The sequence below is a fragment of the Vigna umbellata genome, chromosome 1 (assembly GCF_029865625.1).
Source record: "Vigna umbellata cultivar VRB3 chromosome 1, Vumbellata_1.0, whole genome shotgun sequence".
Classification (NCBI taxonomy): Eukaryota; Viridiplantae; Streptophyta; class Magnoliopsida; order Fabales; family Fabaceae; genus Vigna; species Vigna umbellata.
Window position 1 is genome coordinate 78341828 of NC_142165.1, and position 72089 is coordinate 78413916.

The window sequence follows — 72089 nt, forward strand, 5'->3', positions numbered from 1 at the left end:
CCATTTATTGTGCATTCTTCCATTATTCATTTTTCTTTTAAATCAATTGCCATCCCATATTTTGTGCAATCCTTTTCAAAATATGGCAATTCAAACCTTGAGTTAATGTTACCTTTGCGAAAACAAGTAACTCAAGATAAAAATCCAATAACTTGGGACCATGGAATTTTCCATTTTTCCAAGCCTAAATTTCTGAAAATCTTTTTCAAAAATACAAGACTTTTCTTTTGTCTTCTTATCTTTGTTTACATCTTCTTCATCATACTCATTTTTGCAATCTTTTGTAGATATATTTTTGATCCTGGAGGAACATAAAAACCAAAGTTGTGCTTCTTTCTTTCTTCCCGATTTGAGGACAAATCGTTTTTAAAGAGGGAGGGAATGATGGCAACCCCTTTAGGGACTTCCCATCCAAAGAAGTATCAACTTTACTCTAAGACCAAGAAAGGGAAGTTGAATAAAGGACTTAATCTTTTCTTTTTAAGTCTTAGAATGTTATCTTTAACTACATACATTTACCTTGTTTTGTAGGTCACTAATAAGAGTGGAAAACCATAGCCAATCAACCAAAGAAGCTTGGTGAGCTAAGGGAAGCAAAGGAGGTAAAGAAAGGAAGAAAGGAAGAAAGGAAGTGCTTTTTGGATTGGAAAAGCAAAGCTAATATACAACATACGGCCAACCAAGCAAACCAGCGTTTCCACTTTCTTTTAAAGCATGTTTTCAATGTTTACCGTATGGAACATGTGGCCAGCTGTATAGCTTCTCCTGCACACTTCTATAAAAGAGAAGCCAAATCACTTGTAAAAGTAAACTTGAATTGTATAAAGAAATGCTGCTGAATTGTCCAGCCAGTTCTCACTTTCAAGTTCACTGACTTGTGCCTTCTTAGCACACTTATCCTCTAGCTTCCTTCCCCCTTGGAAGGCCGTCTAAGCTAGAACCTCTACCTACACACTCCAAAACCGCACCAGACAATTCATCAAACACCTTCCGTGCGCCTCCAATTGCATCTTCGTTTTCCAATTCCGCTGCCACCTCTAGTCCGTGAAGCTGCTCATTCTTGAAGAGTGAAGTTGCTTCCATCATAAAGTGTTTTAGTTCTCTTCAAAATTTACAATCAAAGGATTAGTTACAAGTCCTTAGATGATAACTCTCACAAAAAGGATTTGCGTTCAATACAATTCAATCTAATAGACTCATTGAATATTTTTCTATCTTCTCTCTTCTTACAAAACTAAGCTTATATGACAATGAAGCTTGAGTGTTTTTCTTTTCCTGAGCTTTTCAATCTCAGGTATTCTCGTGTGCTTTTGAGCTTTCTCTCTACGTTGTTTGCTTGAGCCTTTTCTTTCTATATGTTATTCCTTTTGATTCTCTTTTTTAATGAGCATCTATTTAAAAGCTTCTCAAAAAGATATTTGTTAGATAAAGCTTCGCTTTGATCTTTAAGTCTTCCTAGTCTTGTTGTACGTACCTGTCACTGGTTAAAGTCAACTTGTTAGAGCAGACTTTCTTTTTCAATAAAAGTAGGCAGTACAATTCTGATGAAGAGAACATTCCATAAATGTCTTCTTTGTTCCTAACGTCCACTTTTGATTTTTATAGGATGGAGTAGGTGGATGCAGTAATAGGCAATCTGCATAAAGTAGAGTAGATATAAATTCGATAGATATGTCTTTTCTCTTATCACTTTTGTTTTTTTTTAAACGTTGAGCATTTAATAATATTTAATGTATGTTCAAAACAACAAAGTGCTTTTTACATTTTCTACTGTTCAGGTAAGATTTGATCATTTAAGCTTTTCATTAAGATATCAATCAGTTAATGAAAACATCATCGTTGGATGAAGTAGATCATTTGGCACATGGAATCTTCTATGTAAAAGCTTTGGGTTTTTCTCTATTTTATTCAATATATGTCTATAGCAAGGTGTTTTTAACATAAGGTTTTGGAATATCATTTGAGACTTTTCAGCGTAATTTTGCAAAAACATTGTTTAACACTTTTATCTATCAAGACATATTGAGAACTTGTTTGATTATTTCTTAGCGATGTATAACATTTGCATTCAACAAGCCTCTCATTTATGCATTAATTAGGGAAACCGTTTAGAGGTGGACATGTTCATACTTAGATGTTTTACTAGGATTTTTCCTTAGGTATTTGGGTTTCTTAGAGTATTTTCACATATTACTTGTATTTTACCTGTGTTGTTATTCTAATGATAACATTGTCATATGCTCATTTTTTTTAATATTGTTTGTTAAACTTCAAAACACATGAGAGCATTCAGATAGTTCAGTCTTATACATGATCTTGTCTTAACAAAAATAATTGTGTGCTTATTACTTCATCCATGCAAAACATTTTACTCATAAACTTTGTAGGTTCTTATTAACGTAATCTTTATAAAAGCTCTTGTTACTAAACGTTCTTTTTCTAAAGTTCTATTTTTCTTAAAACACTGCAGCAACTTTGCTAAAAATGCTTGAAAAGTATTGTATCCCTGAAAGTGAGGTTTAAATAGTGCTTTACAAATCAAGTGTCTGATAACTTGGATAGACCGTTTAATCCTTAACAAAGTTGTTAAACGACATCTAGGCAAAAAAAATTTCAAAACACTATTCAACCCCCCCTCCTCCTTCTAGTGTTTTCCAGTTATTTCATAAGTTACTTACGGGCCATGTTCACTATCTGACGACCAAGAATGACAACCCGACTTTGGAACTCTAGAAGTCCCTCAAACAATACTTCAGAGTCGGACTCATCAACCACCTTCAGCTCATGCTCGCCAAGATAAATGGAAACACCTTTGAACATACGAATTAAGGGGCCTTCCAACTTTCCTATGTCAAAGGAAATTTCTCTACAGTTGGTTGAGGTTCACACACCGGCTTCTTGACCCTCAACCAAAGGCTTCACTCTTAGTCTTCACTAGTCTCTTATTGACACCCGGTAGATGGATGTCGGCCTTGGGCTCCTACAGATTAGGGACGTTCCTTCCCACCTTCTGCACCTGTCCTTCGATTTGATTCCTGATCTTGATCAATAGATCTTCATCTCCCCGAACCTTGTCAACATGATGGGTCATGAAACCTATAAACACAGCAAAATGCTCATATAATTTAAAAGGTCTTCAGAGTTAGACATTAATAAATTCTAATGAGGTGTTAGGTCGGCATCCTCTCAGGCAGCTTCTCCAAGAGCCCTACGATTCTTCGATCCTCTACTGACAAGGTATCTCGAGGCCAGTCTTAATTAATACTATACAGTTATCGGTCTAGTAAAAAGGAAATTTTTTGTTCCCATTAGTGTCATAAAAGTGGGACTGACCAATCTATTTAATCACCACTCAGAAAAATCTCTTTTTAAAATTATTAAATGAGTCCGAATATAGAACAAACAATGGAGCCCTCAGTTTCTTTATTAGCAAAACCCACGACATTGATTCCCTAGGACGTATGTAGTAAATGAAAACGTAGCTAAACAGTAGCTAAATTTTTTCGTAAATAGTGTTTAATATTAATTTGCAGGGGTTATAAGGTCTACAACAATATCTAAGCACTTAGATTTAAAGAAAATGTTGAATGGAAAACTTATTTAAACACAAAGTTATAAGAAACACACTTAGATTTTATATTAGTTCATTCAAACTGAGTTACGTCCAATTCTCCCTTAAAAACCTTTTATAAGGTTCGACTAAAAACTAGTTTTACCTCTTCTGGTTTACAAACTAACCAAATTGGCTAGATGAGTTTCACCATTCCTAGTATCAACACTAGACCAAATGTCTAGAACCTTTAACTCCACTGAGTTAAACTTTACAAGTGTTTAAATTCACTTCTAAATTTAACACAACAAAGGTGTTTCTGAAATCTTATAAGACAAAAGATAACTCTTATAGAGAGGATAAAAGATATTACAAAGAACTTCTTAAAAATTGTAAAAAGATCTTTTCAAGAAAAGTATTAAGAGCTTAGAAAGATAGCAAAGAGCGTATGAATACTCTTGATAGCAAAAGTTCTTCTCTTCTCTTCATGCAAATTCCTTTATATAGACTTCTTCGAAAAATATCCGTAGAGTTTTTGACTTTCTTCTACGAATGTAGTCTTTAAGGTAGGATCAGAAGCTATATTACGTCTTGATAGAACAATTATGTTGAGTGTACAAAAAGACCAGGCATAAAGCATGTAAGAAACATTCCTTGAAAATCCTCCTATCTAATAACGTTATTATGATTCTAAGCAAGCTCTTTGATAAAATTGATAATCTACATAGGAAAAAAAAGCACAACCCAATAGAAAAAAGAGTACTTGAACATATATGCATTAAAGTGTTGGATGACCTAAGTGTTTAAGCATGCAATAGTACTAGCTTTTAGCTCTTATCTATTTTGAGTAACTTTCAAAACGTTTAGGATATAGTGTTTAATGAGATTGTATCCTAGACAATCAAACTTTCTTTTATCAACGCTTTCGCAATTAGACATTATATTATCAACTCTATATCGTTTAGCGCATATTAGGCAAATGTTAGTCGCTCTTAGCTATTCGATGCTCTAGATCATTTAGGCATATTAAATAGTAGTGTTTAACGCTTCTAACATATTATCCTAGACGATTAAGCATTATTTCATTTTAGACGTTATGTTAAGCTTCAAAAGAAGATTTTCTTAGACAATCCTATCTTAATAGTAAAAATATAAAAAACATTCGGGAGGAGAGTCAAGTACAAGGATTTACAAAGTAACTTGAAAGCTTGGATGCACCCTCATCTATTGGGTGAAATTATGTTAGAGTCACGTTTAAAAGACGAAGAACACCCATTGTGAGCTTATCAAACAACAATTGAACATGAAGTTGGGTGAAGAGATTCATGTACACATAGAAGAAATCGTCATCATAGCTCTCTTTTCCATGACAATCATAGTCGATGGCATTTACCCTCTTCAAAGAAACAATATCTTATGACACTCCATGATGGAATATGTAAATCCTTTCCAACCACAACTTCAATAACCAGACCAACCTATAGTTTGAGAACTATGTTTACAATGTCCACCTAGTCATACTCATCCTTAAGTTTCCACTCGATCTTGACACGCTCCTCTAAAGGGTCAAATCTATTTTCTCTGTTATCCCTATGTCTTCTCCCAAAACTTAGGAGGATGTGGCATCTGACGACACTAACACCTAACTATCGACATTATTACCACTATCAGATTTTGACACACCTTATGTGATAAGATAACTAGTATACACTTCAACAACAACACTCCTCTCATATAATCGTGACCAACAACAACCAGTTCAAGTGACTTAGTGTTGAACAATGGCCAACCCCACTCTTATTTATAACAGTGGTGATGGTTCGCCTTCTGACCTAATGGGCCAAACCCTTCACAAATACGCCTATAAAACATTTTGTTGAAGACAACCCTCCGGATTCAGTAATGTTTTTTCCCTTCTAAGGTAACAATTACTTCTTGAACATTCACAACTCTTGCCAAGTCATTACTTTGATTTTTGTGCCACACTTATTACCATCAAGTACATCTCCCCAGATTTGACAACTCATCATTCAAACATTTTCACTGTTACATTCCATGAGGTTGGGGCCTACAATACACGTAAGGTTATGGTTAAAGATAATAAATTTGTTTTGCAAAATCAGACGTTCTGACTATCGAACCTCGACACCTTACTTCAACTTCAAACTAGACATTGACACTCTTTTTATGCCTTCAAGACATGAAAAGACTAGGGAGTTGATGTACTGTATGTAGACCCATTGATATTGCTAACTGCATCCTTCTAGTTACTTAAGACAATGACATGATACCATTTACTGTGTATCTAGTGTCAAGTAGAATGTAGCCAATAAGACAACTATTGGATGCTCTATGAATGGATCGCTTAACCGAACACCAAATAATAGATAAAAGGTATCGAGTACTATGTTTCCTACACCAAAGACTACATCTACTTTGATAATAACGTCATTCATTAAATTAAGATATCACTTATTCGTACCTCCTTATACCTACTGAAAACACCGTCTCACAGAGTAACTTAGCCAAAAATCATTTCAGTTTCTCATAGACAAGTTGGTCATTGGACTTCTAAGCCAATATATCTAAATTATAACTCATTTAAAATGGTCAACAAAATACATCTATAAATAATATTTTAATCGTAATTTAACTTTTTTTTCACATTTAATTCAAATTTAACCAAAATCTATGGTCAAATATTAACTTTAGTGTCAGAACAATTTTTACAAAAATTACACTGGTATTAGAAACTTGGAGGATAAATACCGATAATAATGGAATGTTTGTGAAAATAAAAAACGACTTTGATAATACATTCGGTTCCATAAAAACATCAACAAATTTGATTTTTCAAAAGATAAATATTAATTACATAAATAAAAAATAAAAACTTCCATTTTTTTTAAACCTAGAAAATTAAAAAAAATCACTTTTTAAAATTTATATTTTAGTGCAAATTTCATCTTAATTTATTTTCAAAATTATCAAATTTAATTACATTAATATTTTAATTGTAATAAATAATATTTTCTTAAACTTATATTTTAAAGATCTATTTCACATAAATATTATTTAATATATATATATATATATATATATATATATATATATATAGTTATTTTAAATCAACACAATGTTCTTATTAGTCCTATTAAAAGACCTCTTAATATAATTTTTATTCAAGTTTTCATATTTGACTTACATTAAAAGGATTTTAATCTATATTTCAATTATATTGAATTTTGGAATCATCTTTCTTTTTATGAAATTTGTGTCATTAACCTAATTTTATAATAAAATAAAAAATATCAATTACATAATTCCAAAATAAATTTTAATCACCAAGTTTATAACATACTATCATTTTAAGAAAAACCTTGACTTTGATAATAGTAAATAAAGAAAAAAGTAATTGAAAGAAAAACTCACTGAATGAAGTGAGTCACAAAAAGCAAATATTGGAGCAACATCAGACCACAACCATATCATTATATGAAAAGGTAGAACTTCGGTAACACTTAACTGCACATCTAAACTTCTACAAGTACCATGACCATGGGCCTAGCATTCTTTTTATAACAAAATCTTGTAATTCAATAGAGCAGATCATTCTCAAGAAACAGGAACTAAGAATCTGAATCTCTGTTTGACGCTCAACGGTAGCTACCTAAAGGGTCAGCTGTTTTCCCAGATCTAGCATCAGTCCATGCTTTTGCAATTGTTTTCTTCATCTCATCGTCCCCTTCGTCATACATATTCTGCAATATTACATGTATATCAAAAGTCAAATTGAATGTTCCCAATGGTAAATGCATATAAGCATTAAGTTCAAACAAAGTAGCTAAAGCCAACTAAAGATGAAACAGAATCTGACCTTCATCATGTCCATGATTCCTGCCATTGGGTCTTTCTCTTTATCCAAATTTGGCTTTAGCTGTAACATCACCACGAAAGTTACAACTTTATCACGTTGATTAACAGGGAAAAGTCATTTTAATCTTATCTTACTACCTTGTCCTCTTTGAAGTGCAAATCTAGCCAGTTTCCTTTGGAAGCCTTCACTAATGTGATGATTGCCCTTTTGGGCTTGACCAGAACCTTACATTTCTCCGGTACTATCTCCTTATGCAGTTTCGATATTGCACAACGGTAATTCTTCCCTTGAACATCATGGAACTTAACATCAAATGAAATTGACTTAAACTCAGATTCAATCTTATTCTCATCAATTCCCTCCATTGATACATATATCTGTCAAACAACAAATAAAACAAGTATAGCCATTAGCAGAAATTTGATACTTTTCATAAAAAATATAACTGTTAACTTACGGCCTGTGCTTTGCTGTAGGCTATTGATGTGTGAAATTGCAGCAGTTTTAGAGAAAGACACGGAAGCAGTGGTTTCTTGCTTCTATGTTACACATGTACAAGGGGGAGGAAACGTGCTTTAAGACATACTATTAAGCTTAGAACAAAATGGAACTTGATAACTATTTATATCGAACTTTGTTTGACACCTCTAATTTTCAGAAATACTAAATAAAATCAACTTCAAATCAATGCTGCTAAATGGTAGCAGCGTTATATGCCACAATATGGCGGAATCTTAGCCTTCTAGCATTGTGAGATACATGCAATGCGGAATGACAGCTTTGCTTATATCCTATTCACTTCCAAAAAATAAAGATTAAATTCTACTAGTCCTTTCATCTTATATTTTATGTTTAATTTGGTATTTTATCTTTCAAAAATTTCAATTTAACATTTTATTATTTCATGGTCAATTTGATCCTTTCTTATTCCGTCGTTACTATTAACATTACAAAACTTGCAAGTTCCACTTTTATGGTTTAAAATCGCCAGTAATTATTTTATCTTTTAACGAGTATAAACAATTTTTTCTGTGGTTTTATACTACCTGAAATCACTAAAAACACATTACCAATAACCCTTTACAACTTTCCTTCTTCTCTGTCTCATTTCTGCATTCTTTCTGACACCAATAAACGCAGAAAAGATGACCCCCGTTGCTGCTCCTCAACGATCCCTCCTCTTCGTCAACCAAACATTTCTTTCGGCCTTTCAAACGCCCATCTTCTGCCTTCCCTCACCAATGCTAAAATAAACCACATGTACCCTTTGCTACTTCAAACATAAGAAAAGCCTGAAGTTATTTTATCCTGATTAACGTGAATAAACTATTTTTTTAAGGTTATAAACAGCCTGCGATTGCTAGAAACACATCACAAATAGCCCTTTTAAACTTTCTCTTTTATCTTTTCATTGTCTTCATTCTTTCTCGGACACCAACAAAGATAAACAAGATGGCCTCTATATCTGCTCAAACAAGATCACTCCTTTTCTTCTCCCTACCCTCTCCAATGTTTCAAAATACGACATGCATACTCCAACAACCTTGCCTCAACCTCATTAAAATTCGCAAAGGGTAAAGTCTCTTCACCTTGGCAACCTTCATGACCTCATTGTGTTCCCGTGATTCTACCACTGCACCACCATCTCGTTGAACGACAGCACCACCATGTGTGTCGGTCTAAGAAATTCTTTAAAAAACATGCCTAACAGTCCCGGGAGAAGAACACAGGTCATCTCCAATACCATCAAACAAATTTTCTCACACTCAAAATCCAAACTTTGTGATTTAGCGTGTGGCTATCTAAAGTAAATTAACAAGAAACTCAGGCCAAAGGAAAATGCGCCCTATTCATAACTAATTAGATAATTTCAGACCACCAAGGGTCCTAGTGCGGCCAATTACGTAACACACTGGAGATTCGACCAATCTCAATGTAACATGTATTCCAGACTTTCACCTTACGAGAAAGAACTATTACAACTCAACTACGAGTCCAGTGAGATTAAATGAGACCACGGTAGTTAATATCATGTAATAATTTCTCATTAAGCACAACACACAATACAAGATGGAGAGGAATGACTGAAACAACCAAAAGATGAACAGGGGTAGAAAACACCGTTTCAATCAATGACATTCAGATACATACTTTAAAACCATGATAGCCAATATCTCCACAAATAGAATTATACGACTCCTTACCTTTACTTTGTCAACATCCTGATCCCAGCTGAACGATGCTAGCGTGGAATAGTTCAGTGCAGGTGAAGGCGACACCTTAGCTCCGGTTGAAATAGGAGTAGGAATCTGAGGAGCACGAGCAGCATTTGCATCTGATGATATCTGCAAAATCACCTCATAAATTTTCACAGGGAATGCGAAACAACGAACAAGAAGTGCTAAATCAGGGAAATTTGCAATGTGTGTATAAACTGACAACCTTCTCGAGGTTGCGAATCTCAGAGGAGAGTAAAGAGAGGGTTCGAGATCTTTTGGCGATGCTGTGGAGGTGACGAAGCTCCTCCAAATCCAATGTCAAGTCTTGAGCCATTGTTTCACTGAATCGGAATTGATGTAGCAAATTCAGACAACTACTCTGCGGACTTTGTTTTCTTTTATATTGGGGTTTGGAAAATGCTAGAACAAGCAATTGATATGTCGTTGTATCTATTATTCATTAGGGTTTTTTTACCACTCCCCTTATCACGGAAGATTCTAGAGATAACAGGATCCTGCGAATGGGACCTGCGACCTAGTTTTAGTTTCTCAAACAGGGGCTTTCTTTATGTAACTCCTAAGTTTTCTTCCTGCACTCTTAAATTTTTTTAAAATATTTCAACTGACCTTTTAATTGGGGTAAAAAAAAAAATCGTCTCTTCATATATTAATTTCACCTATGCATTTTTTTTCTCAATGACACTGGTTTTAGACCTAGTGTCAAAGAAATGGCTCTTCCTCTCCCTCACCTCCTAAACCTAGACACTCACATCCATTTTTTAATTATTATTTTAATTTTTTTAAATTTAGTTATAATTATTTTTTAATGGTTTATGATTTTGTTATTTCTTTTTAATTTTATTGATGTTGTATGTTCTTGGTTCGAATTTATCGTTTAGGATGTAAGGTTTAGTTTCTTGTTATGATTTAGGAATTATATGTTGTTGTTTTATTTATTTATTCTCTTCAATTTGTTTTGCACAAGTTGAAGCTAGAAGGAGATCTAGGACATCTCCTCATAGAAAGGGTCTTCATGGTGAACACTAGAGAAGTTGCACATTTGTTGATCCTAATGTTTAAGAGGATGTTATTGAGCAGCATGAGGATGTTATTGAGCAGCAAGAAGAGGTTAATTATTAAGCAGCACGATGATGTTGCTCATGGAGAAGATGAAGTGGATGGATATCTTGAAGGTCTACAAAACACTTATTTGGTGACGAATTATGTTGATCATGTTACATATGCTTTGTGAGAAGGTCGAGTTAATAATGGTCTTTTTTCACGATGGATACTTATTTAAATTTTATATGAAATTATTATGCGTAGCATCAAATGAAGATAAATTTGGTAGTCTCCCATGAAAAAAAAAATTAAGGCATGTCATTTTGCTAAACAGAATTATGTGTTGAACTCTAGTTTAATGTCTCTCTACGATATTTCATATGATTACATTGATAAAGGGTTGATATTGGCATTTGTTGAAAGATTGCATAAAGAAACAAACACTTTCCATGTTCATGTTGATGAGATGATTGTCACACTAGATGACGTGTTTATGTTGTTATATATGCCTATAGTGAGACAATTATATCTAAAAGAACCCCTAAAATTTGAAGTTGTTATGGAAACTCTCTTAGACCTATTGCGCATGGACCACGCAAGGACTATATATGAGCTCAGGCAATGTCGTGGTCCCCATGTAAGACTAAGTTAATTGATAGATTTATATAACGATTGTTGTGAAAACCAATGATAGAAGTATGTTGCATAGGCCTACTTGTTGCATCTAATTAGATGTTGATGAGTGCATATTTATGTCCACATTTATGCTTTAAAATTCAAATTTTTTATGGGATAATTGTGCTTAAATGGTTGATTTTAAGTGAATTTGTGATGATTGGAATTGTTGGGTTTGGGAAATAAAGACACGTAAAAAGTGAGTTTTAGTGCATAAATTATTCTTGGATGTTGTAATGTTTATTTGTGCAGCTGAGAATATAAGTTTTATTGGTCCAAATGGCAATTCAAGGCCCAAAATCAGATTTTATTTGAAAAATTCAGAACGGGCTAAAGTGCAGATAGAAGAAATTTCAGGGCATTTGTGCAATTTTGGAAAGTCAGAAAATCTAAAAGATAAAATTCAGTTGTTGAATTTAATTTGGGAATATCAACAGAAAATATCTTCCAAATAATTTTATCATTATCTAAATGTTTTAGTTATTTGGAAGATATAGGATATAAGATAATTGAGTTAATATCTATCAAATATTTTTTTAAACTGATTTAATCTAATGAATATTTGAAAGATATAATATATCAACAGAAAATATCTTATCAACAAACTATTCAGAGTCCAAGCCCAATCAAGCCTATATAAAGAGACCCAAGGGAGGCAGAAAAAGGGGACTTCACTTAATTCATTCATTCTCTCATACTCCTCTCACTTTTCTTTCATCTTGTATTCAACTCCATTCATGGAGAGCTAAGCATCTAGGGCTATTCTGCTGTAATTCCATGACGGATTCTGAGGTTACGTTCAGTTAATGCAATTGTTTACTTTGATTATTGATTTAAGTTGTTCTCTCTATGTCTTTCATCTCTCTATCTTGTTAAAAGTAAAGATTTTTGCATCATAATGTGTTTGAATCTACATGCATATTGATTATATGAGTTCTAGGGTTTCTAGGTTTAATTGAGAATTTACTTTGATTTAATTTAGGAACTTTCATATGATTAAATGGTTTTTACTATCAATTGAGAATGTACTTTGGTTGATTAGTAATAATTTCAACTATAATCAATTGAGAATTTACTTTGATTGATTAGCTTTTAATTTGGTTAGGAGATTTAAGAATAGACATGATTAAACACAATAAAATTTGATTGAGAATGTACTTTGGTTGAATTTATTGTGAATAATCTAGAAAGGTTTTGCATTTGATTGAGAATTTACTTTGGTTAAATGCATGATCGCCCTCAAATTAATTAAGAATGTACTTTAATTAATTTGAAACTTAAACAATAATCAATTGAACAATTATCCGTGAATAACCGATGATGAATCTATCTTGGAAAAGTAGTGGAATTAGCCTATTTAATCATAATTGTTTTTAAGTTTCTTATTTATTCTTTAAACACTCTTCAACCATTACTTTTATTCATAAGCATTGCATAACATTCATAAGAGCCAGATATTCGAAAGCAATTCCGTGTTCGTAGGGAAACGACTCAGGGTTACTTTAGCCCTATCTACTTTCTTGGATACTACTTGGCAAATACTGAAGTTGTCTTGAAAAGTAGTATTAATTTGATAGCTTCAACGACAGCGTATCAAATTTGGCGCCGTTGGTGGGGAATACGGTTAGTATTTTAAATATTTTGATTCTTATTTTGATTTTTATTTTTATTTTTTATTTTTTATTTTTTTATTTATTTATTTTTATCTTTATTTTTATTTTTTATTTAACGCACATACATTTAATTTAATTTGAGTTATTTTGTAGCCTTCTTGTTTTAGCAAAAATCTTTTTTCTTGTTTTTATTAAGAATTTCTCTTGAGAAATACTTGAGGCTAGTTTGAATACACTCTGGCTAGGAAAGACTTGGTACTTAAGTTGTCTGTTGTGACGCACCTCTCTTTCCTAGGAGTGGACCCAACAAGTCTCTCTTATCTCTTATTTGAAATCTTTATCTAAAGCAAGAACAAAAGAAAAAAAAAGAAGTAATAGAGAAACAACTTCAAGCAGATTGCGTAGTGCATGACCAAAGCTAACCCGAGAGAATTTTATCAAATTAACCCGGAAGTTGAAAGGAATTTGCGTAAGTTGCGGAGAAGATTGAAATTTGGGTGTTCTACTGAGGGAACACTTCCTACATCTGAAGCCATACCACTTTCATTATCTCCAATCACAAACATATCATCCAATCCTTTACCTGATCCTAACCCAAACAATATGGCACAAAGAACCATCAGACAATTAGCCACCTCCCACAATACAACTATCCGAAGTAACATTGAATATCCTAATGAGGAGTGGGAGCTAAGACCTGACCTGTTAAATGCCTTACCAAAGTTCAATGGGTTATCAAGGGAGAATCCACACAAGCACTTGAGACAATTTCACATGTTGTGTGAAAACTTTAGATCTCCCAGGATCACAATAGAGAGCCTTAAAATGAGAGCTTTTCCTTTTACTCTTCAAGGCGCAACTCAAGATTGGTGGTATTATCTCTCTGCACGAATTACAAATTGGGAAACTATTGAAAGACTCTTTCTTGAGAAGTATTTTCCTGCATCCAGATTATCAGCTATCCGTAGAGAAATTCAAGATATAAGACAGAGAGATAGAGAGAATCTTAGTGAATATTGGGAAAGATTCAAGAAACTATGTTCTTCATGCCCTCAACTCCAAATGGAAGATTTTATTCTAAGCTTTTATGAAGGCTTAAGTCCTACTGATAGGTCATGGGCAGATGCTGCAAGCGGAGGATCTTTCTTAGACAGGTCACCAAAAGATGGTATAGATCTAATAGAAAGGAAGGCAGTAGACAATCAATAGTATGACACAAGAGAAAATTCAGTGACTTTGTTGAAGGGAGTGCATGAAATTGAAAATGGTGCAGTTGATGGAAAGATGATAGATGAAAGATTGAATAAGCTAGAAAGCAAACTCGACGAGATTGTAAGTTTGTTTAAAACCTCAACTCCACAAATTGCTAAGAAGTGTGAAATTTGTATTTCAACTAACCATTATACTGATGAATGTCCTAGCTTGGTGGAAACCATTGTCGAAAACCCATCTCAAGCTTTTGTTGCAAACATGATTGGAGGAAATAGACCATACCAGAATTATCATGATTCGTCCTCCAATAGATATCAGCAAAACAGGCAACCTCATGTTCCACCTCAATAAAGGCAACAATCTCAGCCTGAAATGTCAATGCAAGATTTCATGAAAACAATACTTGAGCGAAATTCAGAAATCAAGAAATCAATTGCAGAGTTGACTCAGAGGGTGGAAAAATTAGAGGCTAAGGAGTCAAATAAACTACCTGCACAAACAGTGATCAACCCGCAAAATGTAAGTGCTATTACTTTGAGAACGGATAAGAAAGTAGAAGGCCCTGAAGGAGCCCAAGAGGATGAAGATAAGGAGAAAGAAGGAGCGTAAATTGATGACAATGGAGGATCAAGTGAACCATCACCTAAGACTACCACTGATAAATCCAGGTTAGTATCCTCTAACTCTTCTTCTAAAACTTCTTCTTCTTCTTATTCTCCACCTCCTCCATATCCAAATCGGTTGAAGCCGAGAAACAAAAAAATGGAGGAATTAGACCAAGAGATTTTAAATATTTTCAAGAAGGTGGAGATTAATATTCCTTTGTTAGATGCTGTTAAGCAAATTCCTAAATACGCCAAGTTTTTGAAAGAAATTTGCACAAATAGAAGGCGTTTTAGGGATAATGAGGTTGTGAATTTGGGAAGAAATGTGTCAAGCTTGATTCAGAAACATATTGAAATACCGCAAAAATGCAAGGATCCAGGTATGTTTTCTGTTTCTTGTGTTATTGGAAATTCAAAGTTTGACAATGCCATGCTAGATTTAGGGGCTTCCATAAATATAATGCCTTTATCAGTGTTTACTTCTCTATCTTTGGGACCTCTTAAGACTACTGGTGTGGTCATTCAACTGGCCAACTGTAGCACAATTAACCCTGCAGGTGTGCTTGAGGACGTCCTTGTCCGAGTAGACAAGTTAATTTTTCCTGCAGATTTCTATATCTTGGACATGAAGGATGATGAAGGAATCAGTCCAACAACTATTATCTTGGGAAGACCTTTCATGATGACAGCACGAACCAAGATAGATGTGCATGCAGGATCATTGACAATGGAGATAGGAGACGAGAAGGTGCGGTTCAACGTGTTGGAAGCTAGGAAGCACCAGATTAAAGATCATTATTTGTTTTGTATTGATTTATCAAGTGATGTTGTAAACAATTTTTCTTTTTCAAATATATCGTGCCTAATTTTGGACGAAAAAGGAAACTGTAAAGCAGGTAATATTGAGGACGCGGTATTAATAGATGATACCTCTGTGGCGTCTGAGTGTGATGTTGAGGTGGCTAAGATTACCTTAGGCAGTAAAAGTTTGCCATCTGTGGTGCAGCCACCCATTTTGGAGTTGAAACCTTTACCGTCCCATTTGAAATATGCTTATCTTGAGAGGGATGGGAAACTCCCTGTTATTATATCTGCATTGCTTACTGATGAGCAGGAAAAACAACTATTACAGGTTATCAGAGACCACAAGAGAGCAATAGGGTGGACTTTAGCAGATATTCCTGGTATTAGCCCTTCTTTTTGCATGCATAGAATACTTTTGGAGGATGCTAAACCAGTGAGACAACCTCAAGGAAGACTGAATCCTCAACTGATGGGGGTTGTAAAGAAAAAGGACACCAAGTTGCTACAAACAGGTCTTATATATTCAAATTCTGACAGCACTTGGGTAGGCCCTATACATGTGGTTCCCGAGAAATATGGAATCGCAATGGTCAAGAACGAGAAGGACAAGTTGACTCCTATTCAAGACAGAAGTAGGTCACATAATGTAGTAGTTGACCATCTTAGTAGGATTGAAAAGGGAAAAGATAACATTCCTATCCAGGATGACTTTCCAATGAAGTCCTACTAGCATTCCTTCCACCATGAAGGAGGTAAGTTCCCTCATACTTTTTCTTTGCATTTTATATATAAGGCATACATTGAGGACAATGCATAGTTTAAGTGTGGGGGTGTGGGGAAACAATTAATTTTGTTCCCTATTTTGTTTGTCTATTTGTTTGTTTTTAATAAATATTTGCATTGGATTTGAGAGTTTGAAACTGAATGATCATGAATTCAAGAAGAAGAAAAAAATGAGTCATGTTGATATGAGTGGATTGCTTTTATGATTTGCTGATTGAGTTGACTTGAGAATTTCCTGATTAAATCTTTTGTGAAAGAAATTTGAAACCATGTGAGTTTTGGGCTTAATGTTAAGGATGGACCACCATGTGCCATACCTATTTTTTTTGTGTGATTTGCCCATGTTTTGTTGATACTCTAATAGTTAGCTTGATTCTGTGTTGTGCAACTAAGGAGAATATGCATGATTTGATATGATTGAGGCATTTCTTTTTAGCTACTTGGCCAAATAAACTTGTCCTAACATTAATCCATTGGAACCCCCTTTGAGCCTTAAGCCTATTTTTCTTGTTTCCAGTCATTGTCAAATGAGAAAAGAAGAATCATATGTTCCTTACCTTAGGAAAGAAGAAGGAGTAATGGATTCTGTTAGAAGTAAAGTGATGAATAAGTGTGTGGGTGAGTACCTCACCCACAAAACAATAAAAAGGGTAAAAAGGAAGATGAAAAGTTGAAGTTTTAAAACAAAAGAGAAAAAAAAAAAGAAAAAAAATCTTCCTTAAAAGAGCAAGAATAGAGTTGTTTTTGAAATCAAGTGTCATTACTCTTTCTATATAAATTTCAAAAGCTCAGAAATTCCAAGAAAATTTCCTACCTTTGCCTTGGCCTCAATACAACCTTTAAAAAGCCTCATGATCAATAATTGCATGTTTTCTGAAGTATGTGAATGATAGTGTCTTGTTAATATCAAGGGTGTCTACTTACATGGGTATTTTGAGTGTAAACACAAGCCAAAAACACTTGAGAGAGTTGGAGAGGAATAGATACATATTGACTTGAGTGTTATCTTTCATATTTTATTTTCTTGGGAATTCAAAAAGGTCCACTTATGTGTGAAGAATAGAGTGATTTCATTTGCATGTCCATGACAAAGTAATGTCTAGATGATTGATCTATGTCTAGTGCTACTCATTCTTTTGATCAAATGCAAATATGGAATAAAATGACTTAGAACAAAGTCTTGGAATTAATCAATTTTGCCCAGGAGTGCAAAAGGATAAGTGTGGGGGTGTGATGAGTGCATATTTATGCCCACATTTATGCTTTAAAATTCAAATTTTTGATGGGATAATTGTGCTTAAATGGTTGATTTTAAGTGAATTTGTGATGATTGGAATTGTTGGGTTTGGGAAATAAGAGACGTAAAAAGTGAGTTTTAGCGCATAAATTATTCTTGGATGTTCTAATGTTTATTTGTGCAGCTGAGAATATAAGTTTTATTGGTCCAAATGGCAATTCAAGGCCCAAAATCAGATTTTATTTGGAAAATTCAGAACGGGCTAAAGTGCAGATAGAAGAAATTTCAGGGCATTTGTGCAATTTTGGAAAGTCAGAAAATCTAAAAGATAAAATTCAGTTGTTGAATTTAATTTGGGAATATCAACAGAAAATATCTTCCAAATAATTTTATCATTATCTAAATCTTTTAGTTATTTGGAAGATATAGGATATAAGATAATTGAGTTAATATCTATCAAATATTCTTTAAAACTGATTTAATCTAATGAATATTTGAAAGATATAATATATCAACAGAAAATATCTTATCAACAAACTATTCAGAGTCCAAGCCCAATCAAGCCTATATAAAGAGACCCAAGGAGGCAGAAAGGGGACTTCACTTAATTCATTCATTCTCTCATACTCCTCTCACTTTTCTTTCATCTTGTATTCAACTCCATTCATGGAGAGCTAAGCATCTAGGGCTATTCTGCTGTAATTCCATGATGGATTCTGAGGTTACGTTCAGTTAATGCAATTGTTTACTTTGATTATTGATTTAAGTTGTTCTCTCTATGTCTTTCATCTCTCTATCTTGTTAAAAGTAAAGATTTTTGCATCATAATGTGTTTGAATCTACATGCATATTGATTATATGAGTTTAGGGTTTCTAGGTTTAATTGAGAATTACTTTGATTTAATTTAGAACTTTCATATGATTAAATGGTTTTTACTATCAATTGAGAATGTACTTTGTTGATTAGTAATAATTTCAACTATAATCAATTGAGAATTTACTTTGATTGATTACTTTTAATTTGGTTAGGAGATTTAAGAATAGACATGATTAAACACAAAAATTTGATTGAGAATGTACTTTGGTTGAATTTATTGTGAATAATCTAGAAAGGTTTTGCATTTGATTGAGAATTTACTTTGGTTAAATGCATGACCTCAAATTAATTAAGAATGTACTTTAATTAATTTGAAACTTAAACAATAATCAATTGAACAATTATCCGTGAATAACCGATGATGANAAAAAAATACTATGATTGATGAGAGAGGTTTGAGTGAAATTATTTTCTGTTAAGGAAAAAGCCTAGGAAAGGGTTTAGAAGATCTAGAACTCTTGTTGGATTATAGAGGCTTAGAAGATCTAAACTCTTTGTTGGATTAGAGGTAAAGGGAGTTGACATTTCTTGTTTTGGTTGCTTGTTATTTTGTGAATGATGGGAACAAGTATATGTTTGTAAGGGGGAGTAACCATGTTTGTCTTCTTGTGAGTGGGTTATGTTAAATGTTTGCATGGATCTATGATGATTGTTATTTGACATATGTTTGTGGTTGGTTATTATTGTCTATTGTTGTGTGACATGCATGACTTTGTTGTGTGGTTGTATGAGCATAAGCATTGTTATTTCCTTGTTACTTTTGTTGGTGGTTAGAGCTCTTCCTATTGTGATAGGAGGAGATGTTGTCTCTTGAGTAGAGACAGAGATTCAAGTATCAAGTGTCCCACTTCCTCTTGTGAGGGGATAGAAAGGGGTGAATGTCTTGCCCAATGGCTTCAACTCATGCTAAGTATGGAGGACGACTCAAATCGCCTATTTTTATAGTTTTATATTTTTATATTTTTATAATTTATATTTTTGTAGTTTCATAGTTTCATAGATTCATAGATTTATAGTTTAATAGATTTATAGATTTATACACTAGTGCATAAAGGGCTTTAGACATCTGTTACTTTGAGCTGTTAACGTCAGATCCCGATCCGACGTCTTTATGGGTGACGTTAATGGGACGTCAGACTCTACAGGTCTGACGTCTTTATAGACGTCCGATTACACCAAAATTGACGTCTAAGGGCTCTATAGACGTCAGACATGGCATTAACTGACGTCTACTGCAGCTCATGTCTTTGAGTAGCATAGTAGCACCTTCTTCCTTTGCTAGTTTTGTCATAAGAAAAACTTGCGTCTTTTGGATCTCTTATGACATTTCAACCGAAAACCGAATTTGGGTCCTTACCTAGTTCCATTCCAACCGGCAATGAAAACGAATACAATCATCTACTTGTCAGACATATAAACGTCTATTAGGAGGGGCACCAACGTCTATAATATCATAGATGTCAGGGACCCCCTAACAGACGTCTATATGCCCAACTTATTTACAAAAATGCTACCGGTCAATAATTTACGTTGGTTATTTTGTAATCTGACGTCTACGGGGTGACGTTAAAGGCCAATTCTGCACTAGTGATAGTGCCATAGATTTATAGATTTATAGATTTATAGATTTATAGATTTATAGTTTTATAGTGTGATAGTGTCGTAATATCATAGTTTTATAGTGTTATAATGTTATAGTTTTATAGTTTTATAGTTTTATGATTTTATACATGATTTTATAATTTTATATTTTTATAATTTTATAATTTTATAATTTTATAATTTTATAATTATATAATTATGATTTTATAATTTTATGATTTTATAATTTTATGATTTCATAATTTTGTGATTTTATAATATCATAATTTTATAACTTTTTACTTTTATGATTTTATACTTTTATAATTTAAATCGTGTTAGTTGACCACATCAGGTAATTAATTAACTTACCCCTAGAATTTTATTGAGTAGCTTGGGCATTGGCTTGAAGTACCATAATTTATTACGAAAATAAAGCATTCATATATATTGCTTCAAATTCAACTGTTTATCATTAACGAACGTTGAAAATTAAAATAGATTTATTTTATTGTAAAGGAGGAAATGAATGCAGACATCATCAAACTTATTTATATTTGATCTTACCGTCAATTAGTTGATCAGCAGCATACTAAGAATCTTCCTTTTTCTTTAGTTTCAAGCAATTGTAATGAAGTTGAAAATTCATAGCATGTCCTTTCCACCCATAATAGAGAGAGGCAATTTAATATGTTATAATTGGCTAAACAATTATCACTTTTGCACACAAATCAAATTTAATTCTTTTATTTTTATTTACTAAATAAAAATATATATTTTATTTTTTCATTTTTCTCTTGTTGAATATTTCGAATTCCTTAACATTTTTATATTGATAAATGGAAAAAAAGGACCTTATTTTTTCGTTTTCTTTTTAGACGTAGAGCTAAATTGACATTCAACTTTTAGTTCATATATGGTTAAACTTCAAATGTGAGGATTGAAAAAAATGTCTTCCATAAACATCGGTTGAATGCCATTAATTACATGCCAAATTAATTAAACTTGTGTTTGAATAAAGAATTTTATAAGTTTTAAAATTTAAATATTTTAAATTCAAATTGTTTTTATTTAAAATTATTTAATTTTTAAAATATTTTATTTAAATAGGGCAATTCAATTTTTTTAAATTTTTTTTATTATTAAATTATTTAAATTGACACTAAAATAAAAAAAAAAGTATAAAATTTAAAGATTATAACTAGATAACTCTTATGACGATAATAAAAAAAATTCTTATAAAACTCACTAGAATTGGTCAAACTCTCAATGGGATTGGGAGAACTCTTATTAATATTAGTTAACAAATAATGAAACCATAATAAATGTTTCTTGAATTTTGCAATGCTTCAAGAGTATATCTCCTATACTAGAGGACACAATTAGGCAGATAAGACAGGAGTGGACCGCTTATCTTCTGCAAAGATGGAGTTAGGAATAGTTTTATTTGTTGTTGAACATTGCTTAGTTTTAGTTTAAGTTTAATGTTGATAGTTTTGGTAGTGGATTATTTTTTACATTAAGTAGAATGAAACGCACATATATATATATATATATATATATATATATATATATATATATTATACTATATTGTTCTGGGACAATTTTATGCTTTTAAGGTGTGGTTTCATTGCAAAAATAAATTAATTTAAAAAAAAAACGTCCAGTAGACGTTTGTTAGTGCACTGTCGGACGTCTATAGACGTCTTGCAGTGCACAAACCGACGTCCAACCCCTACCCGAGCACAAAACCATTCAGACATATGGCACGTCGGGGGGATACACCTCGGACGTCTGTGTAGACGTCGGGGGAGGAGACATCGGACGTCTATGTGGACGTCCGAGGGGTGCATATTGGACGTCTATGTGGACGTCCGAGAGTACACATCGGACGTCTATGTAGACGTCGGGGCTGACACATCGGGCGTCCACATAGACGTCCGATGTGGACCCCCCGACGTCTGAATAACGTCACACACAAAGACGTCGAGAGTGGGTCGGATGTCAAAAAGTCAAAAGAAGAGACGTCTAAAGCCCTTTCTGCACTAGTGCTTGTATTTTAATTAATGATAATTAATTGAAAAACAACCCTATTATATATCAACTCGACGTGGTAAAAAAATCGTATTTGATATTACTAATTAAAACAATATAAAATTGCCAAAAAATGTAAAATATTAACTAAAAAATAAGATTTGCTAAATTAAAGAAAAAACAAATAAAAATAGACACAATATTCTCAATCCTACAAGAAAATTTACTAATCAGTCAAACCAAAAAATATTATATCAAGCCAATAACCATCTCAATCTTGATTGACGTGGACATTTCAATAGAAATGAATGAAAGCTGTATTTACCAACAGTTGAATTTAAAACGTGATATATATATATATTATATATATATATAATATATATATATATATATATATATATATTAACCTTCTTTTGGTGTTAGGAATCTTTTATTTCACTTGTTTGTTTTGTAAATATCTGAGTCCTGTACTTCACTTGTTTGTTTTGTAAATATCTGAGTCCTGTACTTTTTAAAGGTAATTTTAGTTTTAGGAGTAATTATTTACTAGTTTAAGATATTTCTCGCAAGACAAGATTATGTACGATTTCTTTAACTCACCTATCTTATTCGGAACTTGTATAAGTGTGAAGCTTGTAACCTTTTAGATTAAGAAAACTATTACTTTTAAAGACATTAAGAAAAAGCTTGAAGAAATTGTACATTTGGGGAGTTTGACAGGTGTAGAAAAAGTTAGGTCAATTGTACCAACCATGAAAGGGAGTGAATTGACTTTCCCCTTTAAAACATTGTTTTTTTAAAAAGCTTTTCAAAATCTTTGAAGTTTTCTTGGAATGCAATCAAATAAGAATATGAACAATGTAAAAGAGAAGGGATAAAAAAATCAACACATAAATTTATACTAGTTCGGCCAAGCTTACATTCAGTCTTCGTTCAACAACCTGAGTTGATGAGAACCACTATATTGATAGAGTCTTACAAGCAAGAAATACAGAGATCAACCCTCTCAAATGTACTCTCCTTTCTCAACTCAATATCACCTATATCATAACCCAGAAAGCTATCCCCACTTTCTGTCACCTTAGAGCAATCCCAACTCTAAGAAACTAGAACTCAAAAAGTCCTCTTTCTGGCTCACAGCAAAAGGGAAACACAATCAACCAGATTATAGATGAACATTAATATGATAGAGTACACCACAACGTGCAGAATGATCAACAATATGAAAGCATTTCAATCTTGCAAGAATCTTTATGAATTTCCTTCTAATTAAGTAATCTTGATTCTCCAAGAATATCAGGACGCTCCTTCCAATTAAGTAATCTTTAACAACCTAGTTAGTTATATAAGTTTAAGATCATCAAAATCATTGAGAATAGAGAGCAATGCGTTTATTTATTAATTCTTCAACTCTGACGCAATTTAATCAATTAGGCATTTAACGTTATCTGTTAAGTTTTTCTTTCTGCTTTAACAGTTTTATGTTAACTCCTCGGCAAGTGTACCAAATCGTTCAAAATAATATAAAATGGTAAGACCAAGTATTGATTCCTAAGATACTCGCGTAATACTAGTTAATTACACTATTAACAACTCGTATAGACTCAAGAACAACATATCAATTGAAAAACAAGTGCAAAGAATATAAAATTTCAACTATACAAATTTAGACTTTGGTGTTTGAAGACACTTAGACATGGAATAGATTAGAAATGGTATGAAATGACATTGTTAAGGTTAGTTTTCACCGATTCACTCTTGTGCACACACAATTTCATCTCCTCTCCATCAAATTACTAAAGTCAATCCACAAAATTATTGTAGCCCTAATTCCTTAGGTGAAAGAGCTTAGCTTTTTCCTATTAAACTCTAATATCTTGGAAAATCTAACAAGCAAAACTCGCATTAAGAACTAGGATCCAAGACAACAAGTGAATTATCTTCCATTCCTAGAATCAATGAACCACTAGGACTCTTGTTTCAGTTCTAGATTACACAAGATACATTCCCATACCCATGAATCAAAGATCAAGCTATGAACATCTCTATTACATGCAATCTTTAAGAATGGAAACAAGAATACTAGCAATTGATAGAAAAGGCATAAATATATTCAAATCATTCATCAAATACACAAGAGTTCAAAGGTTACATCTATCCCCAACAAGATAGGTTTGGCACTCCATTTCCATGGAGAGCTTTAGAGCTTACAAAATGGCCATGGAAGAAGAAGAAGAACCCAAAGAGGAAGAATGGAGTGTTCCCACGAACCCTAACAGTCCTTCAAGCTCTCCTTTAAGTGAAATCGTGCCTCCAAACCACCAAAGACCTAGACCCCTTCGCGTTTTAGGTTTAAATAAGCTTAAATTGCCACATCAGTGAAACTAGATGGCGCTCAGCGCCCTAGATGGGGCGCCTAGGAGAATTTGTGCAGCAAATGGCGCTCAGCACCCCCTGGCGGGGCGCCTAGGCGTGAGCACACCAGAAATCAGCTTTTTGTGTAGGTGGCGCTCAGCGCCCTTGAACCAGGGTGCTCAGCTTGACTCTACTGCACTACATTTTTTTCTCTCTTTTTTTTTCACATTTGCTTGATTTTGTGGCTGGTTCAGTCCTCTACATTGTTGGAGATTCTTCCAAGCACAATTTTAGCTACAAAATAAGGGGATTAGTGATGAATTTATATCAATGTAGCCCAAACTATAAATAACATTAAAACAAGATAAAAGAGAGGATTTAAGCAAGTAATAAGCTAAAGGGAAGCTGATTTTGTCTCTAAAATGAACATCAGATAATGGTAAGAATTACCGTTATCATTTTACATCTACATAGATTTAACAAATTAAAATATGCATGCAATCGATTATATAAAACATACAAGCCACAACATTCAAAATATGACTGTTATTGACAGTTATGGAAGTTTAATCGGTTTGGTTTGGTCATTAGCGACGCTACAGCGCTTTCCTTGACGTTAATGAGTATTAAATGTAAATTTGCTGCACTTTACCTTGCATTTCATTGAATCTGTTGTGCATTGGAGATTACAACATGCTTAGTGGTCTAATGTGGGTTAATTATCGCTTAGTTAATTAATCTGTTCGGCGCAGGATTGATTAAATGTGTGCAATTTATTTGCTTAATTTGATTTTAGGAAAACTCAATTAATCTTCGCTTAGTTGATTGATTGGTGTTAGAATAGGGTGAGAGTAGTGATTAATTGATTGTTGATCGAGGATTAGAAGTGTTATAATTGAGCTAATGACCAAACTGTCTTTGAATTGTGTGAATTTCGTGTTTTGGTTTGTTAATTCTGGTCACAAAACTGTCCACATAACCCCTCACTACGTGTTCAATATAATTCATGAACTACATTTGGTCCTTGAGAGACGACCTAGGAGTCAATTCTCCTAGTATACTGCACTTTAATTGCACATTAATTTGATTCGGGTATGGCCTAAATCCCTTGGCTTGTAGTGTCATCAAGATTTGCCATTAAGCACAAGTTTGCTCCTTCATCAAAGTCGCTTGAATTAGATGAGCCTGAGTCATTTTCCTCCCAAGCAATGTCAGCCTTATTTTTGTGAAACTTCTTTTCCTTCTATTCCTCACTATTTTTGTTTTTAGGACAATCCGCCTTTACATGTCCTCTTTCTCCACATCATAGCACTTGTAACTTAAGGAGGATACTTAATGTTCTTTCTTTTAACTTCTAAACTTATCCTTTCCCTTGGCCTTCATGAACATAGCAAACTTCTTGATCATGAGACTCGTATGCCCATCATCGTTAGAGTCATCATCTACTCTTGAGCTCTTTCCTTTAGACACTTCAGTTTTGAATGCCAAAGTTTTCTTCTTTCCTTGGTCTTCTTTAGTAGTTAGTGTATTGAGCTCAACCTCATGCTCATGGAGTTTTCCAAAAAATATCGCCATTGACATTGACGATAGATTTTGTGACTCAGAAATTGCTGTCACCTTGGGCTGCCAAGTCTTGTCCAAAGATTTCAAAATTTTCACATTAAGTTCATCAGTATCAAAGGTCTTACCTAGTCCTGTAAAGTGGTTGACAATGTGAGTAAAATGCTTTTGCACGTCTGTTATGGTTTCACCAGGTTGCATTCTGAACATTTCATACTCCTAGATCAAAGTATTCTTCCTTGCACATTTTACATCATTTGTACCTTTGCGAGTTCTTCTAAGGACTTCCCACATTTCTTGAGCTGTCTTACACACAAAAATTCTATAAAATTCATCAAGCACAATAGTAGAAGACATAATGTGACGAGCTTTAATATCGAATTGAGTTCTTCTGTTTTCCTCAACAGTCCAAGATAAATATGTCTTTTCTTGTTCAACACCATCAATAGTTCGAGTAGGGATTATAGGACCATTTTCAACAACTTCCCAGATGCCTCTATCAACAGACCCCATAAGAATTTTCATTTTAACTTTCCAAAAAGCATAATCATCACCGGTAAAAGAGGAAGGTTTATTAATGGAAGCACCTTAAGCATACACTTGATTGTGTTCGACCATTTTCAAAAAATTTGAAAAACTATCAAAGCAAGCTCTGATACCAATTGTTGTAATTAGTATCGCACAATGGAATGTTTAAAAGCATGAAATCGGACACAAAACCAAGAGGGGAGGGGTGAATTGGTTCTATTAAAAGTTATCATTTTCCCTTTTTAAAAATTTCTTCGAACAGATTGAATTAAAGATATTAAGGGATGAAGAAAATCACAGATGATTTTTATAATGGTTCAAATCAAAATATTCTACGTCTAGTTGTTAAGCACTTTAAAATGAGTGATTAACTTTTCACTAAAATGACTTTGAAGTTACAAGATGAACAATGAAATAATCAGTAAAGAAAATACCTTCCTTTGACACATGAGGGAATGAACACCAGCTTGAACAACTTGGTAGAGAATCGCTTGAACTTTTAGACACACTAAAACCAAGTTTCTCCTTCTTCAAGACTTAATCAAGCAATCACTTAAACACAGTAGTTTCCTCAGAACCAATTTAGTACTCTCAATAGTTTAGGTAACCTTCAAAAGGTTTAGGAGACTTCTACTTATAGGCCAGGGATCAGAAAATGAAAAGATAGCTCCCAACTTCCATATATAATCGATTACCAAAAGTGATAATCGATTAGTTTAGGTCGTTATGGATTTTGAAAAACGTGATAATCGATTATCCTTAGTGATCATCAATTATTTTCGAAACCTTACAATTATAATTTGCAAAGATAATCGATTATCCTTAGTGATAATCGATTATTGTTGAAACGAAGCCTTTTTTTAATTTTACTAATGATAATCAATTATCCCACGTGATAATCGATTATTACCAAGAGAAATTAATACAAAAGAATAAGTTACATGACTTCTAACTGCTTACAATTGAAAGATAAAGCCTAATACAAATGTTTATATAAAAGATGCTTTAACAATGTATGTGAATGTTCCTTCAAGTCTTCAAGTGCATCATCATCAAAATCTCTTCAAACCATCAATGGTTCTCATTGGCAACATGCTTGATGTCTTAGGAAAATGTCATCAGTATAATCCCATCTCCATTGCTAATGTTTTGTAATAGTCTAATTTCCACTCCTAGAAGTGAAGATATGTTAACTAGCTTTTAAGTGTCATTCATCTTCATATAGGGTCGTTAGGATTACTTGTTTACATCATAGCATTAAATTCCCTTATATTTTACTTTTCCACATTTTTTTTGTTTTCCTTTTAAGTTTTCGTGGTACTTAGGATATTTGGAAACACTTAAGTAAACCTTTCTTTGGTTTTTAGGAGCATTCTTTGCATAAATATTTAAAAAAAATTGGAAGATTTCTTCTTAAAAGCTTAGGTTAGGCTAACTCAAGTAAACTTTGTCTAGGAAAGACTTGGTTTCTAAACTTGTCCATTGTGACTCACCTCTCTTTCTTGGAAGCTACTCTAAATATCCTTATTCTATTGTTTCTCTTTTGAAATCCTCCACCAAAAACAAAAGTTTACTTGTTGAAATCTTTTCTCATTTATAGTTGTAAAGTGTTTTGAAAACCTTTGTGAAAATATTTTAAACTTTACAACATGAGTGACCATTCTTATTCAAGTGTTCATGGTAGTGTTAAGCTTAGCCAAGAAAGCATACATTGGCGGGATGAACTTTCATAAAAGGTAAGCAAGCTAGAGAGTATGTTTACTGAGTTTAAGATGGAACAAAGGAGACAAAAACATCAACCTGAGTCATCCCATAGAAGAAGGTACAATAAGACCCTCTCTCTTAACCATAGTGAACACCACCATGAAGACTTTTACCAATCCACATCTAAAATTGACCTTCCCCCATTCTATAGTAGAGAGAGTGTTGAAGAAAATATGTTCTCAAGCTTCATAAAGTTATAAGCTTGCAAATTTAAGTAGAGAGAAAATCTTGCAAAGTCTATTAGATTGAATTGTAAGTATTCTGATTTTCTAAATACTTGTAAGTAATCTGATTGATTGCACATTCTGAAGAGAATTCAAACACTTGGTGATTAACTCACTTGGGTTAAACACATAGCTAGACTAGGAAGATATTAGGATTATCTAGTAGAAAAAAGGAGTGGGTGAAATTCAACTAGACAACATATCAGAAAGATATCGAGATTGTCTAGGGATAACAAGAGTGATGAAGAATACTACATAACCATGATTGGGTGATACTTGGTTCTAGTCAAAGTAACATGGGTTACTAGGAATGACTAGGGATATTGGGAGTGCTATGAATACTCGGTTGTAATCTTGTTGAAGATTATAATGGAACCATCTGACATGTCATAGAGGAGAATTGGATGTAGCTCTGTTGAGTGAACCAGTATAAAATTGATGAACTTGGAAAAACACTAGAAGGGAGGGTTGAATAGTGTTATAAGAAAATTTTTCGCAAAGGAGATAATATAACATTTTTGTCGATGATTGAAGAGTTTATTGATCAATTTAAATAAGGAGTTCTTTTTAGCAAAGGCTTTTAAATCATTTAAAATTGTTTCCTATAGAGTTTTATAAAACTAGCTCTTTGTTAAAAGTCCTTTGATAACAGGAGCTTTTATATCAATTAATGTAACGCGCAACTGCACGATTTGTAAGAGAAGCTTTTAAAGATGATAGAGAAAAAACACATAATCGGTTTTCTACAGGTTTAATCCATCGAGCTATGTCCAATCTCTTCTAACACCTTAGAGGGATCCACTATAATCTTTAACAAGATTACAACTGAGTATTCTCACCCCTCCTGGTATCCCTAGTCACTCTAAGTAACCACTGTTACTCTTACTAGTATTGAGTTTCACTCACTCCTAGTATCCCTAGAGAATCCAGATATCTTCCCGATATATTGCCTAGTTGAGTTTAACTCACTCCTGGTTTCCACTAAACAACCTCGTCTAGTTGTCATTTAACTCCACCAAGTTAAATGTAAAGTGATGGCAACCCCTTTAGGGACTTCCCATCCAAAGAAGTATCAACTTTACTCTAAGACCAAGAAAGGGAAGTTGAATAAAGGACTTAATCTTTTCTTTCTAAGTCTTAGAATGTTCTTTTTAACTAAATATATTTATCTTGTTTTGTAGGTCACTAATAAGAGTGGAAAACCATAGCCAATCAACCAAAGAAGCTTGGTGAGCTAAGGGAAGCAAAGGAGGTAAAGAAAGGAAGAAAGGAAGAAAGGAAGTGCTTTTTGGATTGGAAAAGCAAAGCTGATATACAGCATACGACCAACCAAGCAAACCAGCGTTTCCACTTTCTTTTAAAGCATGTTTTCAATGTTTATCGTACGGAACATGTGGCCAGCTGTATAACTTCTCCTGCACACTTCTTATAGAGTTTCATGTACATTCCTAATATGTCCAATAGCTTGCTAGGTACGTTTCTCTTCATCTATAAAAGAGAAGCCAAATCACTTGTAAAAGTAAACTTGAATTGTATAAAGAAATGTTGCTGAATTGTCCAGCCAGTTCTCACTTTCAAGTTCACTGACTTGTACCTTCTTAGCACACTTATCCTCTAGCTTCCTTCCCCCTTGGAAGGTCGACTGAGCTAGAACCTCTGCCTACACACTCCAAAACCGCACCAGACAATTCATCAAACACCTTCTGTGCGCCTCCAACTGCATCTGCGTTTTCCAATTCCTCTGCCACCTCTGGTCCGAGAAGCTGCTCATTCTTGAAGAGTGAAGCTGCTTCCATCATTTGGCATCAAGAGCCAGCTCGTTCATGCAAGTCTCCAAGAGATAAGTCACGTTTTAATTCATTTTTCACTTCCGTCATGTGCTGTTCCAGTTTTGCCACTGTTTGATTTTTTTTCCTCACTTCTGTGGTTTCATTTCGTGTTTGTTGTGGATGTTTGTGTTCATTCATTGTTCCTTAGTGTTTGTTCTTCATTTTAATCAGTGCACTTTGTTTGTTTGAGTTCAAATCAAGCTTTATTATCAATTCCAGTTTCTGTCAAGTCTTGTGCAAATGTTTTTGCAGTTTTACCTCTGTCATAATGTTTAATTTCGTTCAGCTTTGATTTCTTTCGTTTGTCATTGAATCCAGTGCACTTTCTAGCTATATGTTGATCTATAAAGCAATGACAGTCAGTCAGCTTTGATCATTTGAGCTCACAAGCAATGTACACTGCTTTTCCATTCCAAATTCTGCAGAAAAATCATTTTCTGGTTTTACTATACTGTAATCTGATTTCATCGATATTTATGTTGTTTTTATCTTTGTGCAAATCTATTTAATGATTATGAATGTGTCTAAAGTGATAGCAATTCAAGTGTAGCACATAAATGCAAAATGAGGAATCAATTTCCATAAAATTTGATTTCAAATTCTACATCAAAAATCATTTCTGGTTTGATGTTGTCCACACTGTTTTTGGTCAGCTTTGTGTTTTTGAACCTTGCTGCAAGTTTGTATGAAGTTTCTAAACATGGTTCAAATTGTTTCAACTATGATTAACCACTGATTTGTGAAAATCATATTTGAGTTATTTAAAAAATTGACAAAAACAGTATTGTCACAGTATTTGTTCCAACTTTGCACCGTGTTATAATCCTAGCCATGTTTTAGGCCACTTTAATTCTCCTAGCTCACATGTTCAAGCTAGATCCAGTTGTTTAGGATTTTTCCTACATGTTTCTCGATCTAGCTATCTTGATTCTGCTGTTTTGGTCATTTACAGTGTTGTTTTACCACTTTTTGCTGCATAAATAGCAACTACAATAGTGATTTTGAGAAGCTGTGTACCTTTCTATTTTTGAACCAATTGTGCAAGTGTATTTGGTCATTACAAACTGTTGTGCACTGTTCAAATGGTCCTTGAGAAGCCTATATGCAGACTTCACCTTTAAACCATCAAAGTTTCCTGCATTTTAGGCCACAACTGCTGTGAATTAATGAATCTGATTGTTTCAGTGCAGTTTCAACATTGGTGCAGGTGTATTTTACCTTTTGAAACTTGTAGTTACTGTTCATTTGGTCAATTTTACACTAGCACTGCAAAATCAGTTTCCAACCATTGAATTTGCTTAATTTTTGTAAGTGGACCAGTGAGTTTCGGGTGTGGTCTTTTTCCTTGTTGTTTAACAGTTTGAACACCTTTAATTTAAGCATATAAAGTTGCTTGAACCATTAGTTCTGCCATAAAACCATTGCAACTCATTTTTGCATCTCAAAGCACCATTTTCACATCACTTTTCTAGTGCAGAATGCCTTTTTTGTGTTGTTTGGCATTAGCTATATTGTAATTTTCATTTTTGGATTGGCAAAAGCTGGGTTTAAGTTTCCAATTGCATTTATATGCTTACCCAAGTGTATAGCAATAATAAAAAGCAATTTAAACCCTGCAATCCAGATTTGAAAGGTCAAAAACCAGAAACACAAAATCTGCTGTTCTTTGTGGCATTTTGTCAAACAGTTTTGAATTTTATCAAACAGTTTCGAAGCACACAATTTCATCACTGTTTTGAGTCTTTTCTTGCTTGTTTAATCTGTTCTAGTGCCTCTCCTAAGTTCCTTTTGTGTCCCTTTTGTGTTCCAAGCTTACATTCACTTGAATTCAACTTTTTTGGCTTCTAATTTGTGCCCAAAATTTGTTCTGCGAAAATTCATTTCTGGTGCACCAGCTAGTTTTTGTTGACTGTTTGGTGTTTCTTTTGGGTCCTGTGACGAATTGGTGCAGTTGTTTTACCTCAGATTCCTTGCTCCAAGGGGGTAGCATCTTAGGAAGTGAATGAGGTGTTAAAAGAGTCACAAGCTTGGACTCCAAGTGCACTTCTTTATTGTTGTTCCAGCACCAATTTCAGCAGCAGTTTCAGCAACCATACCACCTTTTTGCTCATGATTTTGGACCAGCACTTTGTGAAACAGCAGCCACACTTGGCTTTGCTACTTTTGTAAAAAATTTACTTGTAATTTTGGCTTGGTATCACAGAACCTTTGTAATTTCTTTCCATTTCGTGTTCATTTTCAACTTAAAGTGACTTGGAAAAATGCTTTTCAAGCAATTCCAAGTGCACCATCCAACACTGTAATAGTTTAGTTTCCACTACTTAGTGTGAAAGTGTGTCAAGGGGCTCAAAGTGTCACTTGCACTTTCACTTAGGACCGCATAGCATTTTCCATTTGCATTGTTTTCCTTTACTTTGCTTGCTTGACTTTTATGTTTTAAGTCTCCGTGATACATAGGAGCGCATTTCATCTAGATAAACCTTCATTTGGTTTCTAGGTGCATAGCATTCTTGCATTTAAAAAAGTTTTGAAAGATTTCTACCTAGACACTATATGGTAAGAAACAACCAAAGACACTCTGGCTAGGAAGGACAAGGTTCTTAAGCTTGTCCATTTGTGACTCACCTCTCCTTCCTGGGAGCTATTTGGTTCATTTTACCTCTAGAATCTTTCTAGAAATCCTTCACAAAAATCAAAAAAAGTTTTTGATGTCATGTTATACTTCCTATCCGTCTTCTTGTTCATATAAGTCCTCTTGGTCTTCTAGTTTTGATCAATCCATTAGTTTCAAAGAAATTAAAAGAAAGCTTGATGAAGCTAGAAGAAGGACTTTTTCCTTTCATGAATTTGATCAGATTGAGGGTGAATTGTATAAACAAGCTAGGGCAAATATTCCATATTTTGGTGCGGATATTGGTGCATTAACATACCTTGCTTGGGAAAAGGACATTAATGACATGCATCCATTTATTGCTAGAAAAAGTAAACCTGAATCGTATTTTCATTCTAGCAATAGTGAATCTTATGTCCTTAGTCTCTACACATCTAGATTTGAAATGCAAGTAAGAGAGTGGTGGGATGAGAGACAATATCATGTTAGGATAGGTAGAAAATCTCCCATTCATAATTGGTCTGAATTAAAATCTTGCATGAGAAAAGAGTTTGCACCTTCAACTATTAAGAGAAACCTTCGATTCTTGAGAGATTACATTGAAGAAGGAAAAATATTTCTTGAAAGCTTAAATGATAATGGTTTCCTTATTAGAGAACTAGAATTTAAAATTAACCTTAAGGAGCCGAAAGCTAAGCAAATAGAATTAAAGCTAAAAAGAGATGTTGAGAGACAAGAAAGAGAGAGAAGAGAAGAGAGACGAAAAAGCGAGAGAAAAGAAGAACATCGAAAGGAAGAAGAGAGACAAGAAAGAGAGAAAGAAGAAGAGAGTAAGGAAAGAGAGGCAAGGAAAGAGGAAAAGAAAAGAGAAGAAGAAAAGAAGAAAGTAGAGGGAAGTAAAGAGAAGGAGCTCTTGCTAATGCTGGCAACTCCTACTTTTACCATCACCATGGAACCTAAAAGGGAAGGGTTCTCATTCCTTACTTCTTTTCCATTTATTGTGCATTCTTCCATTATTCATTTTTCTTTTAAATCAATTGCCATCCCATATTTTGTGCAATCCTTTTCAAAATATGGCAATTCAAACCTTGAGTTAATGTTACCTTTGCGAAAACAAGTAACTCAAGATAAAAATCCAATAACTTGGGACCATGGAATTTTCCATTTTTCCAAGCCTAAATTTCTGAAAATCTTTTTCAAAAATACAAGACTTTTCTTTTGTCTTCTTATCTTTGTTTACATCTTCTTCATCATACTCATTTTTGCAATCTTTTGTAGATATATTTTTGATCCTGGAGGAACATAAAAACCAAAGTTGTGCTTCTTTCTTTCTTCCCGATTTGAGGACAAATCGTTTTTAAAGAGGGAGGGAATGATGGCAACCCCTTTAGGGACTTCCCATCCAAAGAAGTATCAACTTTACTCTAAGACCAAGAAAGGGAAGTTGAATAAAGGACTTAATCTTTTCTTTTTAAGTCTTAGAATGTTATCTTTAACTACATACATTTACCTTGTTTTGTAGGTCACTAATAAGAGTGGAAAACCATAGCCAATCAACCAAAGAAGCTTGGTGAGCTAAGGGAAGCAAAGGAGGTAAAGAAAGGAAGAAAGGAAGAAAGGAAGTGCTTTTTGGATTGGAAAAGCAAAGCTAATATACAACATACGGCCAACCAAGCAAACCAGCGTTTCCACTTTCTTTTAAAGCATGTTTTCAATGTTTACCGTATGGAACATGTGGCCAGCTGTATAGCTTCTCCTGCACACTTCTATAAAAGAGAAGCCAAATCACTTGTAAAAGTAAACTTGAATTGTATAAAGAAATGCTGCTGAATTGTCCAGCCAGTTCTCACTTTCAAGTTCACTGACTTGTGCCTTCTTAGCACACTTATCCTCTAGCTTCCTTCCCCCTTGGAAGGCCGTCTAAGCTAGAACCTCTACCTACACACTCCAAAACCGCACCAGACAATTCATCAAACACCTTCCGTGCGCCTCCAATTGCATCTTCGTTTTCCAATTCCGCTGCCACCTCTAGTCCGTGAAGCTGCTCATTCTTGAAGAGTGAAGTTGCTTCCATCATAAAGTGTTTTAGTTCTCTTCAAAATTTACAATCAAAGGATTAGTTACAAGTCCTTAGATGATAACTCTCACAAAAAGGATTTGCGTTCAATACAATTCAATCTAATAGACTCATTGAATATTTTTCTATCTTCTCTCTTCTTACAAAACTAAGCTTATATGACAATGAAGCTTGAGTGTTTTTCTTTTCCTGAGCTTTTCAATCTCAGGTATTCTCGTGTGCTTTTGAGCTTTCTCTCTACGTTGTTTGCTTGAGCCTTTTCTTTCTATATGTTATTCCTTTTGATTCTCTTTTTTAATGAGCATCTATTTAAAAGCTTCTCAAAAAGATATTTGTTAGATAAAGCTTCGCTTTGATCTTTAAGTCTTCCTAGTCTTGTTGTACGTACCTGTCACTGGTTAAAGTCAACTTGTTAGAGCAGACTTTCTTTTTCAATAAAAGTAGGCAGTACAATTCTGATGAAGAGAACATTCCATAAATGTCTTCTTTGTTCCTAACGTCCACTTTTGATTTTTATAGGATGGAGTAGGTGGATGCAGTAATAGGCAATCTGCATAAAGTAGAGTAGATATAAATTCGATAGATATGTCTTTTCTCTTATCACTTTTGTTTTTTTTTAAACGTTGAGCATTTAATAATATTTAATGTATGTTCAAAACAACAAAGTGCTTTTTACATTTTCTACTGTTCAGGTAAGATTTGATCATTTAAGCTTTTCATTAAGATATCAATCAGTTAATGAAAACATCATCGTTGGATGAAGTAGATCATTTGGCACATGGAATCTTCTATGTAAAAGCTTTGGGTTTTTCTCTATTTTATTCAATATATGTCTATAGCAAGGTGTTTTTAACATAAGTTTTGGAATATCATTTGAGACTTTTCAGCGTAATTTTGCAAAAACATTGTTTAACACTTTTATCTATCAAGACATATTGAGAACTTGTTTGATTATTTCTTAGCGATGTATAACATTTGCATTCAACAAGCCTCTCATTTATGCATTAATTAGGGAAACCGTTTAGAGGTGGACATGTTCATACTTAGATGTTTTACTAGGATTTTTCCTTAGGTATTTGGGTTTCTTAGAGTATTTTCACATATTACTTGTATTTTACCTGTGTTGTTATTCTAATGATAACATTGTCATATGCTCATTTTTTTTAATATTGTTTGTTAAACTTCAAAACACATGAGAGCATTCAGATAGTTCAGTCTTATACATGATCTTGTCTTAACAAAAATAATTGTGTGCTTATTACTTCATCCATGCAAAACATTTTACTCATAAACTTTGTAGGTTCTTATTAACGTAATCTTTATAAAAGCTCTTGTTACTAAACGTTCTTTTTCTAAAGTTCTATTTTTCTTAAAACACTGCAGCAACTTTGCTAAAAATGCTTGAAAAGTATTGTATCCCTGAAAGTGAGGTTTAAATAGTGCTTTACAAATCAAGTGTCTGATAACTTGGATAGACCGTTTAATCCTTAACAAAGTTGTTAAACGACATCTAGGCAAAAAAAATTTCAAAACACTATTCAACCCCCCCTCCTCCTTCTAGTGTTTTCCAGTTATTTCATAAGTTACTTACGGGCCATGTTCACTATCTGACGACCAAGAATGACAACCCGACTTTGGAACTCTAGAAGTCCCTCAAACAATACTTCAGAGTCGGACTCATCAACCACCTTCAGCTCATGCTCGCCAAGATAAATGGAAACACCTTTGAACATACGAATTAAGGGGCCTTCCAACTTTCCTATGTCAAAGGAAATTTCTCTACAGTTGGTTGAGGTTCACACACCGGCTTCTTGACCCTCAACCAAAGGCTTCACTCTTAGTCTTCACTAGTCTCTTATTGACACCCGGTAGATGGATGTCGGCCTTGGGCTCCTACAGATTAGGGACGTTCCTTCCCACCTTCTGCACCTGTCCTTCGATTTGATTCCTGATCTTGATCAATAGATCTTCATCTCCCCGAACCTTGTCAACATGATGGGTCATGAAACCTATAAACACAGCAAAATGCTCATATAATTTAAAAGGTCTTCAGAGTTAGACATTAATAAATTCTAATGAGGTGTTAGGTCGGCATCCTCTCAGGCAGCTTCTCCAAGAGCCCTACGATTCTTCGATCCTCTACTGACAAGGTATCTCGAGGCCAGTCTTAATTAATACTATACAGTTATCGGTCTAGTAAAAAGGAAATTTTTTGTTCCCATTAGTGTCATAAAAGTGGGACTGACCAATCTATTTAATCACCACTCAGAAAAATCTCTTTTTAAAATTATTAAATGAGTCCGAATATAGAACAAACAATGGAGCCCTCAGTTTCTTTATTAGCAAAACCCACGACATTGATTCCCTAGGACGTATGTAGTAAATGAAAACGTAGCTAAACAGTAGCTAAATTTTTTCGTAAATAGTGTTTAATATTAATTTGCAGGGGTTATAAGGTCTACAACAATATCTAAGCACTTAGATTTAAAGAAAATGTTGAATGGAAAACTTATTTAAACACAAAGTTATAAGAAACACACTTAGATTTTATATTAGTTCATTCAAACTGAGTTACGTCCAATTCTCCCTTAAAAACCTTTTATAAGGTTCGACTAAAAACTAGTTTTACCTCTTCTGGTTTACAAACTAACCAAATTGGCTAGATGAGTTTCACCATTCCTAGTATCAACACTAGACCAAATGTCTAGAACCTTTAACTCCACTGAGTTAAACTTTACAAGTGTTTAAATTCACTTCTAAATTTAACACAACAAAGGTGTTTCTGAAATCTTATAAGACAAAAGATAACTCTTATAGAGAGGATAAAAGATATTACAAAGAACTTCTTAAAAATTGTAAAAAGATCTTTTCAAGAAAAGTATTAAGAGCTTAGAAAGATAGCAAAGAGCGTATGAATACTCTTGATAGCAAAAGTTCTTCTCTTCTCTTCATGCAAATTCCTTTATATAGACTTCTTCGAAAAATATCCGTAGAGTTTTTGACTTTCTTCTACGAATGTAGTCTTTAAGGTAGGATCAGAAGCTATATTACGTCTTGATAGAACAATTATGTTGAGTGTACAAAAAGACCAGGCATAAAGCATGTAAGAAACATTCCTTGAAAATCCTCCTATCTAATAACGTTATTATGATTCTAAGCAAGCTCTTTGATAAAATTGATAATCTACATAGGAAAAAAAAGCACAACCCAATAGAAAAAAGAGTACTTGAACATATATGCATTAAAGTGTTGGATGACCTAAGTGTTTAAGCATGCAATAGTACTAGCTTTTAGCTCTTATCTATTTTGAGTAACTTTCAAAACGTTTAGGATATAGTGTTTAATGAGATTGTATCCTAGACAATCAAACTTTCTTTTATCAACGCTTTCGCAATTAGACATTATATTATCAACTCTATATCGTTTAGCGCATATTAGGCAAATGTTAGTCGCTCTTAGCTATTCGATGCTCTAGATCATTTAGGCATATTAAATAGTAGTGTTTAACGCTTCTAACATATTATCCTAGACGATTAAGCATTATTTCATTTTAGACGTTATGTTAAGCTTCAAAAGAAGATTTTCTTAGACAATCCTATCTTAATAGTAAAAATATAAAAAACATTCGGGAGGAGAGTCAAGTACAAGGATTTACAAAGTAACTTGAAAGCTTGGATGCACCCTCATCTATTGGGTGAAATTATGTTAGAGTCACGTTTAAAAGACGAAGAACACCCATTGTGAGCTTATCAAACAACAATTGAACATGAAGTTGGGTGAAGAGATTCATGTACACATAGAAGAAATCGTCATCATAGCTCTCTTTTCCATGACAATCATAGTCGATGGCATTTACCCTCTTCAAAGAAACAATATCTTATGACACTCCATGATGGAATATGTAAATCCTTTCCAACCACAACTTCAATAACCAGACCAACCTATAGTTTGAGAACTATGTTTACAATGTCCACCTAGTCATACTCATCCTTAAGTTTCCACTCGATCTTGACACGCTCCTCTAAAGGGTCAAATCTATTTTCTCTGTTATCCCTATGTCTTCTCCCAAAACTTAGGAGGATGTGGCATCTGACGACACTAACACCTAACTATCGACATTATTACCACTATCAGATTTTGACACACCTTATGTGATAAGATAACTAGTATACACTTCAACAACAACACTCCTCTCATATAATCGTGACCAACAACAACCAGTTCAAGTGACTTAGTGTTGAACAATGGCCAACCCCACTCTTATTTATAACAGTGGTGATGGTTCGCCTTCTGACCTAATGGGCCAAACCCTTCACAAATACGCCTATAAAACATTTTGTTGAAGACAACCCTCCGGATTCAGTAATGTTTTTTCCCTTCTAAGGTAACAATTACTTCTTGAACATTCACAACTCTTGCCAAGTCATTACTTTGATTTTTGTGCCACACTTATTACCATCAAGTACATCTCCCCAGATTTGACAACTCATCATTCAAACATTTTCACTGTTACATTCCATGAGGTTGGGGCCTACAATACACGTAAGGTTATGGTTAAAGATAATAAATTTGTTTTGCAAAATCAGACGTTCTGACTATCGAACCTCGACACCTTACTTCAACTTCAAACTAGACATTGACACTCTTTTTATGCCTTCAAGACATGAAAAGACTAGGGAGTTGATGTACTGTATGTAGACCCATTGATATTGCTAACTGCATCCTTCTAGTTACTTAAGACAATGACATGATACCATTTACTGTGTATCTAGTGTCAAGTAGAATGTAGCCAATAAGACAACTATTGGATGCTCTATGAATGGATCGCTTAACCGAACACCAAATAATAGATAAAAGGTATCGAGTACTATGTTTCCTACACCAAAGACTACATCTACTTTGATAATAACGTCATTCATTAAATTAAGATATCACTTATTCGTACCTCCTTATACCTACTGAAAACACCGTCTCACAGAGTAACTTAGCCAAAAATCATTTCAGTTTCTCATAGACAAGTTGGTCATTGGACTTCTAAGCCAATATATCTAAATTATAACTCATTTAAAATGGTCAACAAAATACATCTATAAATAATATTTTAATCGTAATTTAACTTTTTTTTCACATTTAATTCAAATTTAACCAAAATCTATGGTCAAATATTAACTTTAGTGTCAGAACAATTTTTACAAAAATTACACTGGTATTAGAAACTTGGAGGATAAATACCGATAATAATGGAATGTTTGTGAAAATAAAAAACGACTTTGATAATACATTCGGTTCCATAAAAACATCAACAAATTTGATTTTTCAAAAGATAAATATTAATTACATAAATAAAAAATAAAAACTTCCATTTTTTTTAAACCTAGAAAATTAAAAAAAATCACTTTTTAAAATTTATATTTTAGTGCAAATTTCATCTTAATTTATTTTCAAAATTATCAAATTTAATTACATTAATATTTTAATTGTAATAAATAATATTTTCTTAAACTTATATTTTAAAGATCTATTTCACATAAATATTATTTAATATATATATATATATATATATATATATATATATAGTTATTTTAAATCAACACAATGTTCTTATTAGTCCTATTAAAAGACCTCTTAATATAATTTTTATTCAAGTTTTCATATTTGACTTACATTAAAAGGATTTTAATCTATATTTCAATTATATTGAATTTTGGAATCATCTTTCTTTTTATGAAATTTGTGTCATTAACCTAATTTTATAATAAAAAAAAAATATCAATTACATAATTCCAAAATAAATTTTAATCACCAAGTTTATAACATACTATCATTTTAAGAAAAACCTTGACTTTGATAATAGTAAATAAAGAAAAAAGTAATTGAAAGAAAAACTCACTGAATGAAGTGAGTCACAAAAAGCAAATATTGGAGCAACATCAGACCACAACCATATCATTATATGAAAAGGTAGAACTTCGGTAACACTTAACTGCACATCTAAACTTCTACAAGTACCATGACCATGGGCCTAGCATTCTTTTTATAACAAAATCTTGTAATTCAATAGAGCAGATCATTCTCAAGAAACAGGAACTAAGAATCTGAATCTCTGTTTGACGCTCAACGGTAGCTACCTAAAGGGTCAGCTGTTTTCCCAGATCTAGCATCAGTCCATGCTTTTGCAATTGTTTTCTTCATCTCATCGTCCCCTTCGTCATACATATTCTGCAATATTACATGTATATCAAAAGTCAAATTGAATGTTCCCAATGGTAAATGCATATAAGCATTAAGTTCAAACAAAGTAGCTAAAGCCAACTAAAGATGAAACAGAATCTGACCTTCATCATGTCCATGATTCCTGCCATTGGGTCTTTCTCTTTATCCAAATTTGGCTTTAGCTGTAACATCACCACGAAAGTTACAACTTTATCACGTTGATTAACAGGGAAAAGTCATTTTAATCTTATCTTACTACCTTGTCCTCTTTGAAGTGCAAATCTAGCCAGTTTCCTTTGGAAGCCTTCACTAATGTGATGATTGCCCTTTTGGGCTTGACCAGAACCTTACATTTCTCCGGTACTATCTCCTTATGCAGTTTCGATATTGCACAACGGTAATTCTTCCCTTGAACATCATGGAACTTAACATCAAATGAAATTGACTTAAACTCAGATTCAATCTTATTCTCATCAATTCCCTCCATTGATACATATATCTGTCAAACAACAAATAAAACAAGTATAGCCATTAGCAGAAATTTGATACTTTTCATAAAAAATATAACTGTTAACTTACGGCCTGTGCTTTGCTGTAGGCTATTGATGTGTGAAATTGCAGCAGTTTTAGAGAAAGACACGGAAGCAGTGGTTTCTTGCTTCTATGTTACACATGTACAAGGGGGAGGAAACGTGCTTTAAGACATACTATTAAGCTTAGAACAAAATGGAACTTGATAACTATTTATATCGAACTTTGTTTGACACCTCTAATTTTCAGAAATACTAAATAAAATCAACTTCAAATCAATGCTGCTAAATGGTAGCAGCGTTATATGCCACAATATGGCGGAATCTTAGCCTTCTAGCATTGTGAGATACATGCAATGCGGAATGACAGCTTTGCTTATATCCTATTCACTTCCAAAAAATAAAGATTAAATTCTACTAGTCCTTTCATCTTATATTTTATGTTTAATTTGGTATTTTATCTTTCAAAAATTTCAATTTAACATTTTATTATTTCATGGTCAATTTGATCCTTTCTTATTCCGTCGTTACTATTAACATTACAAAACTTGCAAGTTCCACTTTTATGGTTTAAAATCGCCAGTAATTATTTTATCTTTTAACGAGTATAAACAATTTTTTCTGTGGTTTTATACTACCTGAAATCACTAAAAACACATTACCAATAACCCTTTACAACTTTCCTTCTTCTCTGTCTCATTTCTGCATTCTTTCTGACACCAATAAACGCAGAAAAGATGACCCCCGTTGCTGCTCCTCAACGATCCCTCCTCTTCGTCAACCAAACATTTCTTTCGGCCTTTCAAACGCCCATCTTCTGCCTTCCCTCACCAATGCTAAAATAAACCACATGTACCCTTTGCTACTTCAAACATAAGAAAAGCCTGAAGTTATTTTATCCTGATTAACGTGAATAAACTATTTTTTTAAGGTTATAAACAGCCTGCGATTGCTAGAAACACATCACAAATAGCCCTTTTAAACTTTCTCTTTTATCTTTTCATTGTCTTCATTCTTTCTCGGACACCAACAAAGATAAACAAGATGGCCTCTATACTGCTCAAACAAGATCACTCCTTTTCTTCTCCCTACCCTCTCCAATGTTTCAAAATACGACATGCATACTCCAACAACCTTGCCTCAACCTCATTAAAATTCGCAAAGGGTAAAGTCTCTTCACCTTGGCAACCTTCATGACCTCATTGTGTTCCCGTGATTCTACCACTGCACCACCATCTCGTTGAACGACAGCACCACCATGTGTGTCGGTCTAAGAAATTCTTTAAAAAACATGCCTAACAGTCCCGGGAGAAGAACACAGGTCATCTCCAATACCATCAAACAAATTTTCTCACACTCAAAATCCAAACTTTGTGATTTAGCGTGTGGCTATCTAAAGTAAATTAACAAGAAACTCAGGCCAAAGGAAAATGCGCCCTATTCATAACTAATTAGATAATTTCAGACCACCAAGGGTCCTAGTGCGGCCAATTACGTAACACACTGGAGATTCGACCAATCTCAATGTAACATGTATTCCAGACTTTCACCTTACGAGAAAGAACTATTACAACTCAACTACGAGTCCAGTGAGATTAAATGAGACCACGGTAGTTAATATCATGTAATAATTTCTCATTAAGCACAACACACAATACAAGATGGAGAGGAATGACTGAAACAACCAAAAGATGAACAGGGGTAGAAAACACCGTTTCAATCAATGACATTCAGATACATACTTTAAAACCATGATAGCCAATATCTCCACAAATAGAATTATACGACTCCTTACCTTTACTTTGTCAACATCCTGATCCCAGCTGAACGATGCTAGCGTGGAATAGTTCAGTGCAGGTGAAGGCGACACCTTAGCTCCGGTTGAAATAGGAGTAGGAATCTGAGGAGCACGAGCAGCATTTGCATCTGATGATATCTGCAAAATCACCTCATAAATTTTCACAGGGAATGCGAAACAACGAACAAGAAGTGCTAAATCAGGGAAATTTGCAATGTGTGTATAAACTGACAACCTTCTCGAGGTTGCGAATCTCAGAGGAGAGTAAAGAGAGGGTTCGAGATCTTTTGGCGATGCTGTGGAGGTGACGAAGCTCCTCCAAATCCAATGTCAAGTCTTGAGCCATTGTTTCACTGAATCGGAATTGATGTAGCAAATTCAGACAACTACTCTGCGGACTTTGTTTTCTTTTATATTGGGGTTTGGAAAATGCTAGAACAAGCAATTGATATGTCGTTGTATCTATTATTCATTAGGGTTTTTTTACCACTCCCCTTATCACGGAAGATTCTAGAGATAACAGGATCCTGCGAATGGGACCTGCGACCTAGTTTTAGTTTCTCAAACAGGGGCTTTCTTTATGTAACTCCTAAGTTTTCTTCCTGCACTCTTAAATTTTTTTAAAATATTTCAACTGACCTTTTAATTGGGGTAAAAAAAAAAATCGTCTCTTCATATATTAATTTCACCTATGCATTTTTTTTCTCAATGACACTGGTTTTAGACCTAGTGTCAAAGAAATGGCTCTTCCTCTCCCTCACCTCCTAAACCTAGACACTCACATCCATTTTTTAATTATTATTTTAATTTTTTTAAATTTAGTTATAATTATTTTTTAATGGTTTATGATTTTGTTATTTCTTTTTAATTTTATTGATGTTGTATGTTCTTGGTTCGAATTTATCGTTTAGGATGTAAGGTTTAGTTTCTTGTTATGATTTAGGAATTATATGTTGTTGTTTTATTTATTTATTCTCTTCAATTTGTTTTGCACAAGTTGAAGCTAGAAGGAGATCTAGGACATCTCCTCATAGAAAGGGTCTTCATGGTGAACACTAGAGAAGTTGCACATTTGTTGATCCTAATGTTTAAGAGGATGTTATTGAGCAGCATGAGGATGTTATTGAGCAGCAAGAAGAGGTTAATTATTAAGCAGCACGATGATGTTGCTCATGGAGAAGATGAAGTGGATGGATATCTTGAAGGTCTACAAAACACTTATTTGGTGACGAATTATGTTGATCATGTTACATATGCTTTGTGAGAAGGTCGAGTTAATAATGGTCTTTTTTCACGATGGATACTTATTTAAATTTTATATGAAATTATTATGCGTAGCATCAAATGAAGATAAATTTGGTAGTCTCCCATGAAAAAAAAAATTAAGGCATGTCATTTTGCTAAACAGAATTATGTGTTGAACTCTAGTTTAATGTCTCTCTACGATATTTCATATGATTACATTGATAAAGGGTTGATATTGGCATTTGTTGAAAGATTGCATAAAGAAACAAACACTTTCCATGTTCATGTTGATGAGATGATTGTCACACTAGATGACGTGTTTATGTTGTTATATATGCCTATAGTGAGACAATTATATCTAAAAGAACCCCTAAAATTTGAAGTTGTTATGGAAACTCTCTTAGACCTATTGCGCATGGACCACGCAAGGACTATATATGAGCTCAGGCAATGTCGTGGTCCCCATGTAAGACTAAGTTAATTGATAGATTTATATAACGATTGTTGTGAAAACCAATGATAGAAGTATGTTGCATAGGCCTACTTGTTGCATCTAATTAGATGTTGATGAGTGCATATTTATGTCCACATTTATGCTTTAAAATTCAAATTTTTTATGGGATAATTGTGCTTAAATGGTTGATTTTAAGTGAATTTGTGATGATTGGAATTGTTGGGTTTGGGAAATAAAGACACGTAAAAAGTGAGTTTTAGTGCATAAATTATTCTTGGATGTTGTAATGTTTATTTGTGCAGCTGAGAATATAAGTTTTATTGGTCCAAATGGCAATTCAAGGCCCAAAATCAGATTTTATTTGAAAAATTCAGAACGGGCTAAAGTGCAGATAGAAGAAATTTCAGGGCATTTGTGCAATTTTGGAAAGTCAGAAAATCTAAAAGATAAAATTCAGTTGTTGAATTTAATTTGGGAATATCAACAGAAAATATCTTCCAAATAATTTTATCATTATCTAAATGTTTTAGTTATTTGGAAGATATAGGATATAAGATAATTGAGTTAATATCTATCAAATATTTTTTTAAACTGATTTAATCTAATGAATATTTGAAAGATATAATATATCAACAGAAAATATCTTATCAACAAACTATTCAGAGTCCAAGCCCAATCAAGCCTATATAAAGAGACCCAAGGGAGGCAGAAAAAGGGGACTTCACTTAATTCATTCATTCTCTCATACTCCTCTCACTTTTCTTTCATCTTGTATTCAACTCCATTCATGGAGAGCTAAGCATCTAGGGCTATTCTGCTGTAATTCCATGACGGATTCTGAGGTTACGTTCAGTTAATGCAATTGTTTACTTTGATTATTGATTTAAGTTGTTCTCTCTATGTCTTTCATCTCTCTATCTTGTTAAAAGTAAAGATTTTTGCATCATAATGTGTTTGAATCTACATGCATATTGATTATATGAGTTCTAGGGTTTCTAGGTTTAATTGAGAATTTACTTTGATTTAATTTAGGAACTTTCATATGATTAAATGGTTTTTACTATCAATTGAGAATGTACTTTGGTTGATTAGTAATAATTTCAACTATAATCAATTGAGAATTTACTTTGATTGATTAGCTTTTAATTTGGTTAGGAGATTTAAGAATAGACATGATTAAACACAATAAAATTTGATTGAGAATGTACTTTGGTTGAATTTATTGTGAATAATCTAGAAAGGTTTTGCATTTGATTGAGAATTTACTTTGGTTAAATGCATGATCGCCCTCAAATTAATTAAGAATGTACTTTAATTAATTTGAAACTTAAACAATAATCAATTGAACAATTATCCGTGAATAACCGATGATGAATCTATCTTGGAAAAGTAGTGGAATTAGCCTATTTAATCATAATTGTTTTTAAGTTTCTTATTTATTCTTTAAACACTCTTCAACCATTACTTTTATTCATAAGCATTGCATAACATTCATAAGAGCCAGATATTCGAAAGCAATTCCGTGTTCGTAGGGAAACGACTCAGGGTTACTTTAGCCCTATCTACTTTCTTGGATACTACTTGGCAAATACTGAAGTTGTCTTGAAAAGTAGTATTAATTTGATAGCTTCAACGACAGCGTATCAAATTTGGCGCCGTTGGTGGGGAATACGGTTAGTATTTTAAATATTTTGATTCTTATTTTGATTTTTATTTTTATTTTTTATTTTTTATTTTTTTATTTATTTATTTTTATCTTTATTTTTATTTTTTATTTAACGCACATACATTTAATTTAATTTGAGTTATTTTGTAGCCTTCTTGTTTTAGCAAAAATCTTTTTTCTTGTTTTTATTAAGAATTTCTCTTGAGAAATACTTGAGGCTAGTTTGAATACACTCTGGCTAGGAAAGACTTGGTACTTAAGTTGTCTGTTGTGACGCACCTCTCTTTCCTAGGAGTGGACCCAACAAGTCTCTCTTATCTCTTATTTGAAATCTTTATCTAAAGCAAGAACAAAAGAAAAAAAAAGAAGTAATAGAGAAACAACTTCAAGCAGATTGCGTAGTGCATGACCAAAGCTAACCCGAGAGAATTTTATCAAATTAACCCGGAAGTTGAAAGGAATTTGCGTAAGTTGCGGAGAAGATTGAAATTTGGGTGTTCTACTGAGGGAACACTTCCTACATCTGAAGCCATACCACTTTCATTATCTCCAATCACAAACATATCATCCAATCCTTTACCTGATCCTAACCCAAACAATATGGCACAAAGAACCATCAGACAATTAGCCACCTCCCACAATACAACTATCCGAAGTAACATTGAATATCCTAATGAGGAGTGGGAGCTAAGACCTGACCTGTTAAATGCCTTACCAAAGTTCAATGGGTTATCAAGGGAGAATCCACACAAGCACTTGAGACAATTTCACATGTTGTGTGAAAACTTTAGATCTCCCAGGATCACAATAGAGAGCCTTAAAATGAGAGCTTTTCCTTTTACTCTTCAAGGCGCAACTCAAGATTGGTGGTATTATCTCTCTGCACGAATTACAAATTGGGAAACTATTGAAAGACTCTTTCTTGAGAAGTATTTTCCTGCATCCAGATTATCAGCTATCCGTAGAGAAATTCAAGATATAAGACAGAGAGATAGAGAGAATCTTAGTGAATATTGGGAAAGATTCAAGAAACTATGTTCTTCATGCCCTCAACTCCAAATGGAAGATTTTATTCTAAGCTTTTATGAAGGCTTAAGTCCTACTGATAGGTCATGGGCAGATGCTGCAAGCGGAGGATCTTTCTTAGACAGGTCACCAAAAGATGGTATAGATCTAATAGAAAGGAAGGCAGTAGACAATCAATAGTATGACACAAGAGAAAATTCAGTGACTTTGTTGAAGGGAGTGCATGAAATTGAAAATGGTGCAGTTGATGGAAAGATGATAGATGAAAGATTGAATAAGCTAGAAAGCAAACTCGACGAGATTGTAAGTTTGTTTAAAACCTCAACTCCACAAATTGCTAAGAAGTGTGAAATTTGTATTTCAACTAACCATTATACTGATGAATGTCCTAGCTTGGTGGAAACCATTGTCGAAAACCCATCTCAAGCTTTTGTTGCAAACATGATTGGAGGAAATAGACCATACCAGAATTATCATGATTCGTCCTCCAATAGATATCAGCAAAACAGGCAACCTCATGTTCCACCTCAATAAAGGCAACAATCTCAGCCTGAAATGTCAATGCAAGATTTCATGAAACAATACTTGAGCGAAATTCAGAAATCAAGAAATCAATTGCAGAGTTGACTCAGAGGGTGGAAAAATTAGAGGCTAAGGAGTCAAATAAACTACCTGCACAAACAGTGATCAACCCGCAAAATGTAAGTGCTATTACTTTGAGAACGGATAGAAAGTAGAAGGCCCTGAAGGAGCCCAAGAGGATGAAGATAAGGAGAAAGAAGGAGCGTAAATTGATGACAATGGAGGATCAAGTGAACCATCACCTAAGACTACCACTGATAAATCCAGGTTAGTATCCTCTAACTCTTCTTCTAAAACTTCTTCTTCTTCTTATTCTCCACCTCCTCCATATCCAAATCGGTTGAAGCCGAGAAACAAAAAAATGGAGGAATTAGACCAAGAGATTTTAAATATTTTCAAGAAGGTGGAGATAATATTCCTTTGTTAGATGTTGTTAAGCAAATTCCTAAATACGCCAAGTTTTTGAAAGAAATTTGCACAAATAGAAGGCGTTTTAGGGATAATGAGGTTGTGAATTTGGGAAGAAATGTGTCAAGCTTGATTAAGAAGCATATTGAAATACCGCGAAAATGCAAGGATCCAGGTATGTTTTCTGTTCATGTGTTATTGGAAATTCAAAGTTTGACAATGCCATGCTAGATTTAGGGGCTTCCATAAATGTAATGCCTTTATCAGTGTTTACTTCTCTATCTTTGGGACCTCTTAAGACTACTGGTGTGGTCATTCAACTGGCCAACGTAGCACAGTTAACCCTGCAGGTGTGCTTGAGGACGTCCTTGTCCGAGTAGACAAGTTAATTTTTCCTGCAGATTTCTATATCTTGGACATGAAGGATGATGAAGGAATCAGTCCAACAACTATTATCTTGGGAAGACCTTTCATGATGACAGCACGAACCAAGATAGATGTGCATGCAGGATCATTGACAATGGAGATAGGAGACGAGAAGGTGCGGTTCAACGTGTTGGAAGCTGGGAAGCACCAGATTAAAGATCATTTTGTTTTGTATTGATTTATCAAGTGATGTTGTAAACAATTTTTCTTTTTCAAATATATCGTGCCTAATTTTGGACGAAAAAGGAAACTGTAAAGCAGGTAATATTGAGGACGCGGTATTAATAGATGATACCTCTGTGGCGTCGAGTGTGATGTTGAGGTGGCTGAGATTACCTTAGGCAGTAAAAGTTTGCCATCTGTGGTGCAGCCACCCATTTTGGAGTTGAAACCTTTACCGTCCCATTTGAAATATGCTTATCTTGAGAGGGATGGGAAACTCCCTGTTATTATATCTGCATTGCTTACTGATGAGCAGGAAAAACAACTATTACAGGTTATCAGAGACCACAAGAGAGCAATAGGCTGGACTTTAGCAGATATTCCTGGTATTAGCCCTTCTTTTTGCATGCATAGAATACTTTTGGAGGATGCTAAACCAGTGAGACAACCTCAAGGAAGACTGAATCCTCAACTGATGGGGGTTGTAAAGAAAAAGGACACCAAGTTGCTACAAACAGGTCTTATATATTCAAATTCTGACAGCACTTGGGTAGGCCCTATACATGTGGTTCCCGAGAAATATGGAATCACAATGGTCAAGAACGAGAAGGACAAGTTGACTCCTATTCAAGACAGAAGTGGGTCACATAATGTAGTAGTTGACCATCTTAGTAGGATTGAAAAGGGAAAAGATAACATTCCTATCCAGGATGACTTTTCCAATGAAGTCCTACTAGCATTCCTTCCACCATGAAGGAGGTAAGTTCCCTCATACTTTTTCTTTGCATTTTATATATAAGGCATACATTGAGGACAATGCATAGTTTAAGTGTGGGGGTGTGGGGAAACAATTAATTTTGTTCCCTATTTTGTTTGTCTATTTGTTTGTTTTTAATAAATATTTGCATTGGATTTGAGAGTTTGAAACTGAATGATCATGAATTCAAGAAGAAGAAAAAAATGAGTCATGTTGATATGAGTGGATTGCTTTTATGATTTGCTGATTGAGTTGACTTGAGAATTTCCTGATTAAATCTTTTGTGAAAGAAATTTGAAACCATGTGAGTTTTGGGCTTAATGTTAAGGATGGACCACCATGTGCCATACCTATTTTTTTTGTGTGATTTGCCCATGTTTTGTTGATACTCTAATAGTTAGCTTGATTCTGTGTTGTGCAACTAAGGAGAATATGCATGATTTGATATGATTGAGGCATTTCTTTTTAGCTACTTGGCCAAATAAACTTGTCCTAACATTAATCCATTGGAACCCCCTTTGAGCCTTAAGCCTATTTTTCTTGTTTCCAGTCATTGTCAAATGAGAAAAGAAGAATCATATGTTCCTTACCTTAGGAAAGAAGAAGGAGTAATGGATTCTGTTAGAAGTAAAGTGATGAATAAGTGTGTGGGTGAGTACCTCACCCACAAAACAATAAAAAGGGTAAAAAGGAAGATGAAAAGTTGAAGTTTTAAAACAAAAGAGAAAAAAAAAAAGAAAAAAAATCTTCCTTAAAAGAGCAAGAATAGAGTTGTTTTTGAAATCAAGTGTCATTACTCTTTCTATATAAATTTCAAAAGCTCAGAAATTCCAAGAAAATTTCCTACCTTTGCCTTGGCCTCAATACAACCTTTAAAAAGCCTCATGATCAATAATTGCATGTTTTCTGAAGTATGTGAATGATAGTGTCTTGTTAATATCAAGGGTGTCTACTTACATGGGTATTTTGAGTGTAAACACAAGCCAAAAACACTTGAGAGAGTTGGAGAGGAATAGATACATATTGACTTGAGTGTTATCTTTCATATTTTATTTTCTTGGGAATTCAAAAAGGTCCACTTATGTGTGAAGAATAGAGTGATTTCATTTGCATGTCCATGACAAAGTAATGTCTAGATGATTGATCTATGTCTAGTGCTACTCATTCTTTTGATCAAATGCAAATATGGAATAAAATGACTTAGAACAAAGTCTTGGAATTAATCAATTTTGCCCAGGAGTGCAAAAGGATAAGTGTGGGGGTGTGATGAGTGCATATTTATGCCCACATTTATGCTTTAAAATTCAAATTTTTGATGGGATAATTGTGCTTAAATGGTTGATTTTAAGTGAATTTGTGATGATTGGAATTGTTGGGTTTGGGAAATAAGAGACGTAAAAAGTGAGTTTTAGCGCATAAATTATTCTTGGATGTTCTAATGTTTATTTGTGCAGCTGAGAATATAAGTTTTATTGGTCCAAATGGCAATTCAAGGCCCAAAATCAGATTTTATTTGGAAAATTCAGAACGGGCTAAAGTGCAGATAGAAGAAATTTCAGGGCATTTGTGCAATTTTGGAAAGTCAGAAAATCTAAAAGATAAAATTCAGTTGTTGAATTTAATTTGGGAATATCAACAGAAAATATCTTCCAAATAATTTTATCATTATCTAAATCTTTTAGTTATTTGGAAGATATAGGATATAAGATAATTGAGTTAATATCTATCAAATATTCTTTAAAACTGATTTAATCTAATGAATATTTGAAAGATATAATATATCAACAGAAAATATCTTATCAACAAACTATTCAGAGTCCAAGCCCAATCAAGCCTATATAAAGAGACCCAAGGAGGCAGAAAGGGGACTTCACTTAATTCATTCATTCTCTCATACTCCTCTCACTTTTCTTTCATCTTGTATTCAACTCCATTCATGGAGAGCTAAGCATCTAGGGCTATTCTGCTGTAATTCCATGATGGATTCTGAGGTTACGTTCAGTTAATGCAATTGTTTACTTTGATTATTGATTTAAGTTGTTCTCTCTATGTCTTTCATCTCTCTATCTTGTTAAAAGTAAAGATTTTTGCATCATAATGTGTTTGAATCTACATGCATATTGATTATATGAGTTTAGGGTTTCTAGGTTTAATTGAGAATTACTTTGATTTAATTTAGAACTTTCATATGATTAAATGGTTTTTACTATCAATTGAGAATGTACTTTGTTGATTAGTAATAATTTCAACTATAATCAATTGAGAATTTACTTTGATTGATTACTTTTAATTTGGTTAGGAGATTTAAGAATAGACATGATTAAACACAAAAATTTGATTGAGAATGTACTTTGGTTGAATTTATTGTGAATAATCTAGAAAGGTTTTGCATTTGATTGAGAATTTACTTTGGTTAAATGCATGACCTCAAATTAATTAAGAATGTACTTTAATTAATTTGAAACTTAAACAATAATCAATTGAACAATTATCCGTGAAGACAAGCTAAATCAGCTCTAAGTATTTGAACTCGAAGAAATAGTGGCCGGTTGCAATTCAACAGCGTAACACTATATCAATTCAAGTTAAGTTTTACAATGGATCAAGCTCTCTTTTATGGATGAAGAGAAGCTTAGAAACGTGCAAGGGAAGCTGCATATTTATAATGTGCATGAAGCAAAGAGAAGTGTGCAGGAGACGATAGTCAGCTGGCTGCATTTTGCACGTGGAACATGTTGGAAACATGCTTCAAAGAAAGAAGATGCACGGCTGGATATGTTTCACATGGAAAGAGTGGAAAACGTGCTCCAACAAGAAGAGGCTTCACGGCTTAACTTGTCTTTATTGTACTCCCTTGCTTGGCAAGCTTGTTAGGATGTGTAAGCATACTTTCCAACCTTATTAATGTCCTACAAAACAATGTAAATGAAATTAGTTAAAGAGAATCTATCTAAGACTTAGATAAGGAAAGAGCTTTAGCAATCTTTATTCTACTTTCCTTTCTTTAGTCTTAGTTTTAGTTGATACTTCTTTGGATGGGAAGTACCTAAAGGGGTTGCCATCAATGTGTGTTAGACGTTCATCTACATCTAACTAGCAATGTTTTTGTTATGTATTTTGTTGTTTTGAAAATTCACACCAGGGATAAGAAAGTGTTTTGGTAGTTGTTCCCAGCCACCTTAGGTGACCCGACTCTAAACTAGTACTATGTGTTGCCTTCCTACTCAGTAAACTTATTTAACATGTTGAGTAACATGATCAAAGTTCAGTTTGCCAACCACAAGATATTTTCTACCACCTCAACCTCTTTGAAGTATCTTCAATAAGAAAAAAATGAGACGCTTAGGCACTTCATGGAAATGTTCACCGAAGCAATGACCACGATCCTAGTCTTCACACTGTCCATGATCATGCACTATTTCAGATGTGGTCTCCAGGCCCTACCCTTTTCCAACTTGCTCTTCAAAAGGAAACCGACTAATATGGATGAAAGGGAATGGGTAGCAAAGTATATCGCTATAAAAAAAATGGTTGAGAAAAGCCAAGAAGCTAGCACCCCTATAACGGGAAAGACCAAGAAGCACAATGCCAATGAATAGGCACCCCTTATAAGTTTGTGTAGGCTTATCCTAGTGATCATATTTTTTGCCTAGAACACGTTACATTGTCTGGTTCATCTTTTTCTTCTTAGATAACATCTTTGAGATTGTATCTTGGTAGACGTTGTTTATAAGATTTCTTGTTATAAGACTCTTAGGTTTGTGCTTTAGAGACTTTTTAGCATAAGTCTTTCAGGTTTTCTATTTATGATTACAACATCTAGATGATTCATTTGATAGATACTTAAATGATTCAATGTTGTTAATTACCATATGTTTAGATGTTCTTTCTTCCTAAGGAATATTTTATTGAGAATATTTGTTAAACTTCAAAACTTCGAGTTATTGAACGGTCTTGTCTTTTTAGACAATCTTGCCTTAACGAGATTAACTATTAAATTGTCATAATTAATTTCATTTAACATTTACACTATTTTTCAATTTCCAACTCTGATTCATTGCTTATTTCATTAGAGGTTTCATCTCCATTATCCACCAAAAGGCTAAATTCTAATTAATAGTTTTGCAATTAAGTCCAAGCAAAAATGACATTTCCTAGTCAAAACATATGTAGAAAAATTCTACAAATCCATATATAAAAAAGTACCAAAAAAATAAAACCAAACAAATGAAACACATTTCTAATCCTAATACAAATTTAACAAATAGAATAAAAACAACAGCAATACAAATATAAGGAAAAATATACCAACTAGAAATTTAATAGACTAACCTTGTTAATACTAACACATCACAAATCATAAAGTTATAATTAATTTAATAGAGATATATTAGTAATACAAAAATTTGAAACGTTTTTTTTCTTAAATATAATTTTATAATTAATTTAATAAAAGATATTAATACTAAAGAAAATTGAGGTCTTTTTTCTTAAACATAATTTTACAATTAATTTAACAGATAAATATTGGTACTAAAAAGAATTGACTTTTATCTTATAGAAGATTAAAGCGAGTGTTTTACCAATTTCACCCTTGAGTCGATCTATTTATTAGTAGCGAGTACTTCAAATTTGGGTGGACCTTCCTCGTGTTCCAATCCTATAAAACATCCAGAGTCATAAAGCCACCAATTTTACCACTTTTTAACAGACTAGCACTCCAATTCCTAGTAAGTAACAATACCCTATACTCTTATTACTAAAAACAAAATTAATATTGAAAAAAAAAATTCATAAACTTTACATCAAAATTGAAACAAGATAAATAATATATTAAAGCAATATATATATATATTATATATATATATATATATATATATATATATATATATATATGTAAGAGTACATATCTTTAAATGATTTCAGAGCATCTCCTGATTCTTTGATGATATTAAATCGTTATGTATAATCCTAAAAGAACTTCAATTTTAATGTGTAATACAAGAATAAGCAATCGAGGTGAGGACTTTTACGCAAAAGTAAACATTACATCAGGATTGGATGGGTTCTTTATATTTTCTATAAAATTCAATTTAAATCAACTGATTCTTAATATGTTTTATATTGAAATTCGTTACAAATTTCAAGAAAAAGTTTAAAATTTGTAATTATAAAACATTATTTTAATGTAATTTAAAAAAAATAAACCATATAATTTAATATTTAAATAAATTAACATTTTCAAAATATTTTGTAGCTACTAAAATAGTAAATAAATTGAACAACAATTATATTATTCCTATTTAATATTTCATTATATGATTAAAAAGTCGGTTAAATATGTTTTTAATCCCTAAATTATCAATCAATTTTGGATTTCGTCCCTTTTTGAAAGGTTTATTCATTTTAGTCATCTTAGTTTTAAAACTCTTATGATTAGTCCTTAAAATTAAAGAGGGTTAAATTTTTTGTATGAGGTGGCTAACAGTGAGTCAGGTGGGTGCCACATTTTTTTCTTTTTTTTTTTTTTGTAAAATATTTGCCACGCGAACCATTCCTTATTCTCCCCCAATCACTTAAAACGTGCTCTGATCTCTTTCACACCCACCATTGTTCTCTCCCCTAAGTCTCCATTTTCATCCATTTGGGGTTTCCCATGGTGTAGGTTCAGATCATGCAAGAGGACAACCCCAATCTCACCGCCCCTCCGCCTTCCCACCAGCGGCAGCCTAGGGTCCAGGGTCTCGTCAATGGTTTCGAGACAATCGTGGAGCACGATTTTCTCGCGCTTTTTTAGGCCGTGTTTGGTGGTGAGCTTCTTCACGGTGAAGTAGTTGTGCTTCACGGCGCGCGTGGTGATGTAGATGAAGAGTTTAATGATGTCACAGTGAGAAGTTAGTTTGTGAGTGACGTTGGGTTTGGGTTCTGGTGGAAGAGGGACAGAGGGATGCTGCTGCTTTTTTAGAGAGAGAAGTGTGGTTGCCGGAATCTGAGAAAGAGAGAGAGAAAGTTTTGGGTTAATCATGACTTAGTCTGATGATGAAGGGGCCCAAAGACACGGGAAGAACCATTAAATGTCTATAGTTTTGGGTTAGTAAGACACTTTTATTTCCATTTTAGAGCAATTGGGTGGACTTGTTTCCTTTCCTAATTGAAAGAAGAGACTGAGGGTTTTTCCCGAGTTTAGCTTGGTTTTTGAAAGCACTACTTACTGCAGATTTAGTTGGTTTTCACACCTTTGATTATGTCTGCCATTTTCTCTCGGCTACAGGTGAATGCTAGGCTTGGAACATGAATCCAAGAGGGCTTACATTGGGCTTGAATACTCTGGTCGCACAATTTTCATTAAAATTTTGCCTACTAGGCCATAAAACAACTCCTTCTTCTTGTTGATGGAGCCAACCCACTCAAAGCTAGCGTAACTGAAATCGTCCTTTGGAGTGACGTGGATGGTGGAGTACCAATCCCCGTCCATGCCATTCATAGAATACCTACACGGGTCGAACGCGAAGTCGTAGATAAGGGCGTCCGGGTTGATTTTGTTTATCCCGGTGAGCTCCGTCATCTCCTTCCCGCCAGAGTCGCTGGATTTTCCGTCCTCCAGTGGTCGGAAAAACTTGGGTGCGAGGATGGGGTCCAGCTCGGTCATACAGATCTCCATGATGAATAGTAACTCGTTGTCGTGATCATAGGGCAGGTGGGGTAGAGCATGTGTGCTGTCGTTGGCGGTGAAGACATGCCAAGAGTGTGAAGAAGATTTTGAGGGCATGATGAAGGCTTTTCTGAAGCAGAGGTTTGAAGGGATTGTGTCTTGCAAGTAGGTAACCTCGTCCTTGAAGTTGGTGTGGGGGAAAGGTTGTGACTTGGGGAAGATGAAGCTTACTCTGGTGTAGCGGCAAGAGGAGAGGGTGAGGCCTAAGTGGTGAGCATATGGGACCAAGGAAAGAATGGACATATTCAAAGGTGTCAATTTAAAATTCTTGGCCATAGAACAACTCCTACAATCCAGGTATGCAAGGTGAAAGAGATGAACGGACGTTTTGAGTGATTGGAGGAGAAGAAGGAAAAGTTTGGGAAAAACGTGGCAAACATTTCAGAAAAAAAAAACGTGGCACACATCTGGTTCACCGTTAGCCACCTCATACAAAAATTTAACATTGTTCAATTTTAAGGACTAAACATAAGAGTTTTAAAACTAAGAGAACTAAAATGAATAAATCTTTCGAAGAGGGACAAAATCCAAAATCGTTTAATAGACTAAAAACATATTAACCTTTAAAAAGTGTAAATACTTGTTGGCCTCATTGCGTGTAGATCTATGTGCATACTTTTTAGAAAATTAGCCATAGACGAATATAAAAAATATACGTAACAAACGAATTTAGATTCTTTATTTATTTTGTTTACTATTACTCTGGTATGCATTTAAAATACTTTAAAAAGGAAAATATTTTTTAACAATTTTTTTTTGACAACTTTTATACAACTGGTTATGTGATAGTTTCTGATTGATCCGTTTTAGATATACATACTAATAAAATAATGACACATAATCTATTGTCAAAAAATTGTTAAAAAAAGTTATTAACAATACCATGGTCCTACTTTAAAATACATGTAAGAGTAAAACATGTATTGCTTCTCTTAGTCTCATATCTGAATGCTCCTTTTCTTTGCTTTATCAGTGCAGACGGCCTCTAATAACCGTTGAAACTGGAAAAAGGAATGTGACACTCTTCAAGTAGAGGAATAGTTAGCAGTGACACTCTTCAACTCTAATCCCTTATCTTGTGTTTGTGTCATCAGAATAATCTGAAGCTGCTTTTGCAACTGTGCTTTGATTTGGTGGTTGCAATCAATGATTCTACACACATTGTCCTTTTCAGCCTGGAGTTCCAACCTTCTCATTTCAGCAGCAGTTATTTCGGAATTGCAAGAGTTGCCACTGTTACTTTTAAGTTCCATGAAAGAGGACTTCAGCTGAAAACACCAAAAACGCCAATCCAAAAATTCAGCAATTTCATATTAACTCACATCACAAAGGAACAAGAAGAAAAGAAAGGAGATGGAAGACACTATAGAAGATATTGATAAGTTTGAGTAAAATTTGATAGGGAGCATTGACTTAACATCCAAATATAACTACTTAAATTTATTAAAATTAACAAGCAAACAAACTGTCTAAAATCAAGCAATATGATCTAGAAAGCACTCACTGAGATCACATCATGCATTTTTTCTAAATTCGTGCAAATTCATACCAAGACAAACTGTTAATTGTTTTTCTTTCAGTTATACGTAACATGTAATTACCAGGTTCACTCTATTCCTCAAACTCTCAACTTCCGTTCTACAATTCACCACAAAGCTCTCAGCAATTTCCTTGAATTTCCTCATTTCTATCCTCTTGGCCTCGTAAAAGCACTCTCTCGTGTCGCGCAATTCCTCGAGCTCCTCCACCTCGTTCTGCAACGACCTAAAACGAGGCCAATTAATCAACCATTTCAGATTTTGAATACGCACGTGGCTACCTGAGTTGCAATGAAAGCGAATCATGCTTGGCTTCGAGGTTCTCGATTTGACACTTGAGAGCGAGAAGCTTGAAATTCTGAGACGCGATTTTGTGATCGAGCCAGGAGCACCTCTGCTCTGAGGCTCTGATGTTTGCGAGCTTCGAAGCCAAAGCTCGGGACTTGTCGGCTTGCGACTCCTTCTCGGCCTGCAGAGTAGACAATGAAGATTCAGATCTCAGCATCGTTGTGGCGAAATTGACGGGAAAAATATTGAAAATATGGTGGTGAATCGAATTGGACCTGAAGAAGAGAGAGGCGTTGGATTCGAGTGCAGTCCATCTGGTGGAGACGCTCCTGGAATGCGGAGGAAAACGCCATTGATACTGCAAGCAAACAATGACAGTGAAGTGAAGGTGGTAGAGTGGTGGTGGGAAATCACTGTGCGATGCCAGAAATGGATGAATACAAAAGAAACAGATTCTTTCTTGCACTGAAATTCTGAAGGAATGGAAAAAAACAGACACCATAATATGATTTATTTTAACATAATTTAATGGATATTATATATTATTTAGAAATGTGTTATTAAAAGAACATTTCATCAATTGAGTATATTTTATATTTTAAAAAAATTCAAATTTGTATGTATTTGTCCTATGACAATTGTATTATTATGCTGTAAAAAGAATAGTATGATAAAAATAATTTTATATAAATTAATTTAATTTTACAACATATTTTTACAACATATAGAGATATAACAATATCATCAAAATGATAGTTGGTAAGTACTCACCGTTCACATATATTGATTTGAATTTTCCAATGATTTTACAGTTGAAAAATTTGTAAATATACATTGTGCAAGAATAAAAAAAATAGTCTGATGATTTTTTAAAATGAACACTTAATTATTTTAATAATAAAAGGTTAAAGTTATAAATATATTTTCTATTAATCAAGTTTTATTTTATAAAAAAAACACTATTTTTTAAAAAAAATTATAAAAATTCTCCTTCAACTTCTTTATACACTTCTAACTTCATTCTTCATCCTTTTGAACATCAACTACCATAAAATTGATCTTAATGAAGAACTTTACACATTCATCCGATCATAGAAAAGAACAAAGTAAGTTCACTTTTTATTTTTTTTAGGTTGTTTTACTTTTTTACTTGCATGAAACTCAAATTTTCTCAAAGTGAATCTTTGTTTTTTTTATGATCATGAAGGTATGTCTTAGAATTTTTCTAGAATCTATAACAAAGAGTTTGGTGCACTCCTTTCATTTAGAAGGCATCAAGCATGAACATGAACAGATAAAAGAAAGGAACACAAAAAAATCATTTTTGAATATTGAAGTAGTTGAGTACAAAATGAAAAAGGGAATATATAAAATGTGAATCATATAAACAAAAAAAATGAAATAATAGAAAACACATCGGGTAGAAACATAACTCAACCACACAGCCAACACAGTTGGTACTATTTGTTGATTTGATTATTTTAAGAGCCCTTCTCAAATTTGGCATGTATATTTAACAGCCCAAGCTTGGAAAGAAGCCCATGAAAAGTTGAAAGAGGTAAGGTTTTCATGAAGATGTTAGCAGGTTGGTTCTTTGTGTTAATAGGCAAGAGCTTGATGGTTTCACTTTGGACTTTTTCCCTTACAATATGGAAGTTAATTTCTATTATGCGCTCATGAAACACTTGATTGAAAGGTATTTGTAAGGCATATTGGTTGTCACAAAAATGAAGGGATAGTTGTTGATGTTGAACATGAAGGTCTTAAAGAAGATAGAGAATCCTTTACACTTCATAGATTGTTGATGCAAGTGCTTTATACTCTTCTAATGAGCTACGAGACACTATGCTTTGCTTCTTTGACTTCTAACTTATAAGTGAGTGTCCAAGATAGATGATGAAGCCTATGACAAATTTCCTTGTGTTTAGACACCTAGCCCTGTTAGAGTCGCTAAATCCAATGATTTTAGTATCACTCTTTGCATCAAGGAACATACCTAAACCATGAGCTTGTTTTAAGTAACAAGTATACATAAAGCAACTGATAATGATACGTAGTAAGAGCAACAACAAATTAACTATGGTTGTGAATGGAATGCATGTTAGGACGCGTATTAGTGACGTATATAAGTTTTCCGATAAGTTTCTTGTATGATGTAGGATCAGGCAAGACATCTCCATTATTGATAGGGGCTCTTTTGGAAAAATTCTTAAGAGTTGAAACTGGAGCAAAAACAAGCATACCAGTTTCTTGAAGATCTAGGCCATATATTTAGTTGTGACAAGTGTATTCCTTTTTTACTTCCTGCCACCTCAAAACCTAGAAAAAAGGTTAAATCCCCAAGGTTTTTTATCTTAAAGTTTGGTTTAAAAGGGCAATTATGTGGTTTATTTCATGTAAGTCATCACCAGCTGATATAACATCATCAACATATACTAAGAGGATGGTAATTTTAGAGTTGGAACGGTCCAAGTATGATTTTTGTTAAGAGCATATATTTCATCATTCATAGCAAAACGCCACTTACTACATCTAACAAGTTCCTCAAATGTTTAGGTTCTTTGTTACTATCAATAAAACAAATCAAATGCTTAAAATAGGAGGAAAGCTTATCATTAGATACAAAATTTTCAATAGGATATCTTATATTCTTAGAAGTAGCATAAAACATGTGATAAACTTTTAAATATGAAGGAGGATTTCTAGTTTTAATGCTCTGATTGTTTCTATTATTGGATTACATATGTTCTTGTTCAGAATTATTAGTAGAATAATTTGTGTATCAGAAAGATTGTCTACATCATTCAATACATCATTGTCATTGTTATCAGGATTGTGATCATTCATGCGATCTTAAAGACTTTTAAAAACAAGAAAAATGACTTGGTTATGTTCATTAACTTTATCATGTTTCTTTGAGTAAGAGAAGATGTCTTTGTAAAATATAACATTTCTAGAGACAACTATATCATATGTTTTAAGGTTATAGACAACATATCCCTTAGTATTGTTTTTAAAACCTAAAAACACACCCAGATCAAGATGTGAATTAAGTTTCCTTCTGTTGGATGTTAAATTACTATTAAAGCAAAGACAAGTAAAGACCTTGATGTGGTTTAAATCACATTTGTTGTTGTACATTATCTCAAAAGTAGAAAAATCATTCAGAAAAGGAGAAGGGGTAACCTTTTTTAAGCATGCAACATATAAAACAACAAAAGACCAAAATTAAGAAAGCACACTAGACTAAAGAGTAGGGCACAAGTCATATTCATGAGGTATTGACACTTTCTCTCCATCACTCCATTTTTGCTCGGGAGTTTCTACTTAGGTGGTCTGGTGTATAAGTCCCTTAGCATCATGAAAGTCTTTCATGCTAAATTCAACTCCATTGTCACTCCTTATTATTTTAATAGTTTTGTTGAACTGGTTTTTATCTGAGCAATAAAATGAAGGAGGTGTTTTTCGTGTTTTAGATTTATTAGTCATAAGATATATCCATGTAGATCACAAATAACCATCAACAACATCAAAGGGATGATTAACAAAAGTGGTACTAGTAGAATAAGGCAACTTTTTCTGTTTTACAAAATGACAAGGATCACATGTACTAGTTTTGCCACTATAAATGTAAAGATATTTTTGTTTCAAAATGTTCAATCTATTGTTAGAGAGATGACCTAACTTATCATGCCATAAGTTTATGTTCAAACCATTACATGAAGATTTCCCATTAAGGACCACATATTTCTCAACATTGGAAAGCATATATAACTTGACTTGAGATTTAGCTAAACCAATATCCCTTTCGTGTTGGAATCCTGAACCACACACAAGTTAGATGAAAACATAATCTCAACATTTAGACCAGAAACAAACTTAAAAATGGAGATCAAGTTATACTCAAAAGCTGGAACATAAAAAACATCATCTAAAATAAGTTTCTCATTAAGTTTAACTCCACCAATATGAGTTGCAGTAACCTTTGAATTATTTGGAAGATGCATAGGTATGTTTTTGGTGGTTTTATGTGACAAGAAATTGTTTAGAGAGCAAGACAAATGGTCAATTGCTCTTGAGTCAAAAATCCAAATACTTTTATCTTTTATATTACAAGAACTCATGAAAGGTGTACTTGGCTAAGACAAATCAGATGTGATGGTATTTATTTGAGCAACATGAGAGTTTTCAGCACCTTTCAGCAACATGGGTTGTGTCAGATGCATGTCTTGTTCACCACCCACGTGCTCTTGCTTCTCTTTATGTTTACTGTCATTGATTTTGACACAATTGACTTCGCAATTGAAAATTTTGTGCCTAGGCATGCCCTGTGACCTTCTTTCTCTTTCTTCTCTTGATGATCTTGTGCTCCTAGTACATATTTTCGAATTCTATCCTGCAAACACTAAAGAACACTGCACTAGAGCACCCAATTAGCACAAACAAATAAAAAATTAAAAAGATAAAAAGATGAAGAGATAGAAAGATAGAAAGATAAAAAAATTAAAAAGAAAAAAATGAAGAGATAGAAAAATAAAAAGATAAAAAGATAGAAAGATAGAAAGATAGAAAGATAGAAAGATAGAAAAATAGAAAGATAAAAAGATGAAAAGATGAAAAGATGAAAAGATGAAAAAATAAAAAGATGAAAAGATAAAAAGATGAAAATATAAAGAGATGAAAAGATAAAAAGATGAAAAGATAAAAAGATAAAAAGATAAAAGATAAAAAGATAAAAAGATAAAAAAAGATAAAAAGATAAAAAGATAAAAAGATAAAAAGATAAAAAGATAAAAAGATAAAAAGATAAAAAGATAAAAAGATAAAAGATAAAAGATAAAAAGATAAAAAAAATAAAAAGATAAAAAGATAAAAAGATAAAATAAAGTCTAATCGGTTAAGAATCACACAAATAGAATAGTTATACCACGAGTCATCGCCAAAAACTTGATAAACAAATTTTTAATCCCCGAAAATGGAGTCAAAAACTTGTTAAGACCACGACAAGTGTACCGAATCGTATCAAGTAATAATAAATGGTAAGACCAAGTATCGTTTCCCAAGAGACTCACGGTACTAAACTGTTATGTGATTACTCAACGAATTAAGACTTTAAAGAGCAAATTTTGGGTTTTTTGAATGCAAATGCAATAAAATAAACATGAATGCAATTTGATCAATTGAGGCTAAACACAAGAATGAATGGATGAAGTTGATGATATTGTTGTTGGGTTTAGATTCCACCTAATTTACTCTCATGCATATATGAATTCATCTTTCTTCATTAATGTTAATGTCACTTTCTAATTTACCTTAAACTCGATGTCTCGGTGAAGAAAGCCTAATACTAATCACTAGTTCACAATGTCTTGTCTCCCTAGCAATTAATCATGCATTACATTCGCATAGAAGCTTAAAGGCAATCGATCCTCCTATTCCTATGTCTAGGTAATATTGCTTCCGGCAGAATTTCTCCAGTTCTAGATTTCCCCGAATGTGTCCATATCGACAAAATCAAAGATCATGCAATTGAATAAGTTAAACAAAGCATGCAAAGAAAGAGGAAAAACCCTAACAATTAATAAAGTAAAACATATATAATCAAGAATCAATTCAATACATGAAAGTTTAAGAGGATACATCTTTCCCAACAACAAATAAGGTTTAGTTCTCCATCGTCATAGAAGAAGTAGATGAACAATGGAATGAAAGAATGGAAGAGATAGAAAAACCCTAGAAAGAGAAGAGGAGACTCCCGCATCCCCAAATCTACCCCTAAGGGATGAAAAGTGTGTTTCTGTGCTTAAGCCATCAAAAGATATCATCCCTAAGATGTGCAAGTCCTTAAATAGAACATAAAAATAACAGAATTTTGGCGCTCAGTGGTAACTGCGGCACTGGCGCTCAGTGGAATTTGGCGCTCAACGCAACTTTTTCTGCACTCTGATTGACGTTTATGCACTTTGGTTGAGTGGTTGACTTTTCTGTATTTTAGTTGACTTTTCTGCACTCTGGTTGACTTTTCTACATTCTAGTTGACTTTTTTGCATTCCAACCATTCGGTACTTTAACTCTTCTTTCAAATCATTTCAATAGCCTACAAAATCAAGGAAATCTAACACAAAACCATTAAATTCACCTTCAACTCTCTTATTGAAAAAACTAAAGCAAAAACATGAGTTCAAGCAAAGCTTCTAAGTCAAAAAGGGTGTTTTTAATATCAAAATTAAGTATAAAAATAACGGCTTTTCAACCGTTATCACTTGTTCGTAAGGGTGAGAGAGGACGAATCCCAAACGATTTCGAAGCGAAACTTTGGGGCTTTTATGGTTTTGGGAAGAAGAAATGCAACATCTTTGAGAGCAAGAGAGATTTTTTGCATTTTTTGGAAAAACATGTGGGAAAATATAATTAGTGAGGAAGGAATGGGAAGAATGGAGGCATCTCCTTAGGGTTTCATGGCAGCCTGTGGATGAGAAGAAATGGGAATAACTTTTTTTCCTTATTCTGATTTGAAGAAAAAACCCTAAAAAGGAATTTGGGTTTTGTCCAATTTTTATAGAAAATTAAATAGTTAGAAAAGAAAACTAATGGGATAAAATTGTAATTTTATTATTCAAACGAGTAACAAGTACTAGCGAATACGAATAGTGTGATAACGGAACCCGACCCATTAACACGCGTGTATTAAAATACCCGCTACCCACGGGTACCTCTTACCCAAGGTACTAAATACCTACAACGTTCTTTAAAATGAGATAGGTATTAATCTCCTTTTTTGAGAATTGAACTCACCTAAATTTAATATATATATATATATATATATATATATATATATATATATATATATGGATTTGCTAACTTGCGTACGTCTGTTTTTCAGTTGGAACATTTTAACAATGTGTATCGGGTTTTAATAGACAAAAATACCCTAATATATCATGGATTCTAAGTTATAAGATTAAGAGTATTTTAATAAATTTCATTCTCAAAACTAAAAAAAAAACCCCAAACCCTTGCTCACCCCTAATTCCTCTCAACTCTTTCTCTTTCATCTCTCTCACTCCAACATTTTCTCTGTCATCCCTATGCTAGTCCCAATTGAAAAAAATCAGAAACAATTGTCTAACCCTAATCTACCTTCTTCACTTGTCCAATTTGTTTTTGTGATTTGTAAAGTTAAAGGTTTTATTTACCATTGCATTCTTCTGACTTAATTTTGAATTGGCTAAACTTGGTTTGATTTTGATCTTTGCTTATCGACGATGGTGTGCCTGCAGAGGGGGAGTTTGTAACACAAAAATTCTAAAATTTAAAAATGAAATTTAATAATAATCAGAAGGGAAAATATATAACACAGCTCTCCAATAAAAAATCAACATCAACATCATCAATTATTTTTTTATTATACTGGAAAACAAATGAACGAACAGAGCAAGAGCAACAAATTGCGGTGAGGAAAAGTATAGAGATGAGAGAGAAACAAATTGAACAAGTGAGGAAGGTAGATTAAGGTTAGACGAGTGTTTCTGATTTTTCAATTGGGACTAGCATAGAGATGACAGAGAAAATGTTGGAGTGAGAAAGATAAAAGAGAAAGAGTTGAGAGGATGAGAGAATGCGCAAAGGATAAAAGAGAAAATGTTCAGGATGAAAGAATGAGCAAAGGTTTGAAGGTTTCTTTCTTTTTTATAACGAAAATTATTAAAATACCCTACCAATTGAAAAGCAAGTTAGCAAACTCATATATATATATATATATATATATATATATATATATATATATATATATATATATATATATATATATATATATATATATTACAAGTTTATTAAGCATAAAAGGTAAATTTTATTTTTAGGATTGTTACATCTTTAAGCGTTCTTTAAAATGAGACCGGTATTAATCTCTTTTTTGAGAATTGAAATCACCTAAATTTAAATTTGATGTATATTTATGATGTATATAATGCTATAATATTTTCTCTCCAAAATGTTTTATAAATTATTTTTAATAGAATAAGTTGGGAAAGTAATAAAAAAATATAAAAATAATAAATGACGTAATTTTGTTGAAAGAAAAATAAAATATGACGTAAAGTAGATCGGAAAACATAAATGAACATCGCTGTGTTGTCTGAGCTTCAGCTCGTAAAACCTAAATAAATCACTGCCTTTGGAAAACGACTGCGTAACCTCTTCCTCAGCGTAACTGTTCCAGCAACTTCGGTATCGCACTTTTCATCTCCTTCTCCAATTTCTACTCTTTCTTTACTTAATTCAATCTCTGATCCATCAATATCATCAATTTCATCATAATTATAACCATCTCTAGTATTATGTTTTCTCCTTTTTTTTTGTCTCTTTTGTATTATTACTGTCGAAATTATCATGCAATTGCCGAACGGTTTCGATTCTGTTTTCTATAATGGATTTAATTTTCTCGATTTCGATCAGGAGTTTGACTTTCACGCAAATGATTTTTTTTAAAGAAATCCTGCGTAGATTGTACGAAGCTGTAATTAATTCTAATGCAGCCATTGAGAAAGGGAGAAAAAAACAATAGTTACAGAAAAAAGTGTTTTTGGACTTGCTAAACTTGATTCGAGTATACAATAAAATTTTACTTGACTCAGTTATTAATCTTGTGTGCTGAATTTAATTTCACTGGTTATTGCAGAGGGATTCAAGTTAAAGGGGGGTGATGGCAGACAATTCGCAAGGTTCGTCATCCCAGTCATATTGGGAAGGTTACAAGGAGTTTTGGTCAGAGAGGTTTTCCTTTTTGGAAAACTACTCAAAGTTCATCAAGCGTGATAAACCCATCCCTTCCTGGTCCAGCTCTGACGTCGAGGAGTTTATCGCTTCTGATCCTGTTCATGGACCCGTTGTAATGTTTCTCTCAATTTATCATCTACATTTGCGTCCTTTAGTTTTTCATTTTCGTTGTCTTGTTATGTTGAATGTTTACATCGTCTTCTGTGTTTCTAGATCATAACCTAAAGTTTCTGTGATATTTATTTATATTTAGTCTCGGATGTTTAGTCGGGTGCTCTTTGCTATTGTTATTGTTGATGAGTGTGTTCTCTCAAGTGTGCCTGGTTATTTTTAGTTTGGAATTTTATCATTTGGTGCACTGCATGTTTTAGTTTGGTTCCTGATGTTGTAATTCTTGGTATTGGGTAATGTTGTTTTAGTGAAATGACACTAAAGCACGTGCTTGCCATTAATTGTGGATCATAATTCTAAACCCAGCTTATAATCAATGATAAAGGCATTGTTAGGCATTGACAGATTCGATAGTTACATTACAACTATAGGAAGCTAGTTAATGTGTTCGTTGGATTGGTTCAACTTTCTTGGAGTTGACGAAACAATTACTTTTTTATGCCACTTAAAAAAAATTATGTTTTTCCCTGAAATAATTGTTACCAAATACCTCAATGAATTCAGGTTTCTTTTGAAGTTATTAGGATACTCAATTTGTAATATAGGAAGCTAGTTAGTATGTGTTTGTCCGATTGGTTCAAATTTCTTGTTATATACTCAATTTTGAGTTGGGCGTTAAACTAACCAAGTTTTTCTAAAGTTTGTCCTTTCAATATGTTAGAGTTCTTCTGTCAACAGATATTATTATGATGGTCATCTCTTTCTAATCATTCGTTGGTTTTGCTAATATGCATTATTGTCATAATGGCATCATCCACTAGACATAGCATTTGTCCATACATGATTGGTTGTGATTCTTATGAACTGAAGTAGTCAAACAACTGGATGGGTTTCCAACCCAACTGGTGAGGTGATCCCCTTGAAACAACCTAAAATGAGAGGTGTTATTTCACCAGCAGCTCTAATGTAGCATCAATACCTATCTATTTCCATTCTCATCCATGTTCTGCTAGGTTGGCTGTGCCACTTTGCAATCTTCAGTATTTTTTGTCACAACTATATAATCATTTAAACTCCCTGACTTACACAAGTAATTTTGATGATATGTTAAATAGAATCACTCACAAACAATCAATGGCCGTGACACTTTTAGGCATAGACAGATTTAATCGTCACTATTGCATGTAGCTATAGAAAAAACTTTAATTTCCTTTTAAGTTATTGGGATTTGGGATGCTTCATTCTAATCTATTCAATCTTGAGTTGGTCATGTTAGGAATTCAAGTAAGAGTTGAAAGCCCCACATTGAGAAAAAATAAAAATGTTGAGTGGCTTATAAGAAAAACAAGACCCATAAACATTAAGCATTAATGTTTTATGTTGGAAGTGTATCAAGTCTCTTATATGGGGAACTCAATGGTCCATCTCTCCAATCTATCAGATTCCAATGGTCGTATTAGAGCCAAGGGTTAGTGAAAGTATGTTGAGATAAATGAGTGGGACAAGTATATCCTATTGTGGTAGAAAGTTATAGTAAAACCCCAACTCACACTTGTGGGATAGACTGTTAGGAATCCAGCTATAAGTTGAAAGTGCTACATTGAGTAGAAATGAACAAGATGAGTGGTATAAAAGAAAAATAAGATCCACAAACATTAAGCCTTAAGGTTTTATGTTGGAAGTGATGTACGCTCTTTTACATGAGCAACTCATACCTTAGAGGTGGTCTATCTCCCAAGTCTATCTAAAATTTTTTCGACAGGCCATTAATTGTCTTTTTCAAATGTTTTCCCTTTCAACATAATAGAGTTTTCCATCAATTGGATGCCCTCTAGACATCAGTATGGTGGTAATTGCGTTTCATCATTCATCAATTTTGCTAATATGCATTGTTGTCATAATGTCATTAGTCACCAGACATGACAACATTTATCTACCTTTGGGTGTTTGTGATGTATTAGTCCAAAAGAGTCAAGTGATTCCCTTGAAACCTTGAGCCTCCCCCAAAGAGAGAAAAACGGATATTGTATAAAACAATACCATGATGGACAAATTATATTGTTCTGTTTCATATGTCATTGTTCGTGTTGGAGCACATTAAGTAAATGGCAAATGGCGGCAAACCTTTGTTGCTAACCCCTTTCTGTTTATAGCATCAACTCTGGCTGTAAAATTTAACTGTCTGTGCCTGTTATCATTTCCTGCATTTTCAAAAATATGAACATTTCACCTACTAGAGTACATGGTTGATTGAGTTTTTACTTCAAGATAGCTATGACCTGAAGTCCTTTCTCCCATTTCAGCTGAAAAGTGCCAGGGAGGCAGTGCAATTTGGCATCGGAGGAAGTGCTTTGGGAGCATTGTTTACTGCTGGCTATGCCTGGAAATATTCAAGGAGTTTACATGGTAATCTACCATTTGTCATACTACTTAAATTTTTTTCTACTTCGATGTGCTTCTGGATAGCTCATAATTTGGTATCATATTGTAAGCAAAAGCAGGCGCCATTCTTGCTCATTTTTACACTTAATATGTTTTACATTCGAAATTGGTTTTATAATATTTTGTACAAGAATTTTTATGTAGGTCTTTTGTGATAAAAGTAGTGTCTAACTGTTTCATATACATTGTTAATCTTTTACATTTCCCCATAATATTGAACAGGCGCTGGATTGTCATTTTTAGCCGGAGGTATATTTGGTTGGACTTTTGGACATGAAATCGCAAATCATGCTCTTCAACTTTACAGGGTAGACACATTGACTGCGGAGGTGAAGTTTCTGGAGTGGTGGAATAAGAAGAGTGGAGGGTATTAAAACTGTTGGCTTCAAGAAAATAATGCCACACTTGTTATCGTTTCTGACTGAAAAAATGAAGAATATTTATCCGTGTTGTTAGTACGATTTATGTTCACTGAATAAGTATGTTGGAGTGGCATAGGTTAAGTTTTAAAACTGATGCATCATAGCAAGACAAATTGTGACCTGTGCAATTCTTTCTCTGTATTGTGCTGTTCTTCATTAGTCTGGTTTTTTAATAATAGTTGGGCACTTGGGCTAGGGGTCATAAGAGCTGGCAATTTCATATTGTTCCACTTCTGGGACAATCGAGAGCAAATGCTCTGAGAGCAGTTGTCGTTGGAGTCAAAATTAAGTTTCACGTTAGAATCGTACTGCTTTGTGATTGATTTCTTCGTTTTCCTTCACCATTTACTACCCATGGTTAATTATGAAATGTCTGTTAGGCGTCCCTTTAGATTAGAGTTTGTATACATAATTTTAGATAACTTTGATTTTAGTTAAAAATGAATATGACTGAATTAGTTCATGTTTGGAAATATTTGTTTCGAGAATAACTTTTGTAAAGTTAGGTAGTGTTGATATAAAATACTTTTGGTTGTGAAATTACAAAACATGAATATAGTATCAAATGAACAAAACATGAATATAGTATAAAATGAAAGTGATATTTTTGTTAATGCTTGTAAATGAAAATTTTCTAATTGTAAAATTTAGAGATATTCTGTTTTCATTGGAATCAAGTTTAGAGCCGTCTATGTACGACATTTGAAGTAAAACAAGTCTCAACCAAGGCACCTTAAATCGGTTTTTCATTTCTTGTTCTCATCTGCTCTTTGCGTGCTTTCCAACTATAATACTGGATTTTATGCTCAAAATCTCAGTACAAGTAATCTAACAGTGGAAAAATTTAAAATTGTCCTGTGTTTTGTGCCCTGGTCATGTTTTATGATATCTTTCTTCTCTTTATTTCATTCTTAGAAGACTGTTTCGGATCATATGCCATTTTTTCACTTTGGTTCTATAGTTTCATTTTTTTAAACCATAGCTGCTTTTTATCCCATTTTAATACACCTCGATTGTCGTTTTTAAAAATTCATTTTACCATTATTGTTTTATCGACATGAAAATAAGTGTTGCGTAAACTCAATAACAAAAATTAATCACACACACATATATATATATATATATATATATATATATATATATATATATATATATATATGGGATTGCTAACGCGTGTACGCCTGTTTTTCAGTTGGTACATTTCCAAATCCTTATTCACCTCCTTCGTTCCTTTCAACCGTTTCTCTTTCATCTCTCACTCCAACCTTTTCTCTGTCATCCCTAAAAATGTTGGAGTGAAAGAGATGAAAGAGAAAGGGTTTAGAGGAATGAGAAATGTGAGTAAGGGTTTGGGGGTTTCTTTTTTTTTTTTTTAGTTTTGAGAATGAAAATTATTAAAATACCCTTAACCTTAAAACTTAGAATCATGATATATAAGGATATTTTTGTCTACT

The 72089-nt window shown here is 33.5% G+C and overlaps 4 protein-coding genes and 1 pseudogene across 4 annotated transcripts; 1 reads left to right on the forward strand and 4 right to left on the reverse strand.

The window, feature by feature from the left end:
* Positions 1-7011: 7011 nt before the first annotated feature.
* LOC148206489 (uncharacterized) lies at positions 7012-10156 on the reverse strand. The gene is made up of 5 exons (XM_088104325.1): positions 9870-10156; positions 9632-9772; positions 7565-7804; positions 7428-7487; positions 7012-7311 (listed from the first exon to the last, which is right to left on the reverse strand). The coding sequence occupies exons 1-5, from the start codon at positions 9978-9980 to the stop codon at positions 7207-7209; spliced, it is 657 nt and encodes a 218-aa protein (XP_087960451.1). The 5' UTR covers positions 9981-10156; the 3' UTR covers positions 7012-7206.
* Positions 10157-40996: 30840 nt separating this feature from the next.
* LOC148206490 (uncharacterized) lies at positions 40997-44140 on the reverse strand. The gene is made up of 5 exons (XM_088104326.1): positions 43854-44140; positions 43616-43756; positions 41550-41789; positions 41413-41472; positions 40997-41296 (listed from the first exon to the last, which is right to left on the reverse strand). The coding sequence occupies exons 1-5, from the start codon at positions 43962-43964 to the stop codon at positions 41192-41194; spliced, it is 657 nt and encodes a 218-aa protein (XP_087960452.1). The 5' UTR covers positions 43965-44140; the 3' UTR covers positions 40997-41191.
* Positions 44141-56651: 12511 nt separating this feature from the next.
* LOC148206491 (S-adenosylmethionine decarboxylase proenzyme 4 pseudogene) lies at positions 56652-57419 on the reverse strand (annotated as a pseudogene).
* Positions 57420-57827: 408 nt separating this feature from the next.
* Positions 57828-59346, reverse strand: LOC148206492 (uncharacterized). The gene is made up of 4 exons (XM_088113655.1): positions 59158-59346; positions 58876-59063; positions 58658-58820; positions 57828-58324 (listed from the first exon to the last, which is right to left on the reverse strand). Exons 1-4 carry the CDS (start codon positions 59233-59235, stop codon positions 58082-58084), a joined length of 672 nt encoding a protein of 223 aa, XP_087969781.1. The 5' UTR covers positions 59236-59346; the 3' UTR covers positions 57828-58081.
* A 7637-nt stretch (positions 59347-66983) lies between these two features.
* Positions 66984-70794, forward strand: LOC148206493 (succinate dehydrogenase subunit 6, mitochondrial-like). The gene is made up of 4 exons (XM_088104327.1): positions 66984-67111; positions 67563-67772; positions 70075-70177; positions 70436-70794. The coding sequence occupies exons 2-4, from the start codon at positions 67587-67589 to the stop codon at positions 70585-70587; spliced, it is 441 nt and encodes a 146-aa protein (XP_087960453.1). The 5' UTR covers positions 66984-67111; positions 67563-67586; the 3' UTR covers positions 70588-70794.
* Positions 70795-72089: the final 1295 nt, after the last annotated feature.

What these genes read in the sequence shown, in the direction of transcription:
- LOC148206489 (XM_088104325.1), bottom strand. Translation starts at nt 9,980, where the DNA reads ATGGCTCAAGACTTGACATTGGATTTGGAGGAGCTTCGTCACCTCCAC. An exon ending in AGATTCGCAACCTCGAGAAG is followed by an intron (nt 9,773 to 9,869) that starts GTTGTCAGTTTA and finishes GTGATTTTGCAG; the next exon opens with ATATCATCAGATGCAAATGC. An exon ending in TGCACTTCAAAGAGGACAAG is followed by an intron (nt 7,488 to 7,564) that starts GTAGTAAGATAA and finishes GTGATGTTACAG; the next exon opens with CTAAAGCCAAATTTGGATAA.
- LOC148206490 (XM_088104326.1), bottom strand. Translation starts at nt 43,964, where the DNA reads ATGGCTCAAGACTTGACATTGGATTTGGAGGAGCTTCGTCACCTCCAC. An exon ending in AGATTCGCAACCTCGAGAAG is followed by an intron (nt 43,757 to 43,853) that starts GTTGTCAGTTTA and finishes GTGATTTTGCAG; the next exon opens with ATATCATCAGATGCAAATGC. An exon ending in AGGATGTTGACAAAGTAAAG is followed by an intron (nt 41,790 to 43,615) that starts GTAAGGAGTCGT and finishes GTTGTTTGACAG; the next exon opens with ATATATGTATCAATGGAGGG.
- LOC148206492 (XM_088113655.1), bottom strand. Translation starts at nt 59,235, where the DNA reads ATGGCGTTTTCCTCCGCATTCCAGGAGCGTCTCCACCAGATGGACTGC. An exon ending in AACGCCTCTCTCTTCTTCAG is followed by an intron (nt 59,064 to 59,157) that starts GTCCAATTCGAT and finishes TCTACTCTGCAG; the next exon opens with GCCGAGAAGGAGTCGCAAGC. An exon ending in TCGCTTTCATTGCAACTCAG is followed by an intron (nt 58,821 to 58,875) that starts GTAGCCACGTGC and finishes GCCTCGTTTTAG; the next exon opens with GTCGTTGCAGAACGAGGTGG.
- LOC148206493 (XM_088104327.1), top strand. Translation starts at nt 67,587, where the DNA reads ATGGCAGACAATTCGCAAGGTTCGTCATCCCAGTCATATTGGGAAGGT. An exon ending in ATCCTGTTCATGGACCCGTT is followed by an intron (nt 67,773 to 70,074) that starts GTAATGTTTCTC and finishes CTCCCATTTCAG; the next exon opens with CTGAAAAGTGCCAGGGAGGC. An exon ending in ATATTCAAGGAGTTTACATG is followed by an intron (nt 70,178 to 70,435) that starts GTAATCTACCAT and finishes AATATTGAACAG; the next exon opens with GCGCTGGATTGTCATTTTTA.